Source organism: Amblyomma mixtum, chromosome 6 (assembly GCF_055824585.1).
Source record: "Amblyomma mixtum isolate Tamu chromosome 6, ASM5582458v1, whole genome shotgun sequence".
NCBI classification, from domain to species: domain Eukaryota; kingdom Metazoa; phylum Arthropoda; class Arachnida; order Ixodida; family Ixodidae; genus Amblyomma; species Amblyomma mixtum.
In genome coordinates this window covers 123,410,855-123,482,943 of record NC_143017.1, presented here as the reverse complement: position 1 = coordinate 123,482,943, position 72,089 = coordinate 123,410,855, and the positions used below count along the sequence as shown (strand labels likewise).

Sequence of the window (72,089 nt, the reverse complement as noted above, 5' to 3'; positions counted from 1 at the left end):
AAGGCAGGCGCAAACAAGCATGAACCAATTTTTAATTTCCTCCGAGGTCATGGTGTATTTTTGCCAAAGCTTTCCTTGCCGAGTACACCGCAATGACACAGGCGGTCACGTCCATTGTCTATTACCTAGACTACCCGCGCCCTTTGAAACGGCAGTACTTGCCGTTGAGGTAGCACTTCGATAATCGGAACAACCCCATGACGTTGAGGCTGCTATTTTTACTCAGGTGTCTGCCGTTATGACCGCGGCCTGATGGCGGCACCTACAGTAGTGTCAACGCGCTTGCAAATAATGAAGCGACGTTGAGAAACATAACACACTGAAAAACGCTGACTCCTATCCGCAAACGCGTCGTTCGTAATGTGCAGTGTTGACTGCTTGATGAAATGTTATTCCAGATAGTACGCGCTATGCACTCGCTGTATTATGAACCCGAAAAAGATAGTTGGTCTACGTACAGTTGAAAATCTTAAACAACAACGTAGGCTTTCACAGATGCCATAAAAGGAGGCGCAAATGAATTTCGTGCTCTCGCTGTTCTTTTACGTGCACCAAGGTCAAACGCACTTGTATATTTTTACATCTCTCTTTCAACAAAACCCGGTCGCCACTGCCGTAATGCAGAGAATTCTGTAGTTGAACGATAAGGAACACCAGGTTTATACACATTAGCAAATGTGAAGAATTTGAGCAGAGCACAGCGTCTGCAAATAAGGCTCTGGTAGAGATTAAGCAAGTCGGGGAAGTTTGTTTACTTTCCTGGCAATGGGGCTCATTTTGTGTGTTTAATATTTTGTCTTTTTAGTGCCTTGGTTGGTGGCCCTCCTCTCCTTTTTAGGTGCGAGGGTCCCACGACGATAACGAAGCAGTTTTCACTGCGCTAGTATGCGTTGTGCTCTGCAATCTGCTACTCCTCTGATTCTCGAATATTTCTTGTACTATATGAACTACCTGAACCTCGAACATGCCATGTAAACAGAGCAGAATTAATAATGAGTAGGAGTGTTTGCCTCCCAAGAAAATATTCCACAGTATATAAAAAGCACTGCGCGAGATTCAAATAAGCTGTGAAGGCTTATGTTTGCGAAAAATTTAATTAGGGAGGATATAAGAGGGGAGTGCGATTCGAAGTACGATAAATATGATACAAACGCGAAGACACGAGGGAAAAAGGATTAAGTTCGTCTTATAAGACAACCGTGGAATACGTCTTATACCACAGATCAACTAAGGAATGAACAGTTCGTAAAACATCAGACAATTTCACATTAGATGAAGGAGCTATGTTATGCCTTAAGGAAATGTAAGTGCTGTAAAAATCAAAACAAGTGTTTTATTACCGTCACGTGAAATTTGTCTCACAAAATAAAAGAAGCGAAAACATTTAAAAACGCTGAAAAGTGCTATTATAAATTTGTAGCTCTTCCAGGTCTTATTCAGTCAATTCGATGCTGAACCGTCGCTAAGAACGTGATTTTAATATTCCGCTTTCCTTTGAAACTAAAGACTTCCTGTTTTCGAATCCAAGGAGCCACGTGGCATCTGAGGCTTAGTTCTTCCTACGCTCTGCTTTGTTCCTCTCTTCTCGCCAAGTTTATTACGATCACAATACTCAGCCCGAAAGCATTTGAGTATCTTCCTGTCGTCCTGTTTCACTGAAGAAAAGAAAAAGGAAAAAAAAACACACGTGAGCTGGGCCCCTTTTCACACCCAAGAAGCTCTTGATTAAGCGAGTCCCATACGCACGTGGCGGTGTCCACGGCAAGCGTTGCGAACATGTTTCCCGCCACCCTATCTCCACCGCTTTAGGAAGGCACTCGCGACGCCCACAGCGGGCCGCTATGAGCATAATGTCGTTTCCGTGCCGTAATGGCTTTCATTTTCCTTGCTGCGTCGCGATTGCGGGTCTCCCCATGTTGTTTTTGCCGTCAGCAACGACAATGGAGACGAAAACGAAAAGAAGAAACAATCGGAGGCCGTATAGCGAAGGCGAAATTGCACGCGTCGTGCCAGCGGGACAGTTTATTCGCGCGTTAAGATCCTTATCGAACGACGTTCCGCTCGTTTTTGTTTCCACTTGGGCCATTTGCATCCGCCGTTTCCGTTGCTACAGCGAAGAAGTATCTGTGTACGCGCTCCCGTCCTGCTACTACTGACTGCCTGGGCAGTTTCGCCTCTAGACTAACCTAGTTTCCTCCCCCGCTCTTGCTTGGACCCGGCATGAACAATACTAATCTAATAACGCGCTTTTCCTGCCTTTATCTCTCTAGAGCACAACACGCTGCCCCTGTTCGTACTGCAAAGCGAAAAAGAAGGCATTAAGAAGGGCTGGACTGGATCACGAACCGGGGAAAAGTAAATTTGATGACGATGACTTTGGCGGGATTTATAAGACGCCGCATACCCCGCATGAGCCAATAGGGCTTTTTACATTGCTCGATATTTTATTGACCGGTTGACCAGCTCATACACAGTTACTCGATTCTGGTTTTTGGTTTTATTTTAAAGAAAACGTCTGACCGGTGCGAAAGAGTTCAAACCAGCAATAATTCGATTGCAGAAAAGAAACAAAATCTAGAACACCAGGTTCTCGTTAGCTACCAGGTTCTCGTTAGCGTTGATGCTATTAACCACCGGAAGGGGCAGCAGTGAAACAAAATAACTTATTATCATTTTTTTACCCGGCAAAAATAGCATGCACGTTTGAAGGCACATCGTATAATGGAGCGTTGCGGTCTAATTTCAACGTGTCTGGCATTTTAGACGCACTGAGTTATCAGTGAATGGGTCTTTTTTATATTCCCCTTAACATTGAACTGCTCTGATCATGGCTCTAACAATCGCAAAGTTAGCGAGAGGCGGTAGTATTCGAAACTTATGACGATATCTAGAAGGTAGAAAACGTGAAAACTGGCAGTATTCTTCCTGCACATTTTTCACGGTTGACTGGAATGAAATTTTTCATGGTAAAGCAAACACAGTTACCTCAAGAATGCGCAGTGGGCACCTCCTCACTAACTTTAACTTTCAGCTGAGACTCTCTCAAGGAGTGTAGATACCAAATGGTTGATTCCGTCTTTCATCTTTCGTGTAGATGCTTAAAGTATTAGAATTCATAAATAATCTCGTTGTATTCGCCTGTGAACGGTAAATAACTTGTAATTCAGTGTTTCCATGATATTTCGACTTCTAAAGATGACAGCTAAAGATGACTGTGACGACTAAATTTAGTATAGGTGATGTGAGGCAGAAAAAACTTCGATGTAATAGCGGCCTGTGCCTTCTTTGTCGTTCTGGCTATTAAATGAGGCAGGCTAAAGGATTAAAGTGAAGCAAAACCAGAAATCATAGATTATATCGCAATTAATTTTATTCTCCACGTGACCTATACTCAATATTTAAGTCGCATCTATCGGTGAGCTGTAGAAAAAGGAAGAAAATTGTGAACAACATTCAATTATGAAACTGTATTCGTCACTATCAACTATCATGTGTGTAACTATCATGTGTGTTTATTGCATTGGTATGACGATAGCGCACACTACCAGACTGCGCAGAGCTCTCTCGAAACCCTTCTCCGTGAAGGGGGGGGGGGGGATATTTTGTTGTTGTTAGTTTGTTTTTATCACGAGGGCCCTGGTTTCGAGGGTATGCCCAACCCTCATGGACTGTATAAGAATTTCATTGGTTTACTAAAACCTGCAGCGTGTCGGCAGGAATGACCCCCCCCCCCCGCCCCCAGCAATTTTTTTATAATCAAAACGTTTAGGAACTGATTCAAAACCCTTAAACAGCCGCCTAGGTAGAAGCTCCGTGCTTAGCACGCAATTTTACAGTACCTAGGCTTTGACTAAACCTTCAGTCCGAGAAGTAATGTCCGGTTTAATTCTTTGTGAGATCGTTTTTCATTTAAAATAGAGTTATTTAATTTGTCTGTGGGACTTCGATTCTGCAACTTGCATTTTTTACTTTAAATATACTTCATCATCTGTATAATCGTTCATCTCCTGCTTCATCAACGCCGAATCACCACGTTAGGAAATGTCTGAGCGTTGCCAAAGAAAGAGAACGAACCATATTAAATTTACTGGCGCAGCCGGCAACCAAAATTTGGTGTCTGCACTTATATAAGGGCTTCAAAATGTCTGTACAGAGGCGCTCTCACATTCCGTCCCACAGGGTAGCTGCTGCCGAGATCAAACTCGCGCACACTTCGGCAGCTGCCGAACGCCGTTGCCTCTCATTCACTGCAGCCAGTGGATCTGTTATAAAACGCGGAAAGAGAGAGAAGGACTTCGTTTCGCTGGTTCATGGGTCTTGTTGTCTTACTGATGAGGGCTATAAGTACGCCAATATTTCATTCTTTCTCTCTGTTTCTGCAACTTGTAAAGCGCGTAAAAAACTTTTCGTTTGTGCACGTCACGAAACAGTTGCTTGTTTACAAATCCTAGAGGTAGTGAACGATTGAGTGACCGAAATAATTTGCCATGCAAGTGAGTTAGCAAGCCATCATATGCTTCCTCTTTTTCTCTATGAAGTTTATATTACCCACCACGCTTGAAGCCAAAATGGTTAAGGAACTCTGGACTTACATTAAAGTGTTTGTATTTATTGAGTTCAACAAAAATTTTATAACTTTCTAGACATCCTCTAAAAGGGCACCTATCTCGAGGTCTGTCTGCAAAACAGTTGGTACGGTATGGTATGGTATGGTATGGTATGGTATGGTATGGTATGGTATGGTATGGTATGGTATGGTATGGTATGGTATGGTATGGTATGGTAGCATAGTACGGGACAGGATGGTGTGGTAATGGCATGGCCTGGCGCGGTATGACATGGCGTGGCGTAGCATGGTTTAGTATGGTATGGTATCGTATGGTATGATATGGCATGGCATGGTATCGTATGGTATGAAATGGCATGGCATGGTACGGTATGGTATGGTATGGTATGGTATGGTATGGTATGGTATGGTATGGTATGGTATGGTATGGTAGCATAGTACGGGACAGGATGGTGTGGTAATGGCATGGCCTGGCGCGGTATGACATGGCGTGGCGTAGCGTGGTTTAGTATGGTATGGTATCGTATGGTATGATATGGCATGGCATGGTATCGTATGGTATGAAATGGCATGGTATGGTATGGTATGGTATGGTATGGTATGGTATGGTATGGTATGGTATGGTATGGTATGGTATGGTATGGTATGGTATGGTATGGTATAGACGTCACAGCGCCGTGTTCCGGATTAATATTGACCGCATGGGGCTGTTTAACGTGCTCTGACATCACTAAACCGAAGAATTTGGGAAAAATACGAGAAAATTTGTTCTTAGGTTTTCCCGAACCTTCGCTAAATTTTTTTTCGCTAAATTCTCTTCGTAAACTTTACCGAAAAGAGGTGAATCTGACAAGGTTAGAAAATTACAGTGAAGTCAGACAAAAAAACGAACCCTTCGAAATCAAAATGCTAATGGGTCAACTTGTGCGCAGAAAATAAGGCTGGAGGTGTGATTTGGAACATCTGCTACTGTGCATGAGTCCCAGTGCACGGGAAACCTAGCTTCGTAGGGAGAGAATCTATACCTTAGATCAGAACTTGCAGCGCATTAATAGCACCACATGCTCGAGCATATCGAGCAAGATAACCAAGATTTTGTCCTGAAGTGGTTGGTCGGGTGAGCCAAAATGGTAAAAGTAAATGACAAAGTGGTAAAAGTTAGCCATAATTCAGAATGCTACCTCGGTTTGGTTGTGATTCTATTGGCTGCACTTTGGCCAAAATAGGGTGGAGTTTTCGGATGTGGAGTAAAACAATCTCAACATCGCCTGGACAGGGGAGATGTTCTGTAGGTATCTTCGATTGGTCGTCACGGACATCGCGGAACTTCCGGGGCCCTTTTCCGCAACTCGATTTTCCTAGAAAGCTTCACCCACCTGTGACTGTTTCGAAACGTTTTCTTTTTGACCAGCGTATAACTACAAGCGTGTGCGGGGAGTCTCCTCAGCTGCTCTGGCATTTTCACTCAAGATGAATCGGACAAGGAGCAGACGAAGACGCAGTATGCTCTGATTCTGATTCTAGTTGGGAGTGGTTTGGTTTATGGTTTATGGGGTTTAACGTCCCAAAGCGACTGAGGCTATGAGAGACGCCGTAGTGGAGGGCTCCGGAAATTTTGACTACCTGGGGTTCTTTAACGTGCACGGACATCGCACAGTACACGGGCCTCTAGAAATTCTCCTCCAAAGAAATTTAACCGCCGCGGCCGGTATCGAACCCGCGTCTTTCGGGTCAGCAGCCGAGGACCATAACCACTGAGTGAACGGAGAAACGTTCTCGGCAAACATGGCGTGGCATCCGACGCTTCAGATTCGTGCTCATCTGGTTGTCGTCTGATTCGGTCGAATGTCAAGCGAAGAACAGCCTGCTGTGAGTGGCGACAGAGCGGTGGCAGTTTCGTGGCCGTCGAAGACAAAGGAGTGTATTCTCTCTAAGAGAAAAGGCAAGTTTATGTTACAGAACGTACCTAGTGAGTGAAGCTTTTCACTGTCATTATAACAGCGGTCTTCTTCTCAATTTCCATAACGTATCATATCCGGGGTTCCACGGAGCGGGCTAGAGCCTCCCGCACACGTCATTCATGATTTTTATTCTGGTCCGGACGCAGTCCCAAGAGATGCGCAGGGAAAGTTTTGAGTTTGGCAGATCGAAGAGACCTTATACGATTATGCAATTATTCCAAAGCTAGACACATCCCACGAACTCGCCCGTATGGGCTGTTTGCCGCTTGCGGCGATACAGCAATTGGTAAAGACGTGAACTGGTAGTGAAAAGAAGAAACACCGTTAAAAAAACTAGGAATACAAAAGAATCCATCGGCAATATAACCAAAGCTATAAAGTTCGTTGAGAGGCAGTTGAAGTCAGTTTCTTTTTTTCTCAGCAACTTCGTGACAAGCCGAGCTCAATTCACATAATCTGGAGCGAAGCTGAGCAACGAGTAGCATCTCCGGGGACGCAAGTAAGAAAAAGACATGCTTGATACAAAGGGATCTATCGGAAGCTGGAGTGGAGTGAGTTCGTCTCGAATGCGTGTCACGTTCGCACGAGCTAGCGAGACGCTCGCCGTGTTTCGATGAGGTCGCAGTTTAATTAAGACTTGTTGCTAGGCGCGCTCGTTCTGCCTGGGAGAAGGTCGATCGCACGGTCCTGGTGAACGCTCTCCATCGTATTACCACGAACCGAGTGAAAGACAAACAAGGGTTATACTCCTTCAAGCTGTTAACAAAAACGGCTTCAAAGGAGACGTCCCCTCCTTCGATCGAACGGTTTCCCCGTCCTCCACATCTTCCCAGCCAGTAGGCCTGCTTGCCATCTCTGAGAAGCATTCAGGTTCTTGACATGGGCGAGCCACCGCAGTGGCTTAGTGGTTATGGTGCTCGGCCGCTGACCCGAAAGACACGTGTTAAATCCCGGCCCGGCTGGTCGCATTTCGATGGAGGCAAAATGCTAGAGGCCTGTGTAAGAACCCCAGGTGGTGGAAATTTCCGGAGCCCTCCACTACGGCACCCTTCCCCTCCACGGTCGCTTTGGGGCTTTAAAGGGACACTGAGGAGAGCACTATTAATATTTTTTTTATAGTAAAATCCGATAGTTCGGCATGTCATGGCTTTGTTGCCACTTGGCCGGCAGCGAAAGATGCATTTATCTCTAAGAAATTTGGATTCGAAGTTGAAAAAGTTTTTCCCGCCTCTCTGATTCAAACTTGGGATTCGTCTATGACGACAGAGGACTAAGAGACGTGAAACATGACGTGCACATGACGTAACGCAGACTCCGTGATTTCTGGCTGCCAGCAGTGCGGCCTAGCAGCAGCCGAAAAGAAAGCTACCGCCGGCCGCACGTTGAGGGCATCTATCGGCTATTGCGGCCGTCGCTACAGTCGCTTCGATTACGTTTGCACTGGCGTTTTGCCAGCGTTACGATGGATCTCGTTCTCAAAGTCGTCAACGAAGTTCTCGCAAATAGACACCTTTAGCATACCGTGTACCTTGTTACCGCTAGCGGAATACCGGGAGCCCGCCTACCGCCGGAAAACAGGCGCTGATTTGTCCCGATGCTTCAGGAGCGCGCGTAGCAGCCGGGCACGTGGCGCCATCTGGCGACGTCAAGGAGATTTGCGCATGCATTGGCTGCGCCTCAGTGATGCATGGTTTCTCGGTTCCTGGTGTTGCTAAAACCATTCGTTCTAGCAACACTGTTTTGTTCTATGATCTCATCACGCTTGTACTTGCGAGTTTGGCCTGTGGTGGCGATACCTGTATTTTGGTTCTTGCTCTTTTCTACGTTACAAGAGCTTTGTTGTCAGTATGAGTGGAGTTTTTGTAATCAGGAGCTGGTATTCTGTCGATACAAGCCAACTTCAATTTCTCCTCAGTGTCCCTTTAAGGCCCATAAAATCAGATCGAAATGTTGACAAGAGTGAATCTCAACTGTGGCATCTGAAAGGTGAGACAGAAATACTCTCCTTTGCATATTCGTTGATCCAAAAAGCTGTTATGAGATTATTCCTTAATATGACTAACCAATAGACATAAAACAGGTTCATTGCTGTCGAATTTATTTACTTCAACGTTTTGACAGAAAAGTGACAGGTGGGGCTGCATGTAGTAGACAAGCCCTGCAGGAGGAGGCATATAAAGTCAAGTGTATGGATAAGATTAGGAAGTTTGCTTGAATAAAGTGGTCGCAGTTGAAGCAGGCCAAGGTTATGATTAAGGAGACTTGGGGGAGGCCTTTTTTTTAGAAGGCGTTGTAGTTAGGATTATGATGATGACGATGACAACAAATAACCGTAGTCTTTTCTAAATCTTTGCTCCATGTGTGGTTGATCTCAGAGGTTCGCGGGCCAGATGTGATGCTAAAGAAACGTGATTTCGATGAGAGGTTCTAGCGAAGTGCACGAGGTCTTCTCCGAACGTTAATTAATCTCCGCGTGCCGGTAATGCAAATTCAGCTTTGCGATACGTGTGTAGCTCGACCATGGCTCTCCAAGTTCCCCCGTAGCATTTTCAAACCTTACTTTCCCTCTTAGGTGCCCGATTGATTCGAAACACAGTTTCCGCTGCAAGCCCAAGCCATCTTGAAAGGCGGGCGGCGAACTCAGGAAATTACGCCCGATTACAATCACAGACAGATCGGCCCAGCCGTGGCTTCTGGGTTCTAATTAAAATCAGCGGTTCCGACTGTAAACGAAGCCTCTCGAGAAGCGCACAGGAAACGCACGGGAAGAAACTAGGACCAAGATTAAAGTGAGCAGTGGAATCTAGGAACGATCTGAGGAAGAAACGCAAGAAATAAAGCGCATAAAAACGTCAAAAAAGTCCAATAAATCGAGGTCGAGGAAAGGTAATTTCAAGTCAGGCATAGAACACAGCATGTTCATTACACCCTGTTTTTTTTTCTTTTTATTGAGTCTTCTTAGCTATTGAAGGTTTTTCTACCGGGATAGCGTACCGCGCTTTTATGTTTGTAACCCACGTGTCTTCCTCTTCTCTGTTTTTTAATTTGTTCTGTGTACTGAACTCTTTCCCATTTGCGACATTTTTCTTACTACGGTCGTCATCTCACAATACACCCGTTGCAGAACTGTTCCGCCAAACAATTAAGTTAAAAGCCTCTCTCCGACGAATATGATTCGTCTAAAGATTAGAAAGGGAAGAATGAGGCAAGAATCTTGCAAACGGAGAGACAGCAACACTGTGTATCCAGGAAAATGAAAAGAAAAGAAAAACGCACCGCGAACAAATTATCCTTTCAGAACGGAGATCCGTCAGAGCAGCCATATTCCGACAGGGGATACGTTCTAATTAAGAAAGTTTCTGCCTCTCCAGAGAAAGGTTCCGTGAAAACGCGGTATAAGTAATGAGCGGTTCTGGAACCGTGCTTTTTCCGTAGGCCGAGGGCTTTTGCTGGCAGTGGCGCTATTTCTCTTTCTATACGATCCCCCTCTGATTGAAGCCCGCTCTTTACCCGCTCTTTGTTTTCAACCGCGCTATTTAGGCCCCCTTTCTTTTTGGATTACGGCAAAAATAATCCCCAAAGGCCCGACGAGTAACGACCAGGTTTTTAAAGGCCACCTTTCTTTACGCTCCGAGCGATGGCGCCCGCGGCAGAACGGAGCTGAATGTTATTCTTATCGTTCCATGTGCAGGCCTGCTTTTGAGCGTGCCTGAGTAGATGGATGTGGATCGGGAAACAAAAGTAGCAACTGCGACAAGGGAGGCTCGGAAAATGCACTGTTTCAAACTTTGTTTCCTCTAGTTGCTCAGCTAGGTAGCTTTTAGTGATCGTCAAGAAATATGTTTGGCGCGTGCGTAGAGCACTAGAATTTAAAAATTGTTACTCGGTTTCGAATAGCAGCCTCGTAGCAAACTTTTATGAAGCGTTGTAAGAAACTGCAGCAAATAGGCAGGTTACTGCCGCGTGCTCGAGAACGAATTGTTTCAGTCACTGGGTTTACAACACGAATACCAACACTAATGCCAAAAGGTATTGTTGGAACTGCAATGGTAGTTCAAGCGTTGCACAAAGGTGACGCTTCTAGAAATACTAAGTCATGATTTACAACGGCATGCGCGCACTCACTCCGAAGGCATTTGTTTCGCTTCATTAACCTTGGTATCCAAACCTTCCATGCTGAAATACATAGCAAGATGCGTAGCTATATACACGGACTCGAGCTTCTCTTCACCTTCCCTCACCTCTCCTCCACACACGTAAGAAGAAAAAAAGATATTTCACTTAAGGCTGACAGGCACTGTATGTAGGCTAGCAGCAGAACAGCGCCGTCGCTGCGTGCGGGACAGAATGACTGGGTAAAGAAAACTAACAAATGCACAGGGCCTTGCGGCATGGCGATATCTACCACGAGTGGCTGAAGTTAAAAACTTAGCTTTTTATTAACTTAAGTGACATTATACGAGGTAACACCGAACGTGAACGCAACGCAATTCGTTCCTGTTTTTTCGCGGAAAGCCTAGAACAAGACATAAATGCCGTGTCGAACAGAGGTATGATGGCACCGGTCAGTGATGAAGCAGGAGCTAGCTATTTACTTCTTAAAGCGGCGCGGGTTGACGCGCTGGGGGAAGAGGGGGGCGGGGGGGGGGGGGGGGAGAGAAAGAAATTAGACGCTTAAAACTCTTTCATGAGCTCCCCAACACTACCCAAACGATTCCCAACCCTCGACGATCACTGTTCGTCTTATGTTGAGGATAAGAGCGGGGAAGCTATAGGTGGCCGTGCCGTTGTGAATAAGCAGCCCCTCAGGGGCCCTGAAGTGGAATTTTATCTTATTCTTCACCAGTGACCACTGTCGAGAGGAATATTCGTCCAGCTCATGATTTTACTCACTTTTGCGCCAGCTACCGGCAGGTCTCGGCGTCACCTGCATCAATGTACTATTCGATATCCAATTTGATAATCTCCGTTGTAATTATTATCTGCAAAACCCGCCATCTCTTTCAATTCTGTGGTTAATTTTTATTGGTCGAGAAACATCACCAGCTGCTGCAGGGATTTTCAGGACAACACGCAACTCAAAACGTGTACTGTCGTACTCTGTAATGAGCCATACTCTACGGTCATACGCCCGTATGGCCCGTAGTGCCTTATGCCAGATATCTATACGGGCCTTATATGGCCAATATTTTGTAAATATTATATTGCGCGATTAGTTAATTGGCGCCTTTATTACTGGCCAAAATCATATACGACGTAAGGGCTGCTAGGTAGGAAGTACATAGTGTCAGTTACTTTGATGTAAAATAGGGAGCTGACCAACATTGAAAAGACAAAACAACGACTTGCAGAAGAGTACGGCTAGTAGTAAGTTCGCGACATTTGAGGTCTAGCAGGAGACTGCTTTCGGTAATATTAATATCCTGTGTGGCAGTTTGAAGCGCCTTTACTTTTATTTACAGCTCCATTATTCCCTGCCAGCCTGCCAGCCTGCCAGCCTGCCAGCCTGCCAGCCTGCCAGCCTGCCAGCCTGCCAGCCTGCCAGCCTGCCAGCCTGCGAGCCTGCGAGCCTGCGAGCCTGCCAGCCTGCCAGCCTGCCAGCCTGCCAGCCTGCCAGCCTGCCAGCCTGCCAGCCTGCCAGCCTGCCAGCCGGCCCGCTTGCCAACTGGCCTGCCGGCCTACCTGCTTGCCCGCCTGTTTTATTGCGAAAGCAATACTGCTTGCACTTTTCTGCCATCGATGGAGGTTCATTCTTCGCTCCGGCGGAGCTGCGGCGCGCTACCAAGTGACCGCGTGACGTCACGACAAGAGGAGAGCTGGGGGCCCAACTCGTCTCATCGATGGAGGCTCATCCTTCGCTCCGGCGCAGCTGCCGAGTGAGGGCGCTCGCTAGACTGGGATAAAACAGGGCTGCGGCTGTGCTCCTCGCAGTGCTGTGCTATGTCGGAGGATGCGTACAAGGTGAGGCTAGAACGGTGTGCCGCGGCCAAGCGACGGCGCCGTGCCGAAGAAACAGACGAAGAAAAGGAACAACGGTTGGCGAAGCAACGTGCGTATGCTGCAGAATGGCGAGCACGCCGGCTTGCTGCGGGTGAATCTACAAGTTCAGAGTCAAGTTTAAACGAGGGTAGTTTCATGGACACTCTTAATGCCGAAGAAGAATCTACGAGTAGTGCAGAGCTATATACTCACAAGGGAAGAAAACTCCGTGCGGAAGAAACGCAAACAAATAAAGCACATTTACAGTAGACCCATGTTGTGTCCAGAGTGAATCCATACGCGTAACCATATTAGCAGAACCAAGTCGTGACCAGAGTTGCACTACACAGGAAACCATGTCCAACTACCAGCAGAACCAAGCGCAGCCAGGTGTTATCAGGTGTTATCAATCAGGTGTTATCAGGTGTTATCAATCAGCCAGGCTTAACCAAGCTAAGCCTTCAGTAATTTTTTTTTGTCTTTCGATACCTGCAGCGACCAAAGGCATAATTGCAGAGGAAAGGGACGGGGATACATGAACAAAGCAACAGGCCACTTTTTGCGATGGACCATCGCCGAGCATCAACGCATCGCCGTTTCAGCTTAGCTTCGCAAGACATATGGAATCGCATCTCACGGTTTGCAATAAATAAATATTGCATGCCCCGTAGCCTCTGAAAAATCCCGTAGATACGACGATGGACGCCTATATCACCAGTACTGTCCAGCCCGTGCATTCTTCGCAACCGTGTGCCGCTTTGAAGGATCGGCACCCCAAGCATAAGAAACTGCAGTACATTTATACTGTGCACACACAAAAAAAAAGAAAACAGCTATTATTCGGCGCTCAACAATGCCCACTTGAAATGTTCGCGCAGCACATCGCTGCGCCATGTCACTCAACCTGAGACGGCGCGTCAGCGCATGGTTGCCAGGTGGAGAAGCAGGATTGCTTGCATAAGTAGGTTAGGACCCCATGCTCTTGACAGAGAATCTACTTGGAATCAGAGAAAAGGTTTCCACTCATATCATGAACCGATCATTTTCAAGGATCGGTTGGCCGTCAGACTCCTGGTTCTAGCGAGATGCTTAAACATGTCACTAGGTTTACTGCCTCGCACGTCAAGAGTGAGCGGCCGTTGTCACCATCGCATCCGATTTAGGGCCACAAACGTCAACCCCGGCATCAAAAGGGATTTCATATCACACTGTTCGAATATTGCATTGTCGCCTTGGGATTTTTACGTTCGTGTGACGTTTATGGCAGGGTCGATGGAGCATTGATAAGGTAGCAAATTTTTTTTTTTGGCGGGGCAGCAAATGAGTCGTGATGTTCCATTTAACAAAACGTACCAAAACCAGCTTCACCCTAGCCGACTATAAAAAAGAAAACGTTTACCATTTCTACTACGCGCACAAGAAAACTTTTTGGCGGGTTGTAGCATCTTTCAATCTCTGGCGCACGAATTCAACATGAAGTCAAATTGACAGAAACGCATCATTCTCTCGCTTAAAACATTGCGCAAGAGATTTCGAAAACATAAACGCGGGAGTTCTAGGCAGCCGGGCCGTGTCCGAGCAGAAGGCTATTGTGACAGGCATCCTCATCTATCATTACATACCGTTTTATGCCCTGAGACAATCAACACCGCTTTAAAAAAAAAACAACTAGACTAGGGCCCAGTGTGAATGTAAAGCAGCAAGTTGGCTAGCATGTAACAAGCGGTGACTTTCTTGAGGGAAGTGAGCTTTATGAATAGCACACTTTTTGCCGGATAAGCAGAACTGCTGCTCTCTGTCCCCTTGTTTCAGAACGACTTTTCCTTATTGCAGGTGGGGACCTCCACTTCGGTTCTGCTTGAAATTGTTACCGCTCAGCAACTGCTGCGACGTATCCTATTGTTTCTGTTAGTGGCGTGCTTGATTATCATCAAATGCAACTGCTAACAAACCACAGCTCATTGCATAAATGATGCGAAAAACTCAACAAAGAAGGACCATGTAGGTACTTGCGATAGTTGCCTGATGCGGCGTTTTCACTTATCGCGTAAAGAGACAAATACGCAAACAGCAGGTAAAATGTACCCAACTACGTAGGAACAACCAATAATTTAATTTTAGCTCAACCTAGATATAACGCAATCTACGTTATATTTATGTTTATAAAGCTGTAGCTTGGACATGCTGAGACGTCCTGCATATACCCGCTTAGTGAGAGGCAGACAGTGATACTCACCGTGGGGCATGCAAAATCAAAAAGAGATACACTAGCACCTTGGGTACAGAGTATGTGAGATTGAAGAAGCGCGATGGTATATTTAAATCGAAAATGCTTATTGTGCCGCAAGCATACCATATGAAAGCTATTCCTGCTGTAAATTACAGATGGAACGATGAAGAAACCTCTTCCAACAATACGCGGACGCCCAAGCATTTCTAAACCTTGTACAACTTGCTCAGTTTTTCATATAACTTACAAGCAGTATTCAGTGGTCACGTACACGCCAGGCGCTAGCAGTGAATATGAAACGCGCATTTTTCGGGCGCTTTGATTGAGCACGTACGTCCTGAGGCAATTCCGAGGCTGTGGCGGGAGCACCGATCGGCCGAGTCTGAGTAGTCATTTCTCTATGGAGAGGGATTGATTAATTTCTAGCGCCTTTCTTCTTTTTTTGTGTGTCGGCGGGTATGATTGAGAGGAAGAAAGTTGGAAGCAATTTAATAGTATTGCGTTTTCAGACCAAATACTACAAAGAAAGCTAAAATAAAATTAGTCTAGACAATGGGCACATGATTTGGTGCTGAAACTCTCTCAGGGGACAATGCTTCGGCGTACGCTCTATTAAAGCTGTCTGCTAATAGAAACTCGAGAAGTTTTCCATTACGTTGCGCAAGCACGCCGCAAAGCCACGAGTTCGTCTAGCAATGCCTTTGGTGCGGTAATTAGTTCGAAATTGCTTCGGACTTCACGAAACAAAGTTACACAACTTAACCTTGGAATCTAACTAAACCACATTCGTCTGGCAGCGAGAGTACGGGTTTGAAAGCTTTGATGCGTTTTTTTTTTTTGTTCAAAGTTCCGCTCAGCAATCGAAGCAGAGAATCCCGTGGAATTCGTTCGAACTCCGGGATCGAGGTCCCAGTGACTTCTTCTCGGTTGCGATGAACAACGGGGCGCTTGTTTTAAACACTTGTTGTACTGATGACTCGGAGTGCGACCTTAACGTTCGGATTTCGTTCTGTACAATTAACCCCAGTCGTGAAGGAAGATTAGCGTGGGTGGTTCGCTGGTTTGCTACTAAGAACGAGAAAAAGAAAAAAAATTTTGAACGAGAGCGATTATGTTTGCCACGGGATTATTCCCGAGTATTCTGAACAGTACATTACGGCCACTACAGCTCTTAATATGATCCCAAACAAAACAAGCAATAGCAACAACAACAACCACTGCGACCCAAATAATGCAGAGTTTCTGCGCTGTAGCTCTAAGACAAAAAATAAACGCTGATATGTACTGACACGCATTCAGATATTTCACAGCACTTGCGTATATCACTTCAGCCTTTTCTAGGGACACCAGTCGCCTCTAGCGGCTTCGGCAGAAAGCTGCGCTCAGTTTTTTAATGGGGTGAGATAGTTTTTCGTATGCGCCTCATCAAAAAGGCTAAAAAATAAAATCTCATGTTATATACAAGTTTCTGCATGTCTGGGCAATAAAAATGGCATTTGCAAAAAAATCAGTCAAATAATCTTTATGTCCCAGAATGAGTCCATAATTCCGACAGTTGTAATTTAGTGAAAAAACAACGAGAATTTGGTGAAGAAAAGGGCATGGTCCAAATCCAGTTTTCCTGAAGTGTAGTAATTGTTTCAGCCATGTCTTGATCAAGAAAAGCACATCACTGCGAACGCGTTACTATCCGAGAGCAATTCCCTTTTGAGCGGGGAGTATACACGGCGCAGGAGTAACCACCCTGTCTGGTTACCGGTTCTTGACGCATGCTTATACCTCTCAGGATTTTCGCCTGCTTGTTTGCTGTGAAATGCGACGAAATGGCTGTATCGTATCATGCGGTCCGGTTGTATGAGTCATAATCGGTTCAGTTTTTTATTATTCAGTAGTTTTTCCATGTAATAAACAAAACAGAAGCAAAAGACGTTAACCCTGGCCGAGTGGCCTAATTTTCCATCTTGTCAGCTTTCCGCGCTGGTTAAAGCATGAGAGTTTCGAAGCTTGCTCGGTTTCGTGACGTTTCCTTTTTTTTTTCTTGGGTGGGGGGGGGGGGGGGGGGGGTGGGGGGGTGATGCGGTCGGCACTGCTGAAAGTGCTTGAGGTTTATGCCCGACATGGCACAGAAACGCTGCTTGGTAGCCGTCGCCAAAAAAAATCTGTGGACCGAGGTGCCGAATTTATTTCGCTCGCAAGTTGCGCTCTGGGGAAGGAAGGCTTGTTTTACACCACTGTTTCCTTCGCTCCAAGCATTGCGTGCCTTTGACGCATGATACCAATCCATCAAAGTTTTCCCGTGCCTGTCGGACTCAGACATTTCTATTCCGGCCAGCCCGCGTTGCTGGCTGGCTAGGCCTGCGAGCGCTGCAGCGAACGCTGCGGCAGCGGCGGCGAGGAATCAGCGCTGGCAGGTATATGGACGCCGCGGCCATATCTCACGGCAACACGAGCGAGCCTTCTTTCGCCCGTTTCTTCTCGCCTTGCTTCTTTTCCTTTTTGTTGATTTCAGATTCGCGTCCTCCCGGGGCTCTTGCAACTCAATAAGCTCCTATTTTTACCTACTCCGGAGCGCCAACCAAACTCATGCTTCGGCAGCAGCAGGCAGCCATATATTTCGCACGGAAAAGGAACGCGAAAACGAAGTCGAAGCCCAGACACATATAGCTCGAGCAGAGCCAAGACGGAAGAGAATTATTAATGAAAGCAGCGACACTGGCGCCTTTGCTGTCTATCTGGGAAGTCGAGGTTCTTTGTTAGGCGAGGAGCACCAGCGTCACTCAACGTCAAAGCGCTTTTCCCGCGAAGGCATAATTCTTTGTCTCCCGAAGTTAAAGACAGCTGACTAAAAATGAGACAAACTTTCTGGCAGTAGTACAAGAGTGAGATTCATGGTGTCAAGCATGACGGTTGCACTAAATATGCGCTGGACATATGCGCTGGGAAATATGCGCTGGAAATATGCGCCTTATCCTACGCTTAAGAAGCTCGGATTGTAGCCCGTTGAGCTTCGCTGCATTTGGACAAGGCGGGCGAAGACTGTCGTACAAGCTAGCGCTCCTTTAAGATAATGCCCGCAGGATTTTTCAGCAACTTGGGCACTATCGCACTCTGTTTCTTAGAACTATCCTTCTTACGTTCGATGGGTAGGTTTTCAGAATAACGAGTGAAAAAAGATTATGAAGTGGCGAAAAACAATCCTACCGAAACCGGGTTTCGACCAAAGTGTTACGTCAGAGACCCCGTCACAAAATGTGTAGGGTGCTGTAGGAAATCACAGTGGAATGTTTCTTTTTTAAACTAGTGGTGTTGATAACAGTATATTTCACTGTTGGCTTAAAGATAATGCGACCAAAGTTTTTGCAGATTAATTTTAATTGCGAGCCAACTGTGGAATATTGAAAGGTACTGTAATAGAAAGGTAGAAGGTAAAGGTCTATTCTTCCGATGTGTAGCGAAATCGTTCTTTTAAAATTTGTCCATCACTTGCACCGAGTAGTTAAGACTGCCATAGAACCAAAAAGGGGAGATTTTTTGACGATAGCGAAAAAGGTCATAGCAAAAGAAAGCAACCCTGCCAAGGGGAGATCTGCAGATATATTGGTTGATATAGTGGAATCTTACTATGTGTCAAAAAAATAGCTTTCATAAACAACTTCTCATTGAAAAATGCGCTTGCCAGAATTTCTGGGCATGTGATTATAAAGCAGAAGAGAAAAAAACCACATGCCGCCGGTGGTATCCTAAACTACAACCTCCGAATTTCGCGTGCGGAGCTCTCGAACACCGCTTCTCTCGAGCCACGCTGACGTTCAAAACAAGGAACTGGTGTCAATAGCCATCGCTGTAAAAACTGCGCTTCCTCTCTGTGCGGTAAATACACGCTTTTGCCTTCTTTATAGAAAGTTGATAGCAATCTTCTTGAAGGCCTCAACTTCTGCTCTAATAGTAAGAAGCATTGTGAAGATATCCCGTTAACTTATATATATACCACATACAAAGAACAGGTGCCCTGTAAGCGCGTACTTTCAACTGAGTTTATTGAATAGGATGTGGTATTGGGGGAACAAAACAACACGTGGGGCACGATAACACACCCCGGCAACTTGGCTACCCACTGTCCACATTGCAAAGAGAAACCTCGCCATGATGGCACCACCATCCCACGTCAAGCAAGAATAAAAAAAAAGAAAGGATGCAAACCTCATCTTGGCGAAGCCATCATTCTAGGCCACGCAAAAACAAAAAAAAAAACTAGAGAGATTATCGAAGCATTCAAGATCAGTACCGCGAGAGCAGAAAATTGCATCAGCCCACCGCCAGTAGCCCTCGAAGATAGCGAAACGGAATGTGGTTGAGATCTTTGGCTAGGTTTTAGGTAGAAGGATGACGGTGTTCTTTTTGAGATGCAAAAATATTTCACTCTCTCGTGCTTTATTCTTTCTGGTTCTGTATAAACACGCCACATCCTATCGAACAAACTAAGTTGAAAATACGCGCCTCGTCTGTTCCCGTTTCGTGTATATGGTTAGTGACATCTGTGCAAGTTAGCTCGATATGTTCATTATCAGGCATCAGCTAGCCCCCGCTCTTTCTTTGTGAGAAAGTAAGAAACATTCACTTGATGGCCGCATTTTGTGCGGTTCACTGTATTCGGCCTGCTTGTGCGAATCACTGCAACGTCATCTACAACTCGATCACAATTGTCTCCACTACCGCGCCTTATGCCGATACCGTCATAGTTCCTGCACATAAAGAGTAAATTAAATCAGCTTTACGGCTGAAGCAGCAGCACTTTGCTAATTGTTTCCGAGTTTATAACCAGACGAACCTAAATCTTAGCCTCTCAACTTGCCCATTAATCACGCACCGATATAAAGTGTCTAAGCAGACACCGTTCATGAGCTTTGTGAGGTCTCAAACGAAGTACAGAGTGCGTCATACAGGTTAACGGCGCATAGTAGTGCACTTCTCATTAAATAATTATCTACCATGAACTCTAAACAAACCCTGGATACCTGCATGAAAAGTAGGCTTTTTGCCCTAGGTCTCTGTCGTGCTTCCAAAGCAAAGGAACAAAGCTTCGCATTCGATATTAATGATTCCGTTGCAGGTCGCTAATTAGCAACCAAACAGGCTGCCCTGCATAGGCAAGCAGGGCCACTTTCATGCCGACCTGTGCACTGCTGGAAACCACGCTGCTCCGGTCACCACTCCAGTACACCGGTTGCTATGCTGATCTTCCATTTCTTTATAGGACCAAAGAAATGGACAAGAAAAGAACGCTTCCCTTTGTAGTTAGATGTACAGGATCACGAATTCATAGCACCATTCCAAAATTATACAAGGCTGTAAAACATAAAGTGCGTTTATCGCGCATAATGCTCAAGCGACCTTTTCAAACCTCCAGCGCCGCCATTGCCACTCAATGATGTAAAAATAGGAGCTAGCGAGGCTCTCAAGCACATTTAATGAACGTCACCAACTCGTCTCCTTGCAAACAAAGGTAGTGGAAGCAAGTGCGATGGCAGCTGGAGGAAGGGAGAGAAAACCTGCAGCGGTATTTGAATTGCAAACTGATTTATTGCAAGAACAAACACAACGCCCCGGAGCCTTCGCGCAATTCGCAGCCTCCGCGTAGGCCTCGACCGAAGCCTCCGGCAGCGCCACGTTCGTGGCAAGGTAAACGGGGAACTCTTGATTACCTTCGCATTTCGTGCCAGCGGTAAACATCCCTCCCAAGATGTAGTCGACCCTCGCCCTTCTCCTCTGGTCGTTTCTTACTCTTCTTTTATCCTCTCCATTTTTTTTTTTTTGCATCGCTGCCGACCCCTCATCCTTCAATGCACTTTGCGAGTCTCCCACCCATCCTCGCCTACCTGCATTCAATCTCTTTTTCAAACCTGATTTTAGGCTTTCACTCTATGCCTCGTGGCCATGCAGCCAGTGACGCTGCTCTCCCGTCTTCGCTCTATGTCTGCCGTCTCAGCCAAAGCCCGTTTCCTGTCACAGCGCAGAGCCCTCTTCTGTCTATGCCGGAGTTGCTGTCGAAACAGGCTCACGCTAGGCTGAAAGCGAAAGCCGCCGGCGTCGGAGATTGTTCGCCGCGCTAACTCAATAACCGGGTGATGGCGCGCGCGTGCGCGAGCTTCTTGGCTCTCACGGTGGAGGCCGCGGGGGAGAACGATGAGGTTAGGCGGAAGTTTAACGGTCGCGCACAAATTAATTTTTGGCGGTTGCCCCCTTCTTCACTCGGCGCGCCACAGGGACTAGGACTGCCTCACGTCGCCCATAAGTTGGTGCTTCTCGGGCAGAGAGCTACGAAATTGCGCTCACTGTCCACGGCGGCGATAGACGATGTGCAGCGTTGCTGAGCAGTGAATAGTTTGTTTAACTTAGTTTCCAATACAGGCCGGTGGGCATTTTGGCGACGTAACCAAGCGGTGAGTGGCTTACATGTAACTTAACGTTACCAGTTTCAGCATACTTGCTCGCAGCACGCGCTGAATTGCGGGATTTAATTGCATTAGGCTTAGAGAGAAGAACAAACCAGGTAATTAGGTGCCTTAGAAAACGTTGATTTATTTTTGTTTCCTGCACCGGATTTTTTTTCAACCACAATCTTTATTTTTGTTTAACGCACTAATGAATTTGACAGTGATGAGCTTCGAAGAGCTAATATTTAAAGTGTCTAAAAACACAAGACAAATGACAACCGAGTTCATGCTCATTGCTCGAGACCATTTCTAAACGTTAGTCTGGCATAATGTGGCAACGCTGACGTGGTTTTACTCACCCGTTCTCTGTTTTGTCACTGTATTCGCCGAACCGAAGAATGACCAAGCTGAAAAATTGTTTCACAACCCAAGAACGGACATCACTTGCTCCCTTGGACTTTACTGAGCTTGAGCCTTGTCCATTATTTCGAAAATGCATTTATTTTGAATTCTGTACCTATGATTCTATGATTGTAACATAATGCTGCATGGGTTTTCACAGTATGGTATGGTATGGTATGGTATGGTATGGTATGGTATGGTATGGTATGGTATGGTATGGTATGGTATGGTATGGTATGGTATGGTATGGTGTGGTATGGTGTGGTGTGGTGTGGTGTGGTGTGGTGTGGTGTGGTGTGGTGTGGTGTGGTGTGGTGTGGTGTGGTGTGGTGTGGTGTGGTGTGGTGTGGTGTGGTGTGGTGTGGTGTGGTGTGGTGTGGTGTGGTGTGGTGGTGTGGTGTGGTGTGGTTATCAAGACAAAAGTCGTTCTAAGGACAGCATAAGCGGAGGTACTTTTTTTGTTCACGGTGTTGGTCAGAGGTAAATTAGCGGTGTAAATATTTTTGCCTGAAATATAGTTCATTGGGAAGCAGAAGAAAAGACAACCACATATATGTGTAGGATGCGAACGTACGACCTTCGCAATGTTACTTGCGGTGATCTACCTTCTGAGCTACCAGCACCTGTCCAGCCTTCTAGTTTGGAGTCTGTCGATTTTACGTGTAGCCTGAAAGTGTTCACCAGCGCAACTTTCCATCGTAGCGGCTACCTCCAACATGCGCTACGTTACGCTACGTTACGCTATGCTATGCTATGCTATGCTATGCTATGCTATGCTATGCTATGCTATGCTATGCTATGCTATGCTATGTCATGCTCTTCTATGCTACGCTATGCTACGCTACGCTATGATATGCTGTGCTATGCGCCGCTCCTCTCTACTCTGCTCTGTCCTTCTCTGCTATGTTATGCTAAGCTATGTTATGCTAAGTAGAATTTAGTATCCCGTAGCTGCACGTAGGCATTCACGGACGGCGTTCCATTGTGAAGGACTTCAAATCAGCGTCGGACACCTCGTGTTCTTGAACGTGGACTAAAATAACCTGTGTACTAAAATTCGGGTGCGTGGCACAGAAAAAAAAAATTACGAATGCTCAACACGTCGTGTCTCGTAGCTGACCTGCGATTATGGCAAATGAAAAATCTGCTATTAGGAACCCCGACTGCTCGAAACCCATCAAGAGCACCCTTTGCAGCTTCAGTGGTACACTTTATCTAGAAGTCAAGCATACCCGCTATGAGCTCTATGTCGAGATTAATCCCGCTACCATTGCTCAAGAGTCTGCCTTGTTGAAGACGGAGGGGGCCTGGAGATGACTGACTCGTTCAGCCCCGCAGGACCCGGCTCCGAAGGACGGTGTCGAACTCCGCTATGGAGAAAACTGTACAGAAGGTTTATTTTACTTATTTACAGTTGAGATCGTAGTGCGTCGGTCACAAAACAACATCCCGTTAAATAGGCTTCGGGTTCCCCAGATCCCTGACTGAGGAATAAAGTTCGGAGATCGATGTCCTATCAGATGGGCACATGTGGACTCTGGTGGTACCGCCCACAGCAGGGGACGATGCTGGGCTCTCTCGCTCTCTCGCAGTTCGGTCGATGGCAAGGGGAACACAGAGCCATCAAACACTGATGCGTCCCCTCGACCACTGCTGCAAGTCTTCTGTGCGTTGCCTCCGTGGGAAAGGACTCTCCCGCAGTCTCCCCGCAGGTGAATGAACCTCCTCGAACTCCCCCACCGGATGATCGAAGCACGAGACCTCTGTCCAGGACACAGCCGCCTTTCAGTCAACAGCAACAGCTAGATATTGCGCAGCACCACTCTGTCCGGCGACCCGAGGACAGACTCGGCCACACTACCGCCGCCGCCGTCGTCTCTGCTTCCGCCGCTGCTGCCGCCGTCGCCAGCCCTCGCCACATCTCTTCTTTGTGGTGAGTCACGTTCTTTACTAATACTTTTCTGGCCCATGTGCTCCAATCTTAACAGCCTGTAATTTCGGTCTTTTATTACAAAGGCAAAGAGAAGCGAAGCGTCTCTGATGGAAACGGAGTTCAGTGCTGTGGCACCAGGACAGCTCTCACGCGCTTATTCTGAGCTTCCTGGTATATGGGGAGTGACTGGACCAGAACAGTGTGTCTCTTCGCCCGTGAAACTAGGCCTTTCTGAACAGTAACTTGTGAACAGAAAACGCTCTATCTGTTTTATTGTGCAGACACTCCCAAAAGGCGTAAGGGCTACCAGGTTAACCCGCGGAGAGCTTACAGCGAGTATGGTCGAGGTCTCTCGAGGTATGCGGCGGTAAAAGGGCCTCCTTTATAGGTAATAACATTCGCCACGGTAATTCACACACACATTTCGTCACGGTGAGAGAAGAAACCAGACTGCAAAGTTGGGAGCGGTTCGCTGCAACTCATAAACAGACAACCTCACCCACTATGTCTTCGAGGCATGAAAACGACAATATTACTCAAATCATTAGAGTGCTCCCAAGTCGAGCCCTGAATGCAGAATAACACTCTACTTTTCAGCGCCCCAGCACTTCAGAAACATGAAGCTTCTGCGTCCCGAAGGATCAGAATAGTTGTGTCCGACAGCTCCTGATGTGCCTTATAATCTACAGTTATAGCCGTAGTTACCCAGCCTAATTTTCTGCGCCAAAAATTATACCCTCAAGTCTCAGAGTCGATATTCTTGTTGTTTTTGTTCGTAGGCCTGCACTATTAGTCTTATCATTTATAATATACTTACGCTACAGTGCTGCTGATTATGTAGTACGGGTAGATGACACAAGGCAGGTCTATATGAAAAATAGACTGTGTCAGAGAGCGCCATCTGCCCCCCCCCTTCCCCCCCCCCCCCCCCACCCCCCTGCGTTCGGACTTGCTGCATCCGGCCGACTCTGCGTATTAAGCAGAAAAAAAGTTCTTCAGTTGAAGAAAACAATCTGCAGGACACTACCAATGCAATATGCGCCTTTCAGTTTTAGTTTCTCGCTTTATATGATTCCTTTCATTTTCAGCTTTACCCAGTACTTCCAGTGGGAAACGTCTGAATGACCCACTAGCCTTTGCACCTCGAGGTACAAATCACGACGCAGGTCGTCGTAACGATCTTCTATAGCTGGATAACGAAAGCAGCAAGAAGCCGAGCTTTCTTTCTAGCGTTATAAAGGAAGCTATCAGGCTCCGAAACGATACAAGCCAGGGAAAACAGTTCGCCAGAAAAGAATCCGGTTTCTCTTCACCGGAAAGGATCATTAGGCCGGTCCGATCAAGGACCAGCGTCTAGGAGAGATCGATAAATTCAGAGCGGTGGCCGCTAATTTGAAGAAAAACTCTGATCGCAGGTTACGGCGAGGTTGGGGAAATGGCGGGCGCAGGGAATAGCCACGGAAAAAAAAAAGCGTGTCGCGACAGAACATTGATTGGCAGCGTCGACAGAGGGGCGGCGAGAAGGAAGAAGCGGATCTTTTTCTCCTCGCCCGGAAACGGTCGAGCTAAGGACACACACACACACACAAAACCAGAAAGAGAACGCTGAAGGAGTGCAGCTGAATCTTTCTTCCGATAATCGAAGAGCAATCGGGCCAGAGGGTATACACTGTGAAGCGCGCTTTTGTCCGCCACTTTCCAAAGTGTCTTCTGGAACCGCCGCGTTTATCTCGGTTTTCTCTCAGCTCCAGCCGTCGGTGGCTTCCTTCTTATTGCTGACAATTTTTCCGTCTTTTTTGGTTGATCTCTCCTTTTCACCCGTCTTGCGGCGGTCCCTTCAGTCCGCGACCGTTTCTTCAGCTGCAAAACCAATTCCTTTTGCTGTCCACACGTGCGTGTTCTCCTTCTGGTGTCCCGGCCGGCCGCAGTATTGTCCTTGCTGGGCGTCTGTTCAGAAGAAGGGAGAGGGGAGAGGAAAAAGAGAGAAGAGGTTCCGTTGTTTCTCATTCTGCGCTCAGCATCCAGTGTTTGTTTAGCGGCTTGACGGAGCTCTGTTTGTGTCTGCGTGTTCGTCTGTGGTGTGTTGTTTTCGACTGCGGGCTGAGGTCCGCGCTGTTCAAACAGAATGAACCTAGGCGCCCTTTCCTGTTTATTTCTTCCTTACTTCCTGCCGATTCTTTGAGGTTGGAGTTGAAGGGTGCGGCGGCTGGGTCAAGGAAGCGCGCTGAGGAGCAGACGAGGTGTCTGCCTTTGACCCCGCTGCCTTCCTCGGCAATTGAAGAGAGACGGCAAGGTGCGTTCGAAGTAAAACAAAATTTAAAGAACTTCTTATTCGCTTCAAGAGCTTTGATATTAAGAAGTTTGCAGGGATAGGGAGAGCCCTTCTGTGTCTTCATTCTTGTTTGTGACGAAATGGCATCAAGGCAAATAAGCAGAAAAAGCTGCTTTAACTCGTGCTCGCTCTGAATCGTTGTGCAAACTATGTGCTCTTTACGCCAGAAGCTGAGTAAGGTATGAAATACTTCCAGGAGAGAATTAAACATGGCAAATTAAACGTAAGAAATGTATACAACAAACTTTAAAATTTTGCTTAAATGTGCTAAGTTGCTTTTGTCTATTCTTAGTTCTTTAGGCAAACAGCATATATATCTAAGAGTTACGAGTGCTGACCAGGCATTGCCTTCTTTGAACATAAAAGATATTGGGGATAATACGTGGAACAATTGTGATATTCGCACGTATTGTGGAAGGCCACGAAGGCGTAACGAATATTCCTGTTTTTCAAGGATTCACATGCTTATCGCTTTATTTCTTCACCACTGAATGGATGATGCAAGGAATGTTTTTGTTAAAACAAAACGCAGTACGTGTAGAATATTAAATACAGAAAATTTTAACCGTATAGAATAAAGGGATTATTTGGTGACGTTCTTAATATTCGAAAAAGTTCCACCAAAGATACCTGCCGTTTTAAGACCTCAGAAAAAGTATACTAGTAAATTCTGTGAAAGTATATAATTTCTCTGTCAGCGAGCTACATCCATCTATCGTAACCGCCGGGGCATTTATAGGCCCTCTAAAGGCGTCTTTAATCCTTGTGAAATAAAGAATCGTACCTCATATAACTCTGCGCAGATCAACTCGTTCCAATGATAAAACAACTTACGTAAGCTTTGGGTTCAAGTGTCTCAGCTACTATTTTAAAGCGGGGTGCTTTTGCGTACATATAATGAAATCTCACATCTTAATATATTCCTGCGTGTTGCTCTCTACGGGGCTTTGCCCAGAAAGCAACAAAATAGGAAACGGAGAGAATACAAGGAAGAACTCAGGCTTGCTGAACTTGCCTTTTTCCTTAACTTGTTTCTGTCTTGCCCTCAATCCGGTAAGCCCGGTGTTTCAAGTTGTTAATTCCCGATTTTTACTGCGAAAGCAGTACTAGTGTCACAGTGCGAAAAATCCGGTCTCTGTCTGTACCTTCGACGAGTGAAGCCTCGTTCCACTAGAACCAAGACTTGTTCCACCACGAGCCTAACCGGACTCCCCTGGCTACGAGGCTGCTGTCGTGGCGCTCAGGCTAGCTCGAACCCGGGCTCCATTTTGTCTCGTTACTGAGTCTTCAGACTGAGAAATAACTGAAGCTTAGAAGTTGGGATACGAAAAAAGCATGTTTAGTGACACTTGCGAAAATTTGTTTACATAATTAAAGGGTGTGAAGAGCAAATAGTCATGAGCTAAAAGCTCATAGCGACCAGCGACTGAATGGGCCTTTTTTCCAGGGCCCAGAGACTTGTTGCTCACTCAACGTTGTCCTTTAAGCCCCTGAGATCCAGCCCATCCCCCAGGCAGTGACCAATTACACACAAAACACATCCCTTTCTGAACGGGAGCCAATCAAAACAACATACCACTGCAGCAGAAAAAACGACGCACCGTCTGGCACAGAAGTGTTCTAGTAGGCGGAGACGCTCGCTTGCCTGAGTCAGACCGTGGGAACGGGCGAGGAGGTAGCCATTCCGCTGCTAACTTCTGTAGTGCAACAACCGTGGTGCGGGCGGCTTTCTTTCCTCGAACACACATGCGGTTCGTGCGACGCCCCGGCGGTCAACTGAAACCAACAGAGAGATGTCCACTGTTGAGCCGGCTCCTCACAGTTACTGGTAATGGCTCCATGGCTACGTCCCATTGTTCCCCAAAACTTCCACCTTTCTTCCATCGCTGTCCCAAGGCGTCCTTCTCCGGAAAATTGTCCTTGCCCAGTGAAGCAGTGCAAGATACCGCAGTGGCTTTCTCACTGAAGAACTAAAAACAGCGTTGGTGCTACGGGCGCTGTTTTAGTTTTTCGGTGATGCACCAACTCGCTCAGTTTTCGGTTATTCTGCAGCTCTTTCTCAGCACGGCACCGTTCTTTCGGGTCTTTGGCTGGTCAGGCGTCACCACCTGCAGTCATAGCATTACCCACTAGCCCCCCAAAGACTATCGGCCCACTGCCTCACCCAACCTGCGCCGACCTTCACACTCCAGAACCTTTAGGAAATGGTCTACAGATTATCTATAGGTTCTTTATAGACTCTATCGCCTTCCTGTAGACATTTATTTTTATGTGTTTATAGTATATCGAGTGTCCATGGAAAAACTCTACAAAAGTACATGGTCATAAATTAATAGATTGTCTATAGGGCGTCTATAAGATTTGTATTGTCTGTTGGCTAGTCTATAATATTTGTCAATAGCAAGTCTATAAACTTTATGGAAAAAACTCTATAGAGAGCGTATACACAGTTTTAAGGAGATTTTTTTGCAAACGTGCCACCACCCATCCACCCAACTCTACTCTCTAGAATCTCCACACACCACTAATCCACCTACCCTCAACCTAAACAAGGCCTCCACCTACAAGAAGCCCGCGCGGGAGCGGAAGGAAAACCCAACGATGAAATCGAAGTCAAAGACCCATGTGAGAGATCCAGCTGCCCACCAGAAGCAACACCTGCCTGACACTTCCCCTACCCACCCCCTTAGCTAGAGGGCTGCCCATCCACCCACGGCCAGCCTCTACCCATCTAAGCCCGTTAACACCCTCCAGGAGAATTCTGCCACGTATGTGAAGGCTGGGCTTAAGGAAAAAGCATGCGTTATTGTAAAATCACTAAGTATTCAACGAGAGTAAATCGAACTGTGTTCGCAGAATTGTCGCATGGAACGTCTGACCCTCCCGTAACTTTTCTAATAAACATCGCTTAAGATACATTGGTTCAGTGAGTGGCGCATCGTTTAAACCCGCAGGGCAGCAGCTCAGAGCTGGGGCACACAGGGCAGTGCCGCATGTCTTAACCGCTGCACCACTGCGCAAGAACTGGTATGAAGACAACTAGGGATCAACGAATGTAAAGAAGAGAATGAACAATTCAGCATATATGGTCATTAGCTCATTAACTCTATCGCGGCTCCCTTAAGACGGAGCTTAAGGGTCCCCGGCAGTTTTTTTCTAAATGGTGTGACTGTCAACTTTAGCGACATGTCTTGACCCTGACAACCGCAAAGTTTTAAGTCCAAACTTGTCGCGCATCGCAATAACTCAAAATAGTCTTTCTGCTGCTGAGAACTATGCATACGACGGTACCTGTTGTGCTGTCCCGAGTCCAGTTTGAATTTCCCGCCCGGGCGCCGGCTTCATCTGCAAACACTGGACTTCTCTCCTCCCCGCTCTTTCTCTTCCTTCTCCCCGTGCGTCTTCACTCTCGCCCGCGTGCTTTCTCCCTCTTTACACCTCCCTCCGGGCTGTCATCTTACGTAACTCGTGTCTCTTTCGTTCCTTCTACCGCGCTGCACGACTGTGGCAGCACCGCGTTTTTACAAGTTGTAAATGCCTGGATAAATGTTCCATTTTCCTTGTGTTTGCGACCTGTCATCTATCTGAGGAGTGGCCGCAGCCCCAACGCGTGCCATGGAATCAGAATACCTGTGCTGTGCGCTTACCACGAAGGAAATGTGTAAATTTTCCTGCTTGGTCAGAGGCAGCGGGCATATTTGGGGTTTAGTTTCATGGGGTTTAACACCCCAAAACGAATCAGGCTGTCAGACACGTCATAGTGCAGCCGTATAATATCTACCACATAGATTTCTTTAAGGTCCCCTGACATCGCGCAGCACGCCGGCTATCCAGCATTTCGCCTGCATCGAAATGCGACCGCCATAGCCGGGATCGAACCCGAGTCTTTCTGGTCAGCAGCCCAGCACTATCCCTACTGAGTCCCTAGACAGCACCCGTATCTAAACGCAGCTACTATCAGTGCCCATAGAAACTTGCCAATGTGGTATCAATGCGACAAGCTACACTCTTGCGCCGTCTATAGGTAGTTGTTCGTTATAAATGAACCTTGTTCATTAGAAAGGCGTGGATCTAACGAAGTGCTTACGTATGCGTGCTCCCCTGTAACGCTAATCTTACATGCTCCGACTTTTTCTGAACGCATCACACCATCAAAAAACGATTTTATGCGAAGCATATTACTAGAGGTACACTACAGCCCTTCGCCGTGGTTACGCGCCGTGCACACCACGTGGTACAGTGACGTCACACCACGTGACATACCACGTGACACATGACGTCACGACAGAGGAAGACGGGGGTCCACCTCGCGCCGTCGCTGTGGTTGCACGCCGTGCAGATCACGTGGTACAGTGACGTCACACCACGTGACACATGACGTCACGACAGAGGAAGACGGGGGTCCACCTCGCGCCGTCGCTGTGGTTGCCCGCCGTGCAGACCACGTGGTACAGTGACGTCACACCACGTGACATACCACGTGACACATGACGTCACGGCAGAGGAAGACGGGGGTCCACCTCGCGCCGTCGCTGTGGTTGCACGCCGTGCAGACCACGTGGTACAGTGACGTTACACCACGTGACATACCACGTGACACATGACGTCACGACAGATCGCCGTCACGCGCTGGGAGAGGGAGAACGATGCCATCGCACAGACACCGGAATGTCCTCGAGCGGCATTCCGGCGCATTTCGAACGCGCGTTCACACTCGGTGTAGGTGAAACGCTCGCTCCACCGGGCAGGCAGACGCGGCTTCCGTGGCAATCCAGGCGCTCACCCAACGCGCGTCTCGTGGTTAGTCGGCGTTCCGCTGTAGCCATGCCGTTGTCTTCCCCCACGACGAAGGCTTCTAGTGGTTGTATTAAAATGACCAAGTATTCAACCAAGGAAAGACATGTATTACCAAGCCTAGCCACCAATATGCTTCGCATCTGACTAGGCTTAACCTTAGCTAAGCCTCAGCCATTTTTTGCACTGCTATTTGTTGGACAGGATTCCAAAATGATAGGCCCAATCTGAACCTTGCGGGATGCTGGTGCGCAATTGTAAGAACAAGACCATGGGTATGATGAGTGCAACTGCCACGCTTAGCAGTCGGCGCACACGCACTGAACCAAGGTAAAATCTCGCGACGTTTTGAATGAGTCGCCGGAAGAGACGCGCACGACAGGATACAATGGATTGGAAACGTACGCTCGGACAACCTACTTCTTCTGCATCTTAGTGGAAATAAGTCTAACGGAATGAGACAAAGCATCCGCGCCAGGCCCATTTCTTCGTGGCAGACGCCTGGCATTGCTTCAGTCAAGCGACTGTTGTGCCTGGAATTGTGCCTTTATACGTTTTCCTGGGCCGCATTTTACGTTCTCTCCCAAGAGAGAGAAGCTACTGATTGTCAACCAATGAAAGCGGAGATCAACGTGTCGGTCCATCATTTAGTGCCGGTTAAGCAGGCATTCGTACCGTACGTTCCTCAGTGCTCGAACTGCCGCGAAATCTCAGCTTGGAACAAGCGTCATCGACGAGAAAGCCGGGACGCTCCGCTGGCCACCGTGGTGAAAGTAAGTGCTCGCGACAGCAACATCAGGTCGGACTCGTCGCGCTCCTCCTCCGCTTGTCCTTCTGGAAACCTCCCTCCTCAGTGGTGGTGACCAGTCCCGCCCCATTCGTCCCCTCCACATGCCACACTCTATGCTCCCTCAATCGCGGCTGAACGGCCCGAACGTGGTCATGTCAGCGGCATCCGCGTACTCCGCCGACAAGAGCCACGGGGCCGCGTCGCGACTCAGCGACTCAGGCAGCCGTAAAAAGGGGGAGAACCGACAGAGGTTCCGGGATAGGAGAAGACAGGGAAGCGGGAGAATTAAATTGAGGAGCAAGGAGAATAGGGAAGAGAAAGGAGTGGTTACCACGCAGAATGCGAGTAGGCGATCGCAGGGCATGTGGTGCGGCGGGAGGTCGGCCCCCGCCGCCGCCGATGGCCTGTCCGCTCGCTCGGCCAAAGGTTTCGCCTGTCAGCAGCGGCTACAGTCAGGGGAGCGCGCTCTCGGACACCCGCGTCCCGTGAAAGCGGTGCGCGAGCCCCGCTCGGGATATCGTCAATTTCACCCTCGGCCGGTCGCGCCGCGTTCGCGGCGACAACCGCCATCTGTCGCGATGGACTTGGGCAGGGGAGGGGCGGCGTTGCATTCTTCTTTGCCCATTTTTTTAACGGAGCGGAGGTTTTCCGCGGTATCGATTCCGCTGCAGTCGCCGTCACTGCTGTTCGCCTGGATTCGCGCAGACAACCCACGCGCGCACAGACGCTCACACAGACGCACAACACCGGTGCTGTAGGCGGACGCCTCCCGCCGGTGCCTCTGTATCGACATCGCATTCTCCGGTCCTGCGCCACAACTCTCACGCCGATCGCTTGTTTCCCCTCTTTTTTGTATAGCGCAGCGCGCGCACCCACCGGATTCGTGGAAAATCGTGGCAGTGGTTCGGACGGAATTGGCTTTTTCGCTTTCGCGCAGTGACGGCTACGCCGCTGCGGCTGTTGTTGTTTTCGAATTGTTCTCCGACCAACTTCTTTCTCCATCACTTCGCTCGCCAGTCTTCCCCCCCCCCCCCCTAATCACTTCTTTCATTTTCTTTCGCTTCTTCTTTTTTTCCTTCGTGGAGATGGGAGTGGTAGTTGTCTGCGCTTTCTACGCTGTTCTGCAAGCATTTCAGAGCCGTTCGCACTTTTTGTTCTTTAAAACACGGGTGGTGGTATTTCGGGACCATCGCATGCTTGTGGTTTGCGTGGACGGCGAGGGAAGCTTCCACAGCTCCCGCCGGTCACCGATGAGTGGCCAAGCCCGCGTGACTGAGTCTCCAAGAGAGCTATAGTAGAAGCGGACACCATCGAATGGTGCCTTTTTTTTTCTCGCTTCGTATGTTTCAATTGGAGCAGAAACCCAAGCTGCAGATGGAAAGCTTGATTGGTGGAGTTCTTTTCCTCGCTGTAGAAGCTGATCGATTTGCTTCGAATGTGTTCGAGATTCTCAAGCCAATGGAAACTGAAAAGAAAAAAATGCTTGCTGTTTTAAGCATTCAGCGTCACGACTTTGCTATAGATTAGTTACAACGTTATTTTATTCACTTGAGTTCACTGAAAAAGTTCTCAGGTTTACGTTACGCGCTGAGGCGCCGAGAAACAGGATGTTCTCATCGTTTGATTTCACGCTAAAAACTCGCACACTGCACCTTAAAAAGCGGCAGCATGCGAAGATTTATAATTATTTTATCCAGAGAAGTTGCGAAAGTGCGCAGAAGGTTGACAAATCGATTTGGCTCTAATGTTTTCGCCGAACTCTTTAGGCTTCCAAATCAACGGAGTGGTGTGCTGCAACAACACGTGCCATCATGAAAGTCTCCATCCTCTGCCTGCGCCCAGGTATTTATAAAAAAAAAACGAAAATGGCCTAGAGATACGTCACTTGCAATAAATCGTTGTGAGGAGCACGCTCGAAACCCGATCGTGGGTGCATATAATTCTAATCCCACGGCGTGAACATTGCGCTCTGGTCGGCTGGGTTCCACCGTTGTTCTCTATCGAGCCCTAGTGAAAACATGGGAGTTAGTCTGTTTAGAGTCGCGATGATAAGCATTTTGTATCTGCGTTCATAAACTGTACATTTCAGGCATTGCAAGAAAGCAACGGTTCGTTTTTATTAGTTTGTATTTTTTAGAGCATATATATATATATATATATATATATATATATATATATATATATATATATATATATATATATATATATATATATATATATATATATATATATATATATATATATATATAGGTACAGTATTACGACAAACGCGACTGTTCTTTTAACGTTTATTTTGCCAACAGTTTCGGGAATGGTATTCCCTTCGTCAGGGCAGGCTTACAATGAATCCGTTTCGTCAATATAAGGACACAGAACAAGCGAGGAGGTATAATCTCCGCCCTCTAAACAAACTTGAGAATGAGGGCAGGGGACCGTATAATAGGCAGCACGACAAGTCTCAAACGGGCCGCGGCTGAACAACAACCAGAAAAAACAAACGGGGAGGTGGAAATGGTAAAGTAGTAGCAAAGAACGAGCCTGAACAGCACAGCGATAGAAGGGGCAAAAGAGCGTTAGACCCGGCTCTCGGCGCACACGGAAGCCGCTACCCCCCCCCCCCCCCCCCCCCCCCCGCCCCCCTCCAAATACGCGCACACCCCCGCAAGACGCCGCCGGGACCGAGCGGGCGGCCCGTATCAGGTATCCTGAGACGCTTGCAAGGGACGCGTTCGAGAGACGGCCAACACACACTTGTTAACCGCTGCAACGGCAACTTGCGACTGTGCCCTCTGTGTATTTTTGCTTCATTTCGTCGCTTTGCTCTGCTGTCGGGCCTTTCTACCAGACAATCTGGCGCCCCTTTTCCCATAAATATACTAGGCGGTCCAAAACCGTGTCCCGCAGTGAGCTTCCCGTGAAAAAACAGCGTCCGTCGGGTAAAATACTGAGCTAGCCCGAGCGCGTAATGGGAAGGCAAAGATGAATTTGGGGGGAACAAAACAAAAGAAGGGAAGAGCAGAAAAAAAATTAGCTCTAGAAATGTTTAAAGAAAATGTAACACAGAAAATGTTAACGCACACACAGGAAGAGAAAAGAGAAAAAGAAAAACTTCTGATTAAATGTGGCGCCAAACAAGTATGACATGGTGAGAGCACTTTGATAAAGTTTGGCGCAGTGCATGTGGTTTCGAGATTTGCATGCACACGCAGGTTAAATCATTCTGAGATTATCGAGTTGAGTCGATGTTGGTGTAAGTAGATAACAAATGACAAGAAATATGTAGAAAAATGAAAATAAAAATGGCACGGAGAATAAAAAATTGAGCACAAGAAGTTATACAAAAGTTAACAAATTAAAAATAATAATAATACATGTGTGCGGAAAACGCGAAAGGTCTGCGGCCCGCGGAGCTGCCGCGTGGTCCCAATGGTCTAGGTGATAGATCAAAGGTGTCTATTTGGAATGGAACGTGGATGCTGGCAGGAGGTTGGACAAAAAAAGTACTCAGGAAATAAACTGCCAGATTTCCTGCCATTTCAAAGTGTGTCTGCAGTTGTCAAGAAAAAACAAGTTCAGGCGTATTCTGATAATAACGCTGTCCAAGGCCTATGACCGGCGGAGTTTCCTACGTTGGCTCCTTTAAGCAGGAAAGTCTCCCGGGAGTAGCGTTCATGCCATGAGAGAACGTGCCGAATTTATGAATGAAGTACGATTCCCTTTGTTCCCTGTAATATGTGCTAGGGAACCCGGACTCGAGAAGGATTACCCGGATGTTTTCAAAACTGTGCAGGGGCAGACGCAGGTGCCTGGAAAGGGGCAAGTTGGGCAGGGATGACACATGCGCTTTGTGGTTGTTGAAGCGGAAACGAAATGTTGTCTTGGTCTGACCAATGTACCCCTCCCCACACACCTCGCATTGAAGTTTGTAGATAACATTGCTCGAATCGCAGTCGAGGTCTTCATTTATGTGAAACGTAAAGCCATCGGACTTTGATTTTGCCAGTTTGGTGTCGCAAATGTGCGGACACACCTTGCAACGGGGTTTTCCGCATGGGTGGCATCCACCTCGGGCAGCCGTCTCTCGAACGCGTCCCTTGCAAGCGTCTCAGGATACCTGATACGGGCCGCCCGCTCGGTCCCGGCGGCGTCTTGCGGGGGTGTGCGCGTATTTGGAGGGGGGCGGGGGGGGGGGGGGGGGGGGGGGGGGGGGGGGGGGTGTAGCGGCTTCCGTGTGCGCCGAGAGCCGGGTCTAACGCTCTTTTGCCCCTTCTATCGCTGTGCTGTTCAGGCTCGTTCTTTGCTACTACTTTACCATTTCCACCTCCCCGTTTGTTTTTTCTGGTTGTTGTTCAGCCGCGGCCCGTTTGAGACTTGTCGTGCTGCCTATTATACGGTCCCCTGCCCTCATTCTCAAGTTTGTTTAGAGGGCGGAGATTATACCTCCTCGCTTGTTCTGTGTCCTTATATTGACGAAACGGATTCATTGTAAGCCTGCCCTGACGAAGGGAATACCATTCCCGAAACTGTTGGCAAAATAAACGTTAAAAGAACAGTCGCGTTTGTCGTAATACTGTACCTAAACTAGTAAACTGGGCCATTGGAACCCCTACTGAATACATATATATATATATATATATTGCTAGGCTTTACTGAGAAATGTTTGCGGGTTTTCTGGAAGGAATAATGTTTGAGTCGTTGCTGAAGGCCGCGACCATTGCACGAAAGAAGCAAGAAACACCTAATGCCAGCCATATCTAAAGATTTTTTTTTATGACACATTGTTTGCTAACTTTCTCAGTGACAAGGTATTTTTTTAATATTATTTTTCTTTAATATTTTCTTCCTTCTAATTCATCCAGTCGTAATCTCAAAACAAATTCTTTTTCCAGCATATTGGCAAGGCAACCGACCGGCTCCCGCTGCCATCATTTAGCATGAAATCTGAACAATGAAATAGTAGGTGGAAGTAGGTCATCTAGGCAATACCTTCCTTACCTGATTAGGTATGCTTTATATAAACTAGTCATCCGCGGAGTTGGCGCACTGTGCGCAGATGAACGCAGCCTTCAGGAAGCTGTCTAAACCCGCATTTAAATTTTTACTCATTTAGCACGTAAAGAGCTTTTTTCATCGGCCTTTGTTACGCTTACTCAGCCGCTAGCATCGCCTTACACAATAGAACAGCATCTGTACGGCAAACGGAAATGTACAGAATCGGTTTTTAGAATATTTACTCAAACGGGGGAAAAAAAACAAGGCAATCAGCCACTACAGCCAAAAATGCAATACATCGTGTGCAGGCATCCCGAGGCGAACTGTATCAAAAAATCATGTAAGGGGGAAGCGAGGTCACAGAAGACGCGTTTTTCACTAGTGGCATAGAAGAGAAACCTTCGTTAATTTGCTTTTTTTTTTTCCTCCGTAGAAAAGAAGAGGCGTTCCGGGATCCCATAATTAGTATACGTTCTCTAACTTTGCTTTCGAACCAGCGTTATAAGTCACAAATTCCAACTTTCTTTCGATTAGTCGCATCTAGACGGAGTTGTTTCTGACCAGAAGCACAACTCCTATCTTGCCCATCACGCGTACCAACGCGTCTAGCTGCAATCACCTATCCAATGTGGGAATTCAGAGAGTGCGCCGCATTACTATTACTACTAGGCCTGTCATTAGGACAGGAACCTGGGTTCTCTCTTACATCAGACTCCGCAAAAAGCCGGTTGCAGACGTGTTTTTTCTAAACTTGCATGCAGCGAGGCACTCAAGACGCTGAATCGTCTGGAGGCTGCCTAGTGTAGCGACCAGTGGGTTAAGATGCGCTTGCTTCGCCCTATAGCGCCGCACAGAAGTAATAATGCAGCGCAAGGCACCCAGGTCGGAAGCAGTTCGCATTGGTGATACGCCGAATTCAGTTGGAACGTTGCATCCGCTGCGAATGAATATATTATGCAGCCACCTGAACCCGCAGGCAAATGGAGAAGAATGCATCACGATACTCTGCTGATGTGAGTAGCTAGATTCCTTGGCTCCTGCTGATGTTTTTTGAAACAGGAAAAGAAAGAACAGCATTATACTTTTGTCCGCCTGGGAGCACTTTGATGCCGATGCGTGGGATGAACGCATGTGAACGCTCAGCGAGCCGTACGGAAACGAGCATGCTGCACCGCAATGGATAAAAGCTGACCTGAAGAGGAATGTTCCTGGCTTAAGAGTACCGCGAGAGAAACTTTTTTATGCACTCCGATTGGATCGATGGCAGACAGCATAATCCGATCACGAATACGGCTTAGAAAAAAACAAACGCTGAACACCATTTCTTGCATTATTTCTGGTTGAAGCTGTAGCTATAATACTATGGCAGGAAAGCAAGAAAACCAATCACTTCGTAACTAGAGTAATTAAGAGTGTAATCACATTGAATAGTTTAACAGTCTGTGCATGGCAGGCCCATACGAGAAGAGGAATTGCTATTTCACTGCACGTAATCAGTCTAGCAGAACTAAATCAATGCTCGTGAGGTCTTCTCATGTTGGAAATGAAATCTGATCTTCTCGTGCGGAGATGTGAATGTCGCTCTAGGTCTTAGCAGAACGCAAAGATCTTTTACATAAATTACGCTTTCTCAAAGCTTTTTTCTTGAATTCGCATTCATTAGGAAAAATTTGCTGTGGTATTTAACGTTTTAAGAAGCTCTTTTTTCTCTCAAGGCGACCACGCCGCCCTCACAGACACTCCTGATGATTACCCGTTCTCGAACACAATTTAAGACATCTTTTTTTTTGGAGCCGCGCTGCTCGTTTTCCAAAAAACGCTGCTTCTCAAGCGGAATTCCGCATGACTAACTCCATTTCCAGAAAGAGCGCGTCGTCTTCTTCCGAATAACTCTACTGAGTGGCATCGACCGTTCTCAATCCGCTTACACGGGCCATAGGTATACAAGCCGAAGGGTTTCTTCCAAAAGAGTTCCCGGTAGGGGACAACATGTTTCCTTCTCATTAAGACGCCAAACAGGTCTCAAATGGTAACGTTTCGCACGATCCAACCTCCGTTCTCTTTACCGGACACTGTTTCTGGCCACTGCACTGCGTTCACCCCTTGAACATCAGCAAAGTGCACGTTCATTTCTCGCGTCCACTCTTGTTTTGCAGGTCCACAGACATGCGGCGAACGACGCATGCCAGAGCAGTTTTCTAAAAAATTCACGTTACTCTGGAATGGCTGCAACACGAGCTCAGATTTGTACATACCACGGTGCACTTATCGCAGGTGGCCACTCGTATTCACTTAAGAGCTAATGTTCGCTTCGCCGAAAAGCAAAGCCCGCCGCTGCATCAAAAGTACTTGCAAATGGTCCCAGACCGCAGCTAACGATGGCCCGTTCCACAGAGAGGTTGCTTCCCGAAGAAAAATTGAGAAAGAAAAAAGATGACCTACATAAGAGGCGCTCAGGCCGCGACCTAGAGAAAAAATACAAACAGAGACTTCGACTGAGGTCAGATCCCAATGGAGAAATGAAAGGAATGAAATCGCGAAATAGCGGCGAGCAAATCACAGCCATGAAAACAAGATCGCAATAGCGACAAGCCAACGATCTTAAGCGGCCGCGCTGCATTGGTTCCTCGGGTCTGCGTGCCCTACAACGTCCGCATTAGCATATCCACAAAAGCCAACAAGCGCGAGGCATAAAGCTGATTTTTTTTTGTTTCTTTTCCCACTTCGCAACGGGGTCCGCGTTCCAAGAAGCCGACATACAGACAAGAAAAAATCTACGGGTGCCGGTTGCGGTAAGAGAACAGCGTCATAGGAAACTGGCACGCGCACAGAGACCGACTAGGCGCGTACGCATATATATTTATTTATATAATTGTCGAAAGGGGCCGCAGCCGATCATGCATGCGAGCTTTCTCTTCTCTTCTTACCTTTTTTTTGCCAACTTCCGCATTCCGCCCTTTTCCTATTACAGTAACTGCTCTCCAAATGGGCCTGAAAAACTGCTGCGCCGCCTCACGAGCTAGGGACTCAGGGAGTGAGAGAGAGAGAAAGAGAGAGTACGAAGGGACAGATCAAGGAGACGGAATAGTCATAGACGAACGAGAGGAGAGAGCAAAGATGCGAATAGAGAGAAGGATAGAAGAAAGAAAAGAGAATATTCGAGTAGGAAAAAGTACAGAATGGCCGCAGCCCCTTGCACACTCTGCGCAAGGGCTCGAGAGATCAGCGTTATCGATGCAAATCCCCGTAATGGGTGCGCCTGGAGTTGCGCCGAATGCGCATACATTTGGGAAACCTATTTTTCATAGATATTCACGGTGGAAAAAGAGAAGCCATAAGCAGTGCTAAAAAAAAGGCAGAGAAAGCAAACAACACCGACATTCTGTAAAAAGAAAGAGGAGGCATAGATCTGAAGAAAGAAAAACATAAATGCGATGTGGGCAAGTCGTCTGTATGCCAGTTTATTCTTCATATTGTGTGTACTTACCTCTTTTAGGTAGAATGTGTTGAAACAGCCAGGTCCATAACCACCAAACGTAGAAGAGAAACACATTGTGTGTGGTTGGTCGTCGGTACAAATACGAATGTAATCACGAAAAAAATCTAGGCCGCTGAGTTTTCCCTAGCTATTAGTATCTTTAAGAATGGTGTATGAGCCGAAGGCACAGGCTCAGCTGTGCAAGTAGAGAACTGCTTAAGTTTGCCGTTGGCACCTGCTTATTTACCGACCGACGATCAGCCATTGCGCAAACATTTACGTGAGCAAATTCTGATTCGCTGCGATGGTACATAACCGGAGGATAACGCAGATCTCGCTTTTTACGAATGGCTTCAAGCCATGGAAGGTCCTAAGCCTTGTGTCGTTTGCGGGTGTTACGGCAAGCAGGGTTTAGCACCTCTCTGCTGATTACATTCCAAGTTGGCGCCTCTTACAAATGGAATACGCGTGTGTAATGTATTCCACTAAAGCGCGAAAAATTAGCCCGAAAACTTTTAAGCTTCTTAGTAACTCAAAGCCGTTTGAGGGTTAGCCAGGACAGAGTTGAGCAACTCCCTACAAACTTAGCATTCCTAAAGTTTACTAAAGAGTTGTAGCTATTATCTCGCTTGTTGCCCCCCCCCCCCCCCCCCCCTTCCACCTCTTCCCCGTCCACGTACGCTCCATCTAGTTTTCACGAAAAACTTCAGCATCGGCATCCTTTACACAGCCAGCGTAATCTCTGGCGCCTAATTCGGAAGCGTTTTTAAATGCCACTCTAAGTACCGTGAGCATACACTTCCTAACGCGCGCAGTTTCTAAGAAACTGCAGAGGAACTTCTCTCTCGTTGCTAATAAACCGTCGAACGAAGCACGCGCTTACCCTTGCAGTTGTTGCGCATGCGCGTTGAGAACGACTGAGCTACTAAAACGCCAACGGGAGAGAGCCACAGTATTAGTTTGCAAGACCCTGGCTCAGAGATGTCAGCTCCCAGCGAGTCCATGTTGAAATCTTTGATAGGAACTTCGGCCCATGCACCGTCCTTGGTGGAATGGAAAGCGCACCGACCTTCTCCGCCCTGTCAAGAGACGGGGGTTCTTGCGCCAAAGCCAAGAGAGAAAAAATCCACCAAAGGATTGACACAATATAGCGGCGCTTTGAATTGGTCGGGTGATAGGTCTGGTGGTGTAGCAATACCCAGCTTGCCTTCGACCTTCGTTTCTGTTCTTTAATGACCGCGTTCGCTCTTTCGCTGCGTGCGTGTGTGAGCGCATGCACGTTCAAGACGAGCAAGGGAACACGCTCGCCGCTGTTCGTGAATGCGCGGATCCACCGCATACGGCCGAACCAGCGAATCAAAGATAATACTCGGTGGGTAGCAACTCTCAAATCCGCGATTTCGGGTTGCGACATTTGGCGTCAAAGCAGCGTCTGAGCTCGTCGAACAAGCCCCGCACGCAGCCTTTCGAGCAGCGTCTTTAGCCTCTTCGTTGGGGCGGCCGTTGCGACACGAGCTTTTCAACCCAGATTGCCCAAGCGTTGGAGCGAAGCGTTCATTCCTCTGAACGTGAAATGCTTTCTTCTTTTACTCCGCCTTGATCGACTCGAAATCGTTCTTGCCAACTTGTTCAAGTCGCTTGGTGGGCTCTATAACTTTTATTTTCTTATTTCGTCGAGACCAGTATCATTTGCAAGAGGGCAGAAGCCTAATTTGTGGAGCAAGCCGGATCTCTCGACTCCCAAGTCGCAGCGGACGTGGGTAGTAATTTAAGGTTGAGAGGCAGCGGCCTTGTAACTAGTCGAGGTTGGGGAAAGATAAGAAGCAATGATCGCCGGTGTTAACCTCTCCACTCCAGCCTCCAAACCCAGTAGGCCTCCTAATTTGTTCTGTGATCATCGTTGAAATAGTGGCATTGAAGACGGCCAGGGAAAAAATGATAAAGTAAAAAATTCTAGTTCTAACGTTCTATTTTTATGTGACAAAATTGTAACGTGTGCTTAATTTTTGCACTTCATTGCCCTCATTTGACATCAGAAGGTATATGCCTTGTTTTTGTTGTTTTATGCAATGTGAAGTTGACAGCTAACACTTCGACTGGTTCAAATGACAGCATAAAACCTTTAAGGAACGACAGCAGTCGTTACATGAGGGAGCTTAAAATGGCAAAGCATTTTACAAAACTTTATGACTGAAACTGCCGTCATAAAGAGCTCTTATAGAGGTGGAGACACCAAATTCTGAAGCTATAAAAAGCCTGCTATGGGATTCCTATGCATGCAAGGGCAATCACAGCCAGGTGCTGGACACAACACACGTTTAAAAAATATTTTAACTTGGTTCTAAAGATTACCTAAATGCTCACTCCCACGATCTAGACCCATCGCTAGCGCCATCAACGCTGACGTCACAGCGCTGGTAGAAAAACGAGAGTTTGACGTCATACCAAAATACAGTGGCGTACGATCAGCGGGGCACAGCCACAGCGCAGTTGACGCGCCAGCGAGCCGCATTTGCTGCGAACCGCCACTCGCTCGGTTAGTTTTTGTCAACGTATTGCTGAACTAGCCGTGCTTAAAGGCGGGGCACATGTGCGAAAAGTGAGTGCGATATACTGCGGCGCGCCGTTGCGAACGGCGTCGCAACGTCTGATCGCTGTTCGTCGCCTGCGTCGAGCCTGCTAGATGTCAACGACGGCCGGCTCGCGGCAAACGCAACGACGGGAAGCGGCAGCCAATGCGAGCGCTGAGAGCGGCAGCGTCATGATGACGTAGGGAGCGCTCCTCGGAGTCGAGCCGGCCTGCCAGCCTTCGTGCCGACCGCCGGCGCTCTGGGATATATGAATGTCAAAAATGCATCGTTTCTGACGACCGTTGGCAAATACCAAGTTGCTGGGACTGCGATGCAAGGAAATTTCATCCCATAGCCGCTTTAGTGCTGCTGCGGCCTGGTGCGGTTCGCGAGTTCATTATGGGACGAGTTCACAGTAAAGGAGTGCCGAGCGAAGCAACTTTCTGAGCGCTGGTCAGACCCGAAGCGCCCTCAGCTGCGGCGTCAATTCGAAACCCGCTAGGCCTAGCGACGACTAGGTAGGGCAGTCTGGGATCAGCGCGCAGGTCGTCGCCCGGCGTTGCCGCAGGCGGTGTCGTTGCCGAAAGATCCACTTTTGCACAGGCATACTGTCGTTGCTTTAATCTAGGAAGCATCCTCTCTGGTATCATGGCTGTTTTGTATTTTCTTGTGCGAACGTGAAGTGCGCCGAGCGTACCGGCCGGCCGGCCAGCATCCCGTCTGCCGGCGTCATAAAAAGGAGCTAAAGTGTGTTCTTGACGTGAATAATAAACCCTGGGATAGGGAATGTTAAAAATGTGTAATTTTTGAGGATCGCTGATCAGTACTGAGTTGTTGGCAAAGGTAACGACTGTGATACGAGCAAATTTCTTGCCACAACTGCCTCGCAGCTGCCGCTGGCCCGACGTTGGGGACCAGCTCGCCTTGTGCCCGCTCGCTTCGCTGCTGAAGGCGTCGCGGAAATTTACCATACTATTATTTTATTGTGAGATGATGCTGTTCACAGTAAAGCGATGTGTAGAGTAGGCCTTTTATTATAGCTCAGGCGACTTTCGAAGCGCCGGTCGCTGCTGCTCCGATGAGAAAGAGGCTATAGGCCCAGCGACGACCACGGCAGCCAGGCAGCAGCAGAGCTCGTCGCAAGGAGCGCCCGCGAGCGGTGCCGTTGCCGAAAGCTCGAAACATAAGCAGGCATGCTTTGTCGCTGCTCGAGCAGTCTTTCTGATCACAAGGCGACCTTGTCTTTTCTTGTGATATATGTACACCATCCCGAGCAGCGCTCAGGTACTGCTGCACGGCGGCGAAGTGGGACACCCGTTGTGGGCGGAGTTTGGGTAGAGTGGCGCAGCGATGCTTACTGGCATTTTGCAAATTGCTTCGCATCCTAACGCGAACCCGCGAAGGCGATATTAGCAAGCGTTCGTGCCATCAAAAAAAAAAAATTGATGTCCTCATTGGAATGAGATTCGTCAAAACCCGAGCTGCTGGGACTAGCCATGCCGTTGTTTGTTTTCATGCGCTGCTCAGCACGTGTGTGAGAAAGCAGACGATGCAGCAGTAGGTGCGTCACAACTTCTGTGGGCCCACGTGACCAGGCGAAGTATACTCCGTTTCATACATAGCAGGCAACGCTGAGGAGGTTGCTGAAATAGTGCGTCCGCGAAACAATATTACTCCGCCACGTATCATTCGCTCTTCACGAAACTCCGGTCATTGTTTGGGCGAATACAAAGAGCGGTATAAAAAGATGTGGTAGCATTGAAAATCACGGTCGAAGCTGTGAGGCGCTCAGTGTTCGGGCAATCTGGCCATAAATTTCACGTAGAGTGAACTGTTTTTTGGGCATGGATTTAGTAGAAGCGATTCGTCCTACCAACCGCGTATCATACCACCACGTGTACTTTTTGCTTCTCGACATCTCGACGAGTAGCAGGAAAAAAATGTGGCAAGAGGTAAAACGAATTCCAGGAGGTGCCAGTCACGGCACCTAAGATTTGTCACTACGAAATATGTGTGTGTTCGCTTTGGTTGTATGGCGAACTACTTTTTGCGTGCGGACTTAGCCTGCGCGAACAAGCGCGCTAGCTTTGCCATAGAGTTTCCTACTATTACCTAGAGGGAAAGCTGGCGGCGCTGCACTTCAGCCACCATGGAAGCTCAAAGCATCATGGGGCGGTGAGCTACTTGTTGCGGGACAGTCGTACTTTTTTAAGGGTAACGGAGTGGATTCCAAGAGAAAGCAAACGTAGCAGGGGACGGCAGAAAGTTAGGTGGGCGGTGAGATTAAGAAGTTTGCGGGGATAGGGTTAATTGGACGAAGACAGGGTTAATTGGAGAGACATGGGAGAGGCCTTTGCCCTGCAGTGGGTGCAGTCAGGCTGATGATGATGATGAGTGTCATAACTGTTTCTACCTAAAACGCTGTTCGTCTGTGCGCAGACGACTTTCGCGCGAACGCAGTATGCAAAAGCCATAGTAGTGAAAACGCAACAGCACACGACGTAAATAAAAGCTTTCTCTTTTCTTAAATGCCATTAAAAACCTTCTAAAGTGTTTAAGCAACAAAAATTTTTTTAAACATATTTACTTTTTAAAAGTGCCTTTTAGTTACGAAATATTAGTTTTGTAGTTTTGAATACTTGGCCAATAGGAGAGCTAGCCATCTCTTATTTTGGGCAAACTTTGCATTTACATGCTTCTGTGCTCGTTTGTTGCAATTTACAGACAGGATATTGAATGTTAGGACATTCTTGATTATCGAATAGCGTTTATTTTTGCATTATTTTTTGGCCAAAAGTTGAAGTTCTGCAGTCGGTAGCTCACCGCCCCATGATGCTCTGAGCGCCCATGGTGGCTGAAGTGGTCTCGAGGGGTCTCCATGCAAACTCCCATAGACGGGTTGCCAGCTTTCTCTCTAGATAATAGTAAGAAACTCTATGGTTTTGGCAGCGTTGCCTGCTATGTATGAAACGGAGTATAGTTGATCTTCCTACACAGCCGCCGCGGTGGCTCGGTGGTTATGGTGCTCGGCTGCTGACCCGAAAGACGCGGGTTCGATCCCGGCCGCGGCGGTTGAATTTCTTTGGAGGAGAAATTCTAGAGGCCTGTGTACTGTGCGATGTCAGTGCACGTTAAAGAACCCCAGGTGGTATAATTTCCGGATCCCTCAACTACGGCGTCTCTCATAGTCTTAGTCGCTTTGGGACGTTAAACCCCATAAATAAACAAACAAACAAACAAACAAACAAATCTTCCTACACTGTGACGTCACTGTCCGACTCAGCGTTCCGAAACCGAAACCGAAAATCGTTCACCTAAAAATGTGGTAATAAAATTATTGACTGTGAATGTATGAATCTTTGAGTGTGTATCATGCTTCCTGGAGTCATAAGAAACGTTTGAAACAAAGAACGCGCCAACCACAAATTTGGTGTCTCCACCCCTTTAACTGGTTAGACAGTAATCGGCGTTACCCTCCCTAAGATATTAGTTCGCAAGGTGTTTTGTTGTTCCCAAGGACCGAGAAAATGAGAAAATCTATTTTATTTCACTCAGTATCTTATAGCTTTGTTTCTGCAGCTGAGCAGCAGTTGTAATCAGTTTATAAATATAGAGTTAGTTTTGGTCTCAAGTAATCAAATCGCGTTGACAAAACTATGCGTATTACACGCTTAATCTCTTTCTCCTCCGTCATGATAACCTATTATTTTTAAAGATTTTCATTATTATACAATCATTTCTCGTATTTCTATAAAGAGCAGTCGGCAGCTAAACAGAGGTAGGTAAATTCTGAGTGGCTGCGAGTGTGAGCTATCAGAGTTACTTTGCTATGTTCAGAAAGTCCGCCCAGGGATTCGAAGCTCATTATCATCATCATCATCAGCCTGACTAAACCCACTGCAGGGCAAAGGCCTCTCCCATGTCTCTCCAATTAACCCTATCCTTTGCCAGTTGCGGCCACTGTATCCCCGCAAACTTCTTAATCTCATCCGCCCACCTAACTTTCTGCCGTCCCCTGCTACGTTTGCTTTCTCTTGGAATCCACTCCGTTACCCTTAAGGACCAGCGGTTATCTTGCCTTCGCATTACATGCCCTGCCCAAGCCTATTTCTTCCTCTTGATTTCGAGCAAGTATTGAAGTCGCCGCGGAAGGCTGTGTAGTACATGTGACTACAGACACGATTGTTTCCCATGCCAGAATATGCAAGCAGATGAGCATTACTTACCCTGAAGGATAGTGAAAATATATTTGCTTCTATGTAAAACAAAAAATGAGGAGCTTTGCGTTACTCAGAAAACATAAAAGCATTTGTTGGGCGAGTTGGTGTTTTTGATGATCCATGACTACAGCGCACACGACAGGACACGACAGGACAGGACAGGACAGAGCACTGTGTGGTGTCCTTCTTCATCTCTGTCCTGTCGTGTGCGCTGTAGTTATGGATCAGAAAACATACGTTTTCTGAAACAACTTAGCGGGTGTTTCCTATTACTGTTATCCCATTTCCCCCAACACCTGGAGTGGGGCGAGAGTGTTTAGTACGTTGGGCACGATTATAGGGTGTCTTTTGCGCTGATGCACAGGCATTACCGCGCAGGTAAACTCTATAGTGAATATTCCTCTTGACGGCATTAATTTCGGGCCGATCACTCCTTGGAAATGTGGCCAAGCATTGTGACGCTTTGTCAGGGCGTCATGCGTGACGTCTCTCAATTATGACTGTCTAGCGTGACGCGTTGCACTTTGTGTATTACGCCAACGACACCGCACAAAACTGGAACCGTAAGCTGTTGTAGAACATGTGCAAAGTTAAAAATGTCATTTCAGCAACCTTAGTTTCAGCCAACAAAACTAACACTGCGTAATAAAAAAAGTGTGCAGCTGCTCATAAACATGAGAAGGCATTTAATTTTCTTTGTGGAATAACGTCACATATGTTCTAAGTTAAAATTTTATTTCAGGATTGCTATCAGCTTTAACCATATTGGACATTTAAGTAGAATGTTTTATAACGTTCTTTTCACGGCAAAATTAAACTGCCAGCGATACCAATCACAATGAGGCTAAGAAACGGGGTTATTTTAGGTGACTATCCACTTACCACGTGGATGTGCACACGTAGTGTACGTAGTCAAATCTGCACTCACGTCTATATGTCATTAGTTAATGCCAATAGATTTTCTAGCTTGCTTTCGGCCGTTCATTAGTGTTGTGTTCAAAAATGGAAGCTTCAAATGTCACAAGCAAAAAAACGCTTAATCTCAGAAAATTTCCGAGATTCTCGTATTTCTATTCGCTAGAGTGTACTTGATGCTAGCTTATAAGCACACAACGCTTCACCACCACGTGCCTAGTCAGTTCTGATAGTCACTATTGGCACATCTCAGCTGAAATTAACCGCCGTGCTCAACGCGCAAGTTGCGCGAACAGCACACATCTGAGATTTTCGGGCTCAAACACGATGCTAGTTTATTTGTTCATTCGACGTTCGTTTGCTTTCATATTTACCTACATAAACTAGAGCTCAAGACAAAATATAGAAGAAGCGCTTAATGAAAATAATTTCATATATGCAGCCACAATATGAAGCAAAAACCGTTTGGAAAAACATTTTAGCGCTCATTTATACAGAAGCTTCGCAGCTACGCCAAACCTAAAATGTTTTACTTTCTTCCACGCAATTCGCTGCCGCAGGTGTTGCGATCGACTCAGTTCTCCTTTCATATTAACAACAACGCAGGCGCGCCAGAAATTGTCTCCACCACGAATGCCCTCGGATTCTTATTGGCTCACTCTAACGTGTGCGACAGCGCTCAGATTGGCTTTCTCTTTTGAACACCCGCCTTGAATATAATACGCCGCATTTAAAACAACCTTCTTCGCACTTTTCTTTCTCTAAGATTGCATGCGCAGATGTGCAGCGCTCGATTACATATAGGAAGGAGTTTATACAGACGCCGTTCGTGTCCCCCATTCGCGAGTTCTTTCTCCAGCGTATTCACACACACATACACAAAAAGAAGGCCGTCGCCGGAGGAGCCAATTACCGCACGCGTCTGTCGAGCACACGCTCTTCTTATTCGCGATGTTTATGCGGGAACACTGGGCTTCAGGACTGATGGCGATAAAGCAACGTGCACTCTGTTCCTGGCGAGGGAAATCGAGATTGAGAAGGGCAACAATAAAACCTAACAAAACCTGAAAGCGGAACCATCTACTTCAAGTACAAAAGTAAAGATGAAGACGGTGCGCATCGTTGGCCGGCTAGGGATGAAAAATGTAAAAAGGCAGCAAATGGCCCCGGAACGGAAAAGGATTGGAAGCGCGTTTCGGAGCACCCCTTTCTTCAGCACCTCCTCTCCCTTCCCACCGGAAATGGAACGGCGAGCGGCGGTGGAGGCGGCGTAAAACATGAAAATCCGACACGACAGGCCTCGGAGAAGAGTGGTGGTGCCGGCGGTGCTGGACCGCGGTCCGCTTTTCCGCGGATTCGAGCTTGCGCGCGCGCGCGCCCGTACGCGAGAGAGATATGTGATCGATATTTATAGCAGTGCCGGGGAATGCACTCCGGCTGATTTATCTCCGTCCCGCGTATACGCCGCAGCCTATACCGCCGCCGCCGCTGCGGCTGCTGCTGCTTCAGCCTCCAAACAACAGAAACAGCAGCAACAACAGCTACTACTACCCCCACCCGTAAAAGAAGGGGGCAAAAGCAGAAGCCCGAGAGCAGCAAAACCTCAACGACGACGGCCGACTCGACCGCAGCCGAAGCCACTAGGCCTTTTCTTCTTCCGCTGAGCGATGCCTATCCGTCCTGAAAGGAGAAAGGAAAAACAGAGGGCGCGCGGAACGGAGGAGAGAAACCTATAGAGACCGCGCCCATTCATATATAGCATCCGAGCTTTAAGACAAAACGACAGGAGAGTGAGCGGTGGTTGCCGTCGTCCGTCGCTCCGCGGCGAAGCAAATAAATGATAGGCAAAAATTGAGGCCAGCGAATATTGTAGAATACGGGACGCCAAAAGCGTTGCCTGCTGGCTGTCTGTCGCTGCAGTGGGAGCGCTGCGTGGCGTTGCGGCGGCGTGCATAGATTTATGAAAGGAAAGCGGCGCCAGCTCTCTGGCGGTGCCAGCCGAAGATCATATCCCTCGAGAACGCCAGCGCGCCTTATAAAGCATCGCGTAGGAAAAAAAAAAAAAAGCAGGAACCACAATAGCGACTGTTTTGATTCTCGTTGGTGCGGAGGAGATCGTGCGTGCTGTTCCTTGTTTTGCGATTTGTTGTTTTGTTGTTTGTATTTTTAACGCTCAACTTTCCGACGCAAAAGGACATGTTTTCAGATGCTGCCTTCTTTCGCCAACTTATTGTGACGCGTGTTGTGGGAGTTGCGCTTCGATTTGAAAAACTAGCACTCGGAAGCACGGTCGCGGATGAAAACTCGTTCTGAAGAGTTCGAATAGCCCGTGCAATTCGTGTCGATTTCCTATAGCGCGAACGAAAACAGGATCGTTAGTGTGACGTGGAGGTTTGCAGTAATTTTTTCAAGTTAGTACAATATCTTTTTTATCTTCCTTTCGTGTTCTGCAGAAATAATTTAAATATGATTGCTATGAGTTTCTGAGCTCTGCTGTCTCGCTAGCACTTCCTGTTTGCTCGAAATGCCTGTAGGAGTGAAGATGTGGAGACGTACAGCCCTCCTCAAAAGTAACGCACACACTCAGGAGATTACCTTTCAAGCGTGTAGTGAGGCTCTCTTAACGCCCATTGTAGTCACATGTTTCGGACCGGCCAGAGTGACGGTGTTTTTCACCTTAGATAGATTTTCACCTTTCTGAGGCTAACTTCGTTGCCACTACCATTGGCCCTTGTCGTGACTAACTGTAGAGACTACCTGTTAAGGACAGCTGTAGCGGCTAGCTGTAGAGACTATGCTTTAGGGGCCGACTCGAGAGACTAATTATAGAAACTAACTGTAGAGGCTAACTGCAGAGGCTAACCGCACAGACTAACTGTGGAGGCTAACTGTAAGATTAACATTTAGCCTTCTACGAATCGCCCCTTTAGAACCATTGTTCGTTCGAAGTGAGCAACGGAGGGGTGCAACCATTTATCGAGAGAGAGCAGCAGCTTCAAGAAAAAAACAAATTCGTGCCAGCGGTGGGAGTCGATTCGTCGTCTAGGACCAGGACAAGATATACACGAGACCACCACTACATGTTCTTATTTTTGCGGAAGCAACACTGCGCTAGGTGTGAGCGATTTCGCGGAGCCCCGGAGAGCCTCAACTGCGCATGCGCGAGGAGCGAGTGACGTCAGAGCAGAGCGGAGCCGCCGCCGACTCCTGCGCTGCACGGGTGACTCAGAGGTGCCGTCGCCGCTGTGCCAGCAGTGCATTATCCAGGAGGAGTGACGTCACACGGCGCACAGTTGCGGCGCTGGGGCCACCGCCGACTTCTCCGCTACGCGGGTGCCGCTGCGAGTGCCGCGCCGTTTCTTCCGCAATTCTACTCGGGATGGCCATTGGTCAAACCACAGCCAATTTTTTTATTTACGGCTTCGACACAGACCACCGCTACAAATGGTACAGCTTTCTTAATACGTAGGTTTATAAAAGGTGTTTCACCTAATACTTTACACATTAAAAAAAATAGTATTTTGAGTTACAAGAGTGCTTATTTCGGCATAGCATTGTCAGCTGTGTAGTGCACCAGAATACAGCCAAGACGTGCTGACTAGCTGGCTGGTTTAATGCTGTTGAATAGTCAGCTTTTTGACTATGACTGTTAGGATCCCTAATTATTTAAAGGCGTGTAGTCCGGCGTAATTAATATCTATATCAGATTTAGAATTCCGGAAATGCGGTTACCCACGGCGCTGTGGTCCAACAAATTTCCGCTATTTCGACGAGTTACGTGCACTGCAAAAGTTTCTTTTCCTGCAAGCTTCTCGAAAGTGCATGTATTTTGGTGAGATGTCAAAATGCATCTCAAAACGCCTATTTTTAATAGGTTTTAATAGGAACTCGAAAAGCCTATTTTTAAAAATTGTGTAAAATCTTAGGTAAAACACCGTGTATATGTAGCCTGGGAGACGTAAGTGTAGCGAAGTGGCGATTTATAGAACCTATTGCTATTATTCGCGCAATGTGTGGTGTTTTATTGTCGTTGACTTCAGCAACAGGCATTGGTAAGCCTTAAACCAACGACACTATTATAGCGACGTTCTTGGCGCTAAAGTGTGATCGAGCTGTGTGTGCATTGACGCAGAGTGTTTCGCACCTGGCGCTGCCGTAGCCGTTGTAATTTTAACTGACTGCCGCCGCGGTGGCTCAGCGGTTATGGTGCTCGGCTGCTGACCCGAAAGACGCGGGTTCGATCCCGGCCGCGGCGGCTGGAATTTCTTTGGAGGAGAAATTCTAGAGGCCCGTGTACTGTGCGATGTCAGTGCACGTTAAAGAACCCCAGGTGGTCGAAATTTCCGGAGCCCTTCACTACGGCGTCTCTCATAGCCTCAGTCGCTTTGGGACGTTAAACCCCATAAACCTAAACCTGTAATTTTAACTGATGCCTCTTCGCTGTATCGGCGTGGTCGTCTTTCCTCGCTGCCGGCGCGCGTGTACGGTCTCGCTTTTCAGCTAATCGCGGCGATACTGCGCCCGCCGCCGTCGAGTGCCCGGTGCCGTGACGATGACCGGACGTTTGCCAGTTCGTAGCATCGCTACGATGCAGAAGTGTAAAAACAAATACAATTTCAACTGTCGATCGCTCTAATACTACTGAGCATTTCTGTAAGTAGCAGGCTTGGCCTGAGCATGGATAGTGACAGTGTTCTTGTTTATGAAAAACCTTATCGCACTATTTTCTGACAGGTTGGTTAATGCCGCGGATTTCGATTACAAAACGACACAATTTCACCAGCAGCAAACATGTCATCAAAGCGGTGCAGAGCAAAAGCAGCGGGACTAAAAATTATGGCGTTCGTCTCTCCATTCAACTCATTGCTCGCGTTTTAGTCTTTAAAAGCTACACAGGGTTGCCTCGCCCCGCAGGTATCTTTTCGCTCGACAAGCCTAGTCCTCGGAGACTAAGAGTAGCCGTTGCTCGAAAGGACAAGAGAGAGGGAGGGAAAAAAGAAAAGAAAAAACAGGAACCCAATAGGCAGTTAACTTTCTCGGACGCCTTCGGGACGTTTGAGACGTCTTGCGGAGGTCCAGTGGAGCATCAGTGCCCACTGGGGAAGTTAACTTGCTACGCCCAGTAGGCTATCCTACATGTGAGAAAGGGAACAAAGGGCGAGAAAAGCAAAAGGGAGCAGACGAATGGGAGATCGGTTTTGCACTTGTCTGTAGGTCAATACCCTAAAGGTACACAGGGCACACACTGCAAGTCTAGAGCCTTGAATTCAACCCCAAGTCCATTAAAAATTTGAATAGCGCCTTCACAACGTTTTTCTCGGGACGAAAAATAGCTTTCAGCGTATCGCGCTACTCTCGTATAATTGTAGCAGGTCACGACAGGAGTCGAGGATCGGTAACCTCCGCTAGCTGCATGCCAAGCGCTCAGCTTCACACGAACAGAATCTGAGCGCAACCGGATGATTGAGGTACCCAATCGCAACGGTGCGAGGTTCCAAGTGTGCCGTATATGCTGAGCCTGATTTTCTGATGCGCCCTCTCAAGAGAGCCTTTACTTGTCTTCTGGCTCAGTTAATTTCTGCTTTCGTGAACTGCAAAGCGTCGGCTGCATTGCAGCGCATTAGGGTGGTTACAAGCATGTATTTCAACGCAAAACAATAGGATGGTTACAATAATGTAGTTCGCATCAAAAAGATATATCGGTAAAACGGTTATGAAAGAAAAAGCGAGTACGTCACTACCAAACGAAGCGTACAAAGCTTCTATTGAATGAACGTTTACTAGACTAGGAAGAGGGTCAGAAGTGTCCTTTACGAAACTTAAATAAAGTCTGCTAAAGCAGCTTCCCAACTGAAGTCGTTATGATATCGATGAAGTACTTCTGTCGTTTAAAGGCAGTTACATAATAACATAGTTTTTCAATGCAGACATTTGAATACTGACATAAATTGGCCCTCGGTTTGTTTACTGTGCCCAAGGCACAGGTTGCGTTTATTTAAATGGGCTAAAAGGATCTAGAGCGAAATAAGACGCATCGAAGACTTTACCGCTCCGCCATGTTTACGCGCTTGGGATTACTATTGAGACTGTAGCCTTACCTCTTAAGCCTAACTATTATAAGTCCGAGAATCTCGGCTGCTATTATCCTCATTCATATAATTCAAACACTCATAACAGCGCAGATTTCGTACGACGTGTAACCAAAAGCGCGCTCGTCGGTAGGTTGCTAAGCGAACATAAACGTAAACCCTGAAGAGTAATAAAAAAATAAAGCAGCTTAACGTATGCAATACCGCTACAGCCACAAAAGAAGCCCGACCGCGCAGCAAAGTGCAGGAAGGACAAGACGCTAAACAAAGCAAAGACGGCCGCTGCGAAACCCGGAAATAAAGTTTTCTTCTCAGAGCAAGCTTATTTGCTTTACAGCCAGCGCTGTTTGCACTGCACCAGCTGGAGCCGTGATTCTATTCCGACATTTGTCTAACTATAATTTTATAATAATAACTACCGTTTTTAGACCGCTCCGTACTTCTGAAGACTCTTCAAATACAAGGTGCATGCAGAAAAGGAAAGACTAGAAACCACGTCGGTGTGTGCTGATCTCAAAAGCTAACAAGCGCAAAAAAGGCACTCACTGCGCACGCAAACAGACGAGACGGAAATTAAAGTTCAGTCAGGGCAGGCTCCTCATCTGGTTCTGGTTCTCGTCTGAGGATCGTCCTTTTTTTCTTGCTGAGCATACAGTGCTCCACGAAGAAAGCCCTTTCTTCATTTCCTTTTTTTTTTGGCAAGGTTAGCATTGGGCAAATCATTGTTAGCTCGAAGAGTTTCTCGAGAAGTAGAAATAATCAAAGGTGACTTCAACTGTGAGCAACCTGTACACCGTGGCAGGTCGCAAATGAATGAGTGGTCGAGAGAGGTCACATGACCTTGTGACGTGATCATAGCGTGCCCAACGGGTTGTAAGCAACCTAGCTTCTAGGCAGCAGCATAGAAAGAAAATTGGAATTGAACATTGAAAAAAAAAATCTGATATATGCAAATGTCGGCATCGTCAAAACATAGTGGATACCTGCTACTGCAGCCAGCAGTTCGAACATGGCGGTTGACAGACCAAAATATGCAAAGAATAAAACTTCGTTTAGAAAGGCCTTTCGATGGGAGCAATGCGGGTGGCTCCGGAATTCATTTTTCTAGTTTAGGGCCCCATGGAGAGAGCTACCACACAGGCTTGGTCTGTAAGGCGAGCTGGACCTCCCGGACCGTGCACGTCAAGCATGCTTCCGACTGCTCCAATGTGGGACTTTTGTCAGAACGCACTGGCTGATTATGTTTACAGGTGCGTGCGGCGTGAGCCTCCAGCAGAAGGTGCGATGGAAGTGAAATCTAATGCCACCGTATTACACTTTTAAGCTGTCTTAAGCATCTTCATAGCTTTTTAACGTCATAGTTTTAAAGGCCCCGTTAAGCAGAAAATCCGATGTAGGCGTTCTCGGCACCGGCGCTGGGAGCGAAAAATCACGAGCATGCCTCCGGCGGATGGTCCCCAGAGAGCAACCTAGGAGGCAGGTGGGCACCTAGGTCACGTGACCATGTGGCCTCATCACAAACTGTCCTCCGGGTAGTGGGCAAACTGCCCACTGTGGCAGGTGGCACATAAATCAATGATTGGTCGCTCGGAAAGAGCAACCTGGGCGGCAGAAGGCCCATCGCTGGCAGCACCTCTCATCGCAGGTCAGTGGCGCGTCGCTTAATCGTTGAACCACTGCGCCGGGTGGGGTATGATGACTCCCAGGGATCTATGAATGTAAAGTGGAGAATGGCCTTCTGCATATATGAGAATTAAGTCATTACGCTATCGCGTCATACCATTAAGGCCGAGCTTAAGTGTCCCCTCCAATTTTTTTTTCGTCAAACCGAGCGTTTTAACAAGCCATTGACGTCTACGTGGCTTAAGTGGAGGGACGAAGTGGACCTGCGAGCCGCTAGCATGCGTTTCCAGCACTGACTTTCGACCGTCTGAATAAAGTGCGCCGACGCCATTTGTTAGACACAGTGGAACAGTGAAATGAACCTGTCAATGAATTAGGGGTCTTAAGGGGAGAAGAGGGCCTTAGAAATAAATCTTTATTAATGAAGTCACAACTATGAAATCATCATGGAACATGCATTTTTACGTGCCGATTCCAAATATGTAATTTAATTTTATGTTCAAGAAATACTTATGCACTTCTGCAATACGTTAGGTAACTTTTGCCGAGAGTTCGAAAGAAATTCTAGTGCAGGACGTTGTTAGATTGCGAGCCTTTGGTTTCTCTTGACATCTAGCGATGCAATAAGGGTAAAATTATCATCCTGCCAGTTATAGTTACAGGATCTTGAAATCATCAGTTTCTTCTTGTTTGCGAAGTGGCATATTCAAAACCCTGTAGCTGAACTTCTGTGATAGGCAGGATAATAATTTTGGCCTTCTTGCATAGTTTGATGTCAAGACAAGCTAATGGCATGTGTCCTAGCAAGTTGCCTGCAGCAAAATTTATTGAAAGCTCTCGGCAAAAAGTTAATTAACATAACATATAAGTGCACAAGGACTTGGCTCACATAAAATTAAATTGCATATTTTTAATCAGCACTGTTAAAGATGAGGTAGCATGGTCGGGCGCCGGAGAGAGAATGAAGGACGTCGGAATGTCCACGATTGGCGTTCCCGCGCAGTTCATGCGTTCGAACGTGCGTTCGCACGCGGTGTAGGGGAGACGCTCGCTCAACCGGGCAGACGGACGCGGCTTCCGTGGCAATCCAGGCGCTCACCCAACGCGCGTCTCGGGGTTAGTCGGCGTTCCGCTGCAGCCATGCCGTTTTCATCCCCACGACGAAGGCGAAAGGTAACAGACTGCCCCGCCGGGGGAAGGAGGTCCCGATGGACAGGGGACAGCATCCGCTGCCCGGAGGGATGTCGCCTGAGGCTGGTCTTAACCGGAGTCGGTTGTCTCTCGGCGGTTCTGGAGCTCAGCGCACCCCGAAGGCTTCCTTTGCACGCGCAGGTTCACAAAGGGCACTGCAAAGTGACTCGTGCTCCTCTAGCGTTAGAACCTCGCCGAAAACCCAACCGCTGAGTCAGCAAGCACGACACAATCCCCACTAAGCAATGCCAGGCTCTTTCCCTCTTACAAAGCCAATTAATCCCTGGGAGTAGTCCAGGAGCACTTAGAAAATGCCCACAAATCGGCACATTACACTACAAAGCGTATCTCAATTTAAAACAATAAACAAAACCAATTGGTTCAAAATCCTACATCAGGAAAAAAAAACACCAGCAAACAGCAACTTTGATGCTGATTCTTGTGCTAGGGACCTCGACTTAAGCCATCGGCGTTGCCGTTGAGACTTCCCCTTTATGTAAACCTTGCATAAACCCGCAAGGCTTCGCTCAAAATCAGACAATGCCATAAAATCAAGCGACTCCAAGCGCTTATGCTAGTGGCCTACAATGACCCGTCTGGCTAGCACTTCAAGTTTTAGCGGACGCGGCTACAAATGGGCACCACTAGTGCATGTTTCAAAACAATCTTTATCAAAAGAAACGCTTCCAATGTAAACAACGCGTCCGAAACCTATTCCTGCTCAAAACTTTTTTTCTGCACTTTTTTTTCTGCAAAACTTTTTTTCTGCAGGAATGGCTCAAAAAAGAAAAAGCAAACAGCTGAGACATCCTCGGAATCCGCTGCTAACGAGCCGCGCCGCGGCTCAAAGGGGTCGCCTATTCTTCAACCGCGCCCTGCGCGGTCGCACACCAACAGTCGCTTTAGCAGCAGACAATTGACAAAAATCGAGGGGCTTAGCTGCGCTTTGACACCTGCGAGCCCCAGACGCCATGTAACTAGGATTTGTTCCGCACCCCGGCCGCGCGTCTTCAACACGCGAGCAGCGTCTGAACAGTTGAATGCGAGGGGGTGACGGTCGCGTATGAAAGAAACGCCTACGAGAACTCCTTTCTCGATTCGGCAATGTCCTTCGACTGGAACGCGTTCTGCGGCGTTCTTTCATGCGGTAGCTGGGCGTCCTTCTCTGCGACCCGCTGCGAGGTTCACACGTCCTGCAAGAAGTACCGCAGGGTCGCCACAACGGGTCAGGTGGCTTTCGTTTTTTCTGAACGCGCACAGTCAGTCTGGCCCTTTTTCGGCACCTGTCGCGTTTGGAGTACCGTGATGACAGCCTCGGACGATTACGCTGCTGGCCGGCCTTTAACTTTACAATGTCCTTGGCCCGTACTTCGTCCGTTCTCTCGAGAGCACCCCTCGTCTTGGCTCTCCTTGCGCGTGGTCGCCTTCCTAAAACTGCCTTCGCAGAACGGCCCTGCGCGCCTCCCTTTCTCGCGGTGTCCTCACCCTCCGCATCTTCTCTCTGACGCAGCACCGAGCCGTATTTCCCGCTTAAAGGCCCGTTCACACTTGCCCAAAAATTCGGCGAGCGAAGCGGATTCGCTCGCCGCAAAAACAGGGGCCTGTTCTCACTTGTTCACGCGCGGGCGAGGCGGATCCGCCGCGCCACTGCTGTTTCTCGCTTTTCCAAACCGCGTCGCTGCTAGCGGCATTAACAGATATAGTGAGAAAAGAGCATAAATTTACGCTGTCTACGTACCATAAGCGTATGCATGCTTACGTACGTTAAACGCAGGCTCATTCTCACTTTTAGTTAAGCGTATGCTAGCACAAATGCAAAAATAAACTCAGCTGTAGTGGCGCCATCTGGCTGTCAGGGCGGGAACCATTACTGTCAACAAGCCGACTCTGCTGTTAAGCCTAGAAGCGCCGGACTCGTCACTCTGAATAAAAAAAGAAATCAAATTTATCACTTATACGTTTTCTTGGAGGCGAGGTGAGAGGAAGCGAAAGACCTGTGCCGCATTTCTGGCCAGTGAACGCGCTGAAAAAGGCAGCAACAAGGAGAATGCAATCCGAAGCGGGAGGTCCGGCTTGGAAAGGCGCCGCCATGTTTGTCGCCGCGCGGCGGAAATGGGTCCGCCCGATCGCCCTCGCCGCGCCGCTTTCCGCGTCGCTCGGCGTCAAAAGCGGCCGAATCCGCTTCGCTCGCCGGATTTTTGGGCAAGTGTGAACGGGCCTTAAGTTCGAATTATCGGCTCGTGCTTTCGGTGAGTCACCGCAGGTCGCAGTAGCCAGCTGTCCCGACAACATTTTACCTCCTTCTGAGCAGAACTTGCTCTCCTGAGGCTTGCTATTCGATCCTACTACCCTAACGCTCTTGCCCAGAAATTGAACTATGCGACGCTGTTCGGCTAACGTAGCGTTGTTGTCCTGGGTATTACCTTCTCGATCGCAGCAATCAGCCTCCTTCCCGGAAAGTGTATGCTTCTCTGGGCTCAAAACCAACGCATTGCCCCTTTCCTTATTCCTAGGTGGTGGTGGTGAAAAACATTTATAATGCAATAAATATTTAGAGAGAGGTGATTGGGGTAGGCCCTATTGGCCCTTTCCCCGAACAATACTAGGTGGAGCCCCTATTCCGGGGCCCCATTGGCAAGCAACGCCGCCCGCGTCCGGTGAACCAAGGCCTTTTGGGTCTTTAGGTCCTGACAGCCGAGCAGGGCCGCCTCCCAGTCCTCTCTGGTGGGGTTGGGGTTGGGGGGGATAGATGGGTTTGACTGACACGCCCAAACCATGTGGAAGGTGTCAGCCACCTCCCCACAGAACTGGCACGCGCCATCAAAGGATGGATTGAAATGTTTAAGCACCGCCGGGCACAGTACAGTGTTGGTAAGAATTTTGATGAGGAGGCGCTCGTCAGCGCGATCCAGACCCTTACAAGGGGCCGGGTAGCGCCGGTGCTCCTCCTTGTAGTAATCGGTGATTTGTTTGAATGTAATGGCCAGATTGTCTGATTGGGAGTACCCTTCCAAGGACAGGGAGATAGCCCGGGGAGAGAGTGCGCGGGCGGCCTGATCGGCCTGTTCGTTTCCCTGGAGTCCCTGGTGACCGGGGGCCCAAATCAGGTTGCGTGGAGTTGGATCTTCAGATCGACAGCTATATTCCAGTATGCGCCAGGCAAGCGGGGGAGCCCAGCCCAACTCGTAGTTCCGACAGGCCCCTCGCGAGTCGCAGTGCCTACATTATCCCCCGAGCCCTCACGGCTTGCGGATCTGCACTCTTCCTCATTGCTAGCTTTAGTGCCTACATTATCCCCCGAGCCCTCACGGCTTGCGGATCTGCACTGTTCGCTAGCTTCTTGACCGAAATCAGCGGCCCTCGCTGCCGAAGTGGCCTTTCTTTCCTGGACCAAACCTGTCCTATGCCTCCACTTCTGAGCAGCAGCCTTGCCATCCGGCGACTGAGCTGAGATCCTAACTCGGTCCCTGACACTCTCGCGGTGTAGCTTACCACCGTCAATATGGCTTCTGAAATCTGCCTCCGCGGGAATTCGAAAGTATCGGAGGAGCGCACTTTTAGTTATCGCATAGTCGTGGGCATCCTCGTCAGACTACCTCGCCCAGACATTTCTGGGTTCACATGGGAGAAATCCCATCAACACTATTGGCCAATAACTCTGGTCTAGCTGCTCCTCCATGCAAATTCTCTCAAAATTTTCCAGAAATGTTCTGAAATTTTCGCCTTTTCTGAAAAAACTTAAGCGAGATCGCGCTCTCATTGCTCTGATCGCGTTCAGTTAACGCGTGAGTTCCCGCATCTCTCTCTCGTATTCCTGTTCCCGCAGCTCTCTTTCGCGTTCCTGTTCCCGCAGCTCTCTTTCGCGTTCCTGTTCCCGCTGCTCTCTTTCGCGTTCCTGTTCCCGCTGCTCTGTTTCGAGTTCCTCATCCCTTTTCTTTGCCAATTTCCTCTCCTCAATGGTCTCAAGGCATTCCGCAAGCTCGTCATCTTCAGCCTCCAACGCAAGAATAGCCTTCAGCAGTTCTGGTTTTCTGAGTTTGTCTGAGACATCCAGACCCAACTCTTTTGCAAGCTCCAGTAATTTCGGTTTGCGCAGCGTCTTCAAATCCATGGCTGCTCCTGCTGATTTCGCTACTGCCCGCTATTGTCTCGCTGCAACTAACCCAGCAGCAACGACAACCGAATTACCAGCTCTGTTTCTGACACTAAGAAAAGCCTGGCAAAACTCAGCAGAAGAAAGTTCGGCACTCACCAAACCCCGCAGCCAAGAATCCAGCGCAGTCGTTCCGCTGCAGGCAACCAGTCAACACACAGGGCTCGTTGTACTGCCTCCGACTCGCCGTTCAGCTGCTCAGCATCCCTTTGACCAGATCTTTCCGCTGGCGTCCGTTGTTTCGCATCCCACCGCTGCCACCAGTTTGTTAAAGATGAGGTAGCATGGTCAGGCGCCGGAGAGGGAATGAAGGACGTCGGAATGTCCACGAGCGGAATGTCCACGAGCGAACGTGCGTTCGCACGCGGTGTAGGGGAGACGCTCGCTCAACCGGGCAGACGGACGCGGCTTCCGTGGCAATCCAGGCGCTCACCCAACGCGCGTCTCGGGGTTAGTTGGCGTCCCGCTGCAGCCATGCCGTTTTCTTCCCCACGACGAAGGCGAAACGTAACAGCACGCAAAAATACATGTTTCTTGAAGATTACATTATTGTGACTTAATTAACAATTGTTTTTTTCTAAGAAGAGCTTCCCCCTTTAAATGAGCAGCACGAACGCATAAGCTTCTGAGCACAAAGGAAGCGACGCTCAATGTTTTATACTTTAGTGATGTACGCTCTTCTTTCCCGCATCGTCTGGATGACCGCATGTCCTATTGTGTTGGAGGGCTCATAAGCTGAAACGATGAGTCTTGATTTTACAAAGCCGCCTCCTGTCTCCCTGAATAATGAGTCACCTCGCACTGAGTTCTTGCTTTGTGGTTAATTGCAGGTAATTTCATTATGACTTCTCAGTCAATCAGAGTTAGAGGATAAAGGAGTGTGGTCCACAATTGTGACGTATTCTGTATGTAGCCCTGTCACTACATCCGAGAAGCGCAAACAACAAATTCCAGTGATGTTGACGGCGCGCACGAAGTGCCACCTAAGACCTGTAGTCTCACTTGTTTATCACTAACTCATTCAACCTTTCAAATCCATCTACGCTCACAAAACTAGCATTGCCCTTTTAGAATCTAACTAAGCGGTATGCAGTGAAGTTGAGCATTCTTCCATCGACCAATCAGGAGCCTGATCCCGCTGTGTCGCCTGTCGACTAGACTTCTATTCATTGCGCACTTACTATTATTCGTTTCTTCGTGGCACTGCTGAGTCGACAGCACGAGTTGACCGCATGATCGCACAGTGGCGTCACCCAGCGTCGGATCCGGAACTGCTCGACAAGAGCGGCGACAGGTTGCTGGAGCAAAGCTGCAAGCGGACAGGCAAGGTCTGTCCACACTAGAGGAGGACCTGTTCTCTTTTCTTTTCGCTCGCCCTGCGAGTCACACGGCGCCCGTTCCAAATGAGGACCGTCCCGACGCAAGCCTCCCTTCCCCGTACTCCATCGCACGGCTCAGCACGTGGAGACCAAGAACCGCTTGCTACGCCATGGACGCGAGTCCCGGATCCGAGGGATTACCGCGAGCTGCCGGCCGAGCAATTTCTGGCCGCCGAACGCAGCGACCCAACAGAGGCGACACAGGAGGCGAGGAAAGGGAAAGGGGGTGGTGGGAGGAGGGGAGACGAGGAGATGAAAGGAAGCGCGCATAGGCGAGGTGCTTTGGGCCGCTTCCCCCGTTGCTTAATGACCGGCTTTGCAAAGAGGAGCACGCGGCTCCTCCCCTATTAATTTCCGACTTCCGGCGGCGGCTCTGCCGCTACTCGGCTCGGGTGTTTAGCTACCCGGGTCGGGCAGCGAGAAAAAAGAGAAAAAAAATTGCTAATTAGCGTCGTGAGAGCCACCGTCTACCACAGCGGGAGAAGGGGACGCGGCTTGCTACGCTTGTGGATACAGTGCCGGGTTGCTGGTTGTTACTGCTTCAGTTTAGCGCAGCGCTGTCAAGCCCTAGTAAGTGTACACGTGTGGGATGAAGTGTAGCGAAGACGGGAAAAAGGGGGAGTTTTGTGTATACCTGGCGCCAACAGCTGGGAAGGGCTACGCGCTGGAGTGTTTACAGAACTTTGGTGGAGGAATAGTGATTATGTGCGTAATACGGTAGGGGCAAACTCTTCTACAGAGACAGAGTATAGCCCCGATAGCGCTTCACTTGTCGCTACTGCGGCCTAATATGAAAGAACTTGTTTCACTGAGAGAAGGCTTGCGGGAGGACTTTATGAGAAATACCCCATCTCTTAGAAAGACGTTGTTTCAGTATAAGCAATTTAATAGCAGAGCGGAAGCATAGACTCCAGGAACGCAACATTATATTTCTGTAAGCTGTTTAATTTGCCTCTCTGACGGAGTAGTGTCTGCTAACCTCAAAAAAAAAAGAAGAGTACCCTTATTAGAAACCAAGGCACAAATATTGGCCTCCGATGAGAACGACGTGTTCTGCAAGGTGACCAATATTAACTCCGAAAGGCGAACACTGGTGCTGATTTTGGCCCTAGGTCCCGTAGATCATTTTTAATATTTCGAGTGTTACCTGTTTGTTTTAAACGTCTTTTCTAGCGATCATATGAAGGATTCTTAAAAAGTACACTGTGGAGAATTCCATGCAATTGTTGTTCTCAGTAAGAAATGATTTGCTCCCTCTTTCTGGCTGTGGTGCCGTTTGTGCGGCAGCGAAAGCCGTACTTATTGGCGAGAAAATTGGATTTAAATCGCACAGCAGACGGGCGCCGGGGCGAAACGCAAGGACACCCGTCTTCTGTGCCATTTCAGTGCACGTTAAAGATCGCCAGGTGGTCGAAATTATTCCGGAGCCCTCCACTGCGGCACCTCTTTCTCTATTTCTTCTTTCACTCCCATCTACCTCCCTTCCCTTACGGCGCGGTTCAGGTGTCCACCGAGATATGGGAGCCAGATACTGCGCTATTTCCTTTCTTAAAAAACCAAAAGCCTTCTTGCAGTCGATTCGAACTCGTGACAACATTATCAGAACGATGGTGAAGGTGCTGGTGGAAAACTTTATTCTTATGAATAAAAGACGCAAATGCGGTTCAATAAGAGGCCCATATTCTAGGGCCTCAGCAGCACGGGCCACCCCTACGGCTACCCCATTACCTCAAGCTGCGATGCCACGTCCGAGCGGGCCAGTGCCTGCGTCCATCGCTCAGCAGGGGGCCTGGGGCATGCCCAGATGGTATGAAATAGGGTGCGTTGGGCCCCACACCACGGGTGGGGATGGGGTACAAGATGGGATCGGTCAACGCCTCGAAAGGGGGGTTCTTGCAGTGTAGACAAGTCTTGAATGAGGAGGGTGCGACCAGTAAGGGTGGTGGCTAAACGGTGAAGTTGATCTGCTAACATGATATCCGCTCGTTCACGGAAAGCTCTTGTTCGGCCCAAGGCATGGAGACTGAGTAGAAGTGCTCCGAGGGGGTGCGTCGCTTCTGTGATCCGCGCCTAAAAATCAGTGTCGACTGACGCATTTTAGTCGCCAAACCAGCCGACGATGATGACGCCTGTATTTCGTTTTTCGGTCTTTTATAGCTTACAGGTGTCGTAATTGCGAGCAAAGTGACAACCGTGACAGGTGGCAGATAAGTTAATGATTGGTCGTGAGGGTTTGCTCGGGAAGAGCAACATAGGTCGCTCAAGCTCCACCGAAGGCTACACCTGCCATCGCAGGGCAGTGGCGCATCGCTTAACAGCTGCACCACTGAGCCAGAAGGGGTATGGTGGTGGTGAAAACATTTATTACGAATGAGCAGGAGGTATGTTTGGATCAGCCCGTAAGGGACCGATCCTTACAAACACTAGGTGGAGGTCCCTAGTATGGGACCCCAGTGGCGGTTGCCGCCGCCCGGGCGCGCCCGACTAAGGCTTGCTGAGGACTCCCATCGATCTGTGAATGTAAAGTACAGAATGACGAGTTTGGCATATATGAACATTAACCCATTAACGCTATAGCATAATGCCCATAAGGTGGAACTTGTTGTCGTTGCTTTAGCGGCATGGCACATGCCCACTACGGGGGATATTCCGGGCTCAGTGAGGAGAGCCAAGTGAAGAGGGTAAAGTGAACTTGAGTGGCTCCTCCATTTTTTTTTTTTCATCGACTGTAAAGGCTCGGCGCACATCAGCAGTTTTTGCGGTAGGATGTGCAAAAACAATTTTGTGTGAGGTTGAGAGGTGATTCTTTCTGTTTAGGTTCCCGCTGAAGAGGCCCAAACATGAAGCATAGGCTTAGTTGCGTGTGGACGCCGTGAGGAAAGCCGCTTTCAGTGTGGGCGTCTGTCTCCTATTCCTCACGCTAATAGGAATTAAGTGTCTACATAATAATTTGTTTCTGCGTGTCTCATATTATTGTGGTTGCGACCTAAATCAGCCTCAATAAGCTTGATCTGTCCCGCCAATGGCTGATCTGTTTTCATGCGCAGCATAACTAATCAACTTACCCTTTTGCCGTAACCTAACCAGGATCAGCAATTCATTTCAATTGAACGTGGTTTCAAGAAAATAGGCCAACACTAAAATTGAGGTCGAGTGGTAGCGACAAAAGCGTGTCACAAGGACAACTAGGCCTAAACAAAAAAAAAAGGAAAAATACTGTTAGTAAAAAACTTCAGAATGTAGGCGGCGTCACAACGGCAGCAGACAATGCGCTGCTTAACGAGGCAAGCTATTCAAGAGTATGAGGAGGACGAGGGCGTTCTTGACGAAATATTAAAAAAAAAGTGCATTCTTCCCTTTGTGCGCCTTGGCAAGCTCCAGTTAAGACGGGGGCCTCCGTGTCGCCAAACGCCTCCGGACGGAGAGCGGCAAATAACGAAGAAAGAAAGGTCGGGCCCCCGGATGAGGAGAATATCACACCGCGGCCAGATGGCGTGCCGAATCTAGGGAAAAAAGTAAAAAGAATAGGGACGTTGCGTAAGGCCGAAGGCATTTGCTTCCACTTAACGACGAACAAAACCAACAACAGCACAAAAGACCCCCCGGAGGAACGCGCGAGCCGCGTTGCGAGCACACGGGGCGCTGAAAAGCGCCCGAGCGCGTTGCGGGAAAGAGCTCGCTCCGCAAGCCCCCCCCCCCCAACATCCACCGGCGTGCGCAGGTTCATCGCAATGAAAACCGCGCGTTCCTATTGTGCGCGTTATTTTGAAAAACTCATTCTTTATTGCACGCTTTGGTGTTTGTGTATGCGTTGAATTCCTTGCGCGCACTGGTGCGCCCGCCCCTTTAATGTTCCTTTCTCCCTGTTCATATGGCACGTAAACTTGTCTTTCCTTTTGTTCGCGTTTCTTCTATTCACTCTTTGTCACCTCTTTACCACGTGCCTTTTGCGAATGTTTTTGTTTTGAGACCGGTGGTTGCGCACATCTGTATTTTCGCGACCTCGTTTTGGCGGCCGTTCGTTTTAGTTTTAGCTGAAAGGGTGCACGTGCTATTCTTTATTTTTTTCACATCCTGAGACGCCTAACCACGTTCCGCTCATCTTTTCCCCTTTTTTTCGTTCTTTCCTACTGTAAACATTTCCATTTTTTTTTAATCTCAAGTTTTTTGTTTAGTTCTTCTTTCGTTCCACGCTTCCCGCACACATCGTCTCGCCCACTTTCCGTCGCTCCCGCCGTCTGCCGTTTTAACAATCCTGTTTGTCTGTGTTTTTTTTTTTCAGTCTTTCATTCCATTGCAAGCAAGAGATATCGACATTGTTCGTTCCAGTTCCCGGCGACCCGTTTATGATTTTCGTAACCAGACCTCGACAATAACATACACAGCCTCATCTTTTTCACTTCCTTTCGAGGGTTAGATTCACACTCGCTCTTGTTTGCCCGCTCGTGCGCGGGCGCGTGCGGGAGTGTGTTTTTGTGCGTGCTCGTGTGTATAGAGCAAGATAAAGAGCTTCTGCGAGCACCTCTCGTCCACGTGCGGGCGACGAAGCTTGTGCGCCACGAATCTCGAGAGGCGGGAGCTGAACAGCACCAGAGGCGGTGACGGAGGAAGAGGAGGGATCGAATTGGCGGAGCGCGCACGCGCTATTGTCGGAATGGGTTGCAAAGCCTCCTTCGCATCTCAGTCTGTATCTCTCTCTCTCTCTCGATCTTTCTATTTCCCTTTCGCTCTACATGCCTGGTCTTCGAGCGCCGCAGCTCCAACACCGAGGCCCGTTTCCGCACCGATTCGCTCTCGAATGTTCCTCGGCTGCGGTCTTCTCTTGAACAGACAGCAGTGTAGTTTGCCCTCCCCATCTCTTTCCCTTTTTCCACATCACAAGCGGCGCTCGCGGGCTGCGACTTTTATGGCGCTGTGAGGCATGGCGAAGGGGCACAACTAGCCTCAGGCAAACAGCAGGCCGCACGGGGGTCGTTTGGTCTCCTATGCAGTATAGAACTGGGCAGCATTTTTAAGGCGAAAGCGTTTAATCGCTCATACTGTCGTCCGTTAACAAATCGTGTCACACGCGTTAAACTCGAGAACTAAAAAAAGAGAAGAAAACCAATGGTTGCTTCAGATAGAGGAGGAAAAAATGAACCTAGATGCAAAGTTTGGTGACTGAAGATTAATTAATTAATTATAGGCAAAAATGTCGAAATTGCGTCGAAATAGCGCGGATGTGGATATAGTCACAGGAACGGTTTGACGGCGCATTCACCGACGGTCGTCACGTCAGGGTGAGAATTGTCACAGAATGGTCGAAAAAACGTCGTATTTGTGTCAAATTAGATGGAAAAATGTGTAATTAAGCGTAATTAGCACTTAAGATCCCCGAAAAATGTATAATTGTGGTATCGATGTAGCCTAGGGATGTTGGTGGTGGTGGAAAACATTTATTTACAGATAAACTTCGGGAGGTGAGGTATGAGCTGACCCAAAGGGGGCCAACCCTCACAAGTACTAGGTGGAGGTCCCTAGTTCGGGACCCCAGTGGCGTCGGCCGCTGCCCGGGCTCGCGCGACCAGGGCCCGTTGGGCCTGCAGGTCAGAGCAGCCGAGCAGGGTCGCCTCCCAGTGCTCCCGGGTTGGGTTGGCTGGGACGTCACATCCACCGGAAGTAGTCAGGGCATAATGTCCTCGGCTTTCGCCTCTCAACACTTTATTTTCCAAAGTGTCCTCGCAATTTTTTGTTTATTATTTGTGTCTCCCAGCTGCTGCAAGTACTGTAGCTGCTCTTTGGTCATAGTAGATAGCGTTTGAGCAATGCTGATGCATACTTATAACACCGTGCACCTGTGGTTTTATACTAATCGCTTTTGGTGAGCTATACGTACCAGGAGTAGAAAAACGGCTTTAGACAGTTAGTGCAAGCCTTAACCGTATGCTTAAACACCGAAACGAGGTTCTGCTCATTTTTTATCTAGGAGGGCTAAGAGGAAGAGATAGAAAGAGAGAAGCCCCGCTGAATAAAAGAAGCACGAAGAAAGATTTCGAGAGCTGGCTGAACAAGCCGCACACGAGCGCGAAAATTCCTCGGGGCGGAAAGAATCGGCACCGTTAGAACGTTTTGCAAGCCCAAACGAATCCGGTTGAACGCTAAGTGCTTACCTAAAAAAAAGAAGGGCTGTTAATGGCAGCCTGCATCGAGTTTCGCAACAATTTTGCGAGTTTTGTCGGGAACGGCGAGAGAGGGATGTGGACACGTGGGACGAGTGCTTGGAGCGCACGCGCGTGCGGTCGAGACGACAAAGAATCACCGCCGCGGAAAGAGTTTGCACTTACACATGCAGAAATGTCCAGCAAATCGCAAGGCTCTCCTCCCATACCATTAAGAGCAGGTGCAGGGCTTTGAAGTTCTCGGAATGACATTGCACTCTCATTTCCTTTTTTTTTTTTCACATAGTCGAAGTTGGGGTCGACTCAAGGAGGCGTTGAAGCCGTGCTATGCGAATAAAGTTGAGTGCATATTTTGCCCAACCGCTTTGAAGATGTGCGAAAAAGTGTCAAAAAATCTGATCCTTTCAAGCTAACACCAGTCCTTCGTACTAGTTCACAAATACTAGCATCTAGAGGTGTCAGTGACCAATATATTTTAACAGCGTGGCATTTGATAGAGGAGCCGAGAAAACCATTAGTATTCTTTATATTTCAGACAAGGCAAACGTAGCAGGGGGCGGCAGAAAGTTAGTTGGGCGGATGAAATTAAGAAGTCTGCGGGAATACGGCGGCCGCAACTGGCAAAAGACAGGGTTAATTGGAGAGACATTGGAGAGGCCTTTGCCCTGCTGTGGGCGTAGTCAGGCTGATGATGATGATGATATTTCCTATAAGAAGACCGAAATCCGACGGCGGTGGCCGTATTTCGATGAAGGCGCAGTGGGATGTGCGGTGCGGTGTGCGGTGCAATCTGCGGTGTGCTGTGACATCCCACTGTGTGCCGTTGGATGTGAATGCACTTTCAAGACCCTGAAGTGCTTCTTCAACGGCGCCGCTCATGAACCACGTGTAGCGGGGGGCGTTAAACCTTAGATGCTGACCAACTCTTGAAACGTCTCGGAGCTGGTTCTAGCAGACTTAGTGCTAACATGGAGTACATACGAAGTGTGTGCTTTAATAAAGTACACTTTGTTCTGACAACTTAAATGCGCGAAATAAAGAAACCGCTAGCATTTCAGCGCTCGAGTAAATCCGAACAGAGAACTGTTTGCCTTTACTTATTTGGCAGGATTCCGATACAACTAACTTGGATTGCAAGCCCTTATCTCATGAAAGTGAAATAAGGTAGCCTAGTCAGCCACCCGTAAACAACATTCGGATTAGTTAATTACCACTGCGAAAACATTAGATCATTAGACCATTGGTAACAGCAGTATAACTACTTCGAGAAACCATACAGCCTTGGCCATCTTGGAAAGTCGCTACATGGCGACTTTTCAACAGCTTATATTTGTAATTGCGTGATAAAGGAGGGTTTATCAAAGATAGTACTCTATCAAGTAATAACTGTTCATAATCTGAAGGCAACTGTGGAATGATTTATTCAAAGTACGACGCACTGAAAGCCCACTTGAGAGAAAACGACAGATCCCTGGTTGAAACATATTTTTTGATGTGTGTATTGCGTGCATGAGAAAAGCAACATAATGTTTAGGCATGACTGCACAACGTCCAGCTACAAAAGCCCGCCGCACAGCCGAGACTAACACACTTTTTTTTTTCACACTAATACAAAGCCTTCGAATACAAGCCTAAAGAAAGCGCGGCCATCAGTGTAGTGTCACGTTTTTGAACATCAAGGAAAACATGTCAAAGGGACGTATGTTCAGGATGCACCCAAGATGATGTCGAATGAGAGGTTGCTGTGGTCTATCAGTGAAAAACTATGCGACGCCTGCAATCGTAATTCAATGCAATGCGGCCGTGATTATCGAGCATCATAGGTCAGAATCTGCGCATTCCTCACAGATGGTGGCCGGCAACAAGAAGATGCCTATACTCTCCCATTTCTCTCGAGTGGTGGCAAGCGTTCAAGCTGCCGGTTTGAAGCAGTTGCAGAGTGCAATAAAAGGGCCGCTAGTGCAGCCCCTACGGTAATGTCTTCACAACCGCTGAGACTTGCTGGTGAGTCCTGCAACGCACAGAGTGAATGTGGCTGTGGAACGGAAAGAGCGCTTCTGGAACCCGCCCTATGCGCAGGCACGTCCTCACATTCAGCCACTTGAATAAAGTGTTGCGAGCCTTTTGCAACGCCCTACATCTCGCGGGATAGAACCACTTTTGGTCATTGTCCAGGAGCATCGTAAACTTGCAAGCACGTTCATGTTTGAGCTTCCACGCACATTCAGTGCGATTTGCTTTTTATTATTTTCGCTTACATTGAATCATAGATGCATGATAGGGATGAGCGGTGGAAATCATTACACGGAAAAATATAATGCATAGCACTGACAGGTTATAGAAAGGTTCCACTGAAGAAAAATTGTAAGGATGCGCCAAATTATGCCACATTATGGCAAAATAAGGCAAGACATGAATCCACCACAAGGTATGGAATTTTATCATTACAGACCCACGTCACACGCTATTTAGCTGTTTATCATCCTCAATAACAGGCAATGGTGAAGCCGAAGAAAAATCGGCCGTAATTGTTACGGAATTTTTACGTTCAGGTAAGCCTGCCAGTTTCCCAAAGCGATGCTTCTCCAGTGACGATGTCAGGCATGCAGTTGCTAGGCGGCTTACAGTTTTACCGATGCCGCGTAGTGCTTAGAAACCCGAACGAGCGTCTTTCGTTTCTTTCTTAATCTGACTGTTTCGTTTCCAAGAGATGGGCGGCACTTCTGGAACACTAGCCAAGATTATGATTGCACTCGCTGAGTTATAATAGTCAGTGCTCGTTAGTCAGCTTCGCTAACCAGATAATATTCCTGTTTAAATGACTGTTTTTGCATGGCTTCACATCGAGGCTTCAGTACTGCTTCTATTTATGATGCTAATCGCCGGAAGGAGCTTAAGTAATATAAGCATCATACGGCGATATTTCCGGCGAATACCATTCCTGATCCGCGAAATAAAGCTTTCGAGAATTCCCCAACTTTCAGGAAGCTGACTGCCATTTTTCATGCACACGCGGGACATGGAAAAGAGAGAGAAACAAAGAAGTGCTTCATTGCACTGCAGACGATCTAAAGAAAGAGTATTTGAGCATGGTTCCATCAGGTGGTAGGAGAGAGACGGACAGATTTAATTCCATGGAAGAAATTTAGTGCGCATAGGCGGAGAAGTATCGCCCAGCTTTACGATGGGGATTTGGAAGGAAGAAAAGGGTAGTAAGAAGGTTTCGATGAGGACAGAAAGGTGATGGTGACAGTTTCTGCAAGGAGGGCTTATTATTCAGCAATCCAGCCTCATGCTGTGCATAGAAACCAACTAAGTCAGGGACGACTTTGCACGTAAACTTAAGGCAAGGTTGCAGACCTAATATGCCGTCCATTGCAAGCGGCCAGTCGTGCACGCCAACGATATCGATCAACAGAATCGATGTCGTGCTGTGTTGCAATTTGTTCAGAATTAGTGCATCTTCTAATTTCTCCACCAGCGTTTGATCACTGTTCAAACTGATCGTCACTTCGATTGCGACCCATGGCTGCTGGAAAATGGGCGCCGCAAGGCAGACGTTGCAACCAACGTAGAATGGCAGAATAATTGGCGCAGTTAGTGCAACTCGGATTTAAGCCTAGAAACGTGGTAGCTCAAGATAAAATAGTGTTTTGCCCGCCTGAGTACTTAACGGTACTACGAAAAAAAAAACATTCAGCAACACAGACTCGGTCCGGAATTGTATCAGTCAGCAGTCAGGTGGAGACATAAAAACGATGAGAGCTCGCCCTCATCGCTCATGGAGCCACTGCTATTGACATCACTCACTTTCCCCCTCTTCCTCCTCCTCTCCCAAGGTCAGCTGGAAGTAAGATCCTGCGGAGCAGTTTTAATTGGTGATTGCGACAGCGCAATCT

At 47.9% G+C, this 72,089-nt stretch overlaps 1 long non-coding RNA gene across 3 annotated transcripts; it reads right to left on the bottom strand.

Moving 5' to 3' along the window:
* Positions 1-24,663: 24,663 nt before the first annotated feature.
* LOC149340270 (uncharacterized) lies at positions 24,664-62,134 on the bottom strand. 3 transcript variants are annotated; one of them, XR_016283844.1, is made up of 3 exons: positions 61,835-62,134; positions 27,440-27,614; positions 24,664-25,453 (listed from the first exon to the last, which is right to left on the bottom strand). It is a non-coding gene; the product is annotated as an uncharacterized LOC149340270 (long non-coding RNA). The 3 variants fall into 3 exon arrangements; XR_016283842.1 differs by lacking the exon at positions 61,835-62,134 and adding an exon at positions 60,753-60,909; XR_016283843.1 differs by lacking the exon at positions 61,835-62,134 and adding an exon at positions 56,409-58,568.
* Between the last annotated feature and the right edge of the window lie 9,955 nt (positions 62,135-72,089).